Source organism: Mus caroli, unplaced genomic scaffold (genome assembly GCF_978045245.1).
Source record: "Mus caroli unplaced genomic scaffold, Mus_caroli_1 scaffold_10, whole genome shotgun sequence".
Taxonomy (NCBI): domain Eukaryota; kingdom Metazoa; phylum Chordata; class Mammalia; order Rodentia; family Muridae; genus Mus; species Mus caroli.
Genome location: NW_028227265.1, coordinates 32,065,826 through 32,137,914, shown reverse-complemented (window position 1 = coordinate 32,137,914; position 72,089 = coordinate 32,065,826).

The following is a 72,089-nucleotide window of genomic DNA, read 5'->3' as shown; positions in this document are numbered from 1 at the left end:
CAGAGGATGGCCTAGTCAGTCATCAATGGAAGGAGAGGCCCTTGGTCCTGTGAAGTCTCTAGGCCCCAGTATAAGGGAATGCCAGGGCTAGGAATGGGAGTGGATGGGTTGGGGAGCAGGAAGTGGGGGAGGAGATAGGGGATTTTCGCAGGAGAAACTAGGAAAGGGGATAACATTTGAAATGTAAATAAAGAAATTATCTAATAAAAGAATTAAAAAAAAAAGAATTTATCACCATTAATGAAAACATACAAGCAAACAAAAGTTGACATAAAAAAATTACCTGATCCCCAAATCTTGCCTTTATGTCTTTAAGAAATATTTAAGTACAAATACTTAAAGCAGTAGGATGCATCATAGTCCAAACCAAAGTCTACCAAAATGCCTTTATAGAATTAGCAAACTATAGATTCTGCAATCAATGATATTCTATTGGATAATAAATGGTAAGCTGATACACAAATAATATCTACCAATCTTGGGAGGTCACCTAAGAAATAAAATCCTTGAGAATAGAAAAGTCTTGGTTTCCTGGGGAAGCAGATTGGGCTTCCAGGAAAGAATTACAATGATGTGATAATCATTGATGTCTCTGATAAAGGTAGGATGAGCCCAGAGCTGAGTCCATTCCTGGGACATTTGGCTGAAGGAAATAATGAGGCCGTAGTTGAGTAGGTTCCTGGAGTTTCCTCAAGGTCTGAGCAAATATATTGGAAACTAACATAGCAGCCAATCAGAAACCAACCCATGTAACTTCCCCCACGCCCACCAATTAAGTTTTAGATTACTTAACCTTTGCTAAAATTCTCTTAGTTTTTATAAAAAGGCTTGTGTACCTTTGTCTGGGGTCTACATTTTGAGGAATAGTAGATCCCTGTATGCTGAATTTCTGCAGAATAAAATCTCTTTTCTTTTGCATATATTTGAGTCTGGGGTGTTCTTCATTGGTTCTTGAACCCTTACCATCTCAAAATCATTACTATAAGTGAAAGAAACTAGACTCAAATATATATACCATATATATCATCCAATAACTTCTGGCCATGACATTCTAGAAACAACAAAGCTGAAAGAAGGAAGAACAGAAAAGTGCCACTGTAGTTTGTAGTAAAAACAAAATTTAAACATGAAAGCTAACCACAATAAATTTTCTTAAACTTTCTTTGTCTTTGGTTGTTGTTGCTTTTTCATTGCTTGTTTTGTCGTGGTAGCTGTTTGGTTTGTTTCCTTCTGTTTTGTATTCTGGTTTGGTTATGAGAAGCAAATGCTTTGTTTATAGCACTTAAAAATAACTTATAATTTTAAATGTTATGAAATGAAAGGACACAGCACCAAATTAAATATAAGGGGAGATAACTTTTGAAACTAAAATAATCTGTGTGTTTTATTGTCGTTTCTCTTCCTTGTGGAAAAATGACTCAATTTTTTTTATAACAGCTGTCCATAATTTTCAGATATCAATCTGTACTATATCAATCATAAAATAAAAATCTGCTCTGTGAAGATGGTTTCTACCCTCATCTATCACTACATATTTAATAAAGAAGAACATTTTTCCTTGAATTTGTTTATGTGCTCAAGGCCTCTTTCATTTCTTGAGACTAACCCCAAACTAGCCCTTAGCAACAGCAGCTGGAAGTCACTTGTATATAATAGTGACTTCCCAGTCTGTAGCCTCACAGTGACTAGTTCCCGTCCAGTTTCTAATGAATAGCTATCCACATGTTAAGGATTTTGCTAATTGTCATCCTGCTGTCAGACTTAGTGGATCCCTAAGATAGAATGAGCCCCAGAGGCTGAAAAACCCCACAGATTGGTGTTGGATTTAACAATTTAAAATGCTTGTTGCTTCTGGTCTCACTGGTTCTCCCTGGGATGTGGTGAGTACCTAGCCATGGTTGGGTAGATGGGTAATAGTATAACAACCCTTATTTTCAATATACCTTCTGGCCACCCAGTAAATGCACTTTAAGATCATAAAGCCAACACCTATCTGTCTCACAGCAAACACAAAGAAACCAGTTTGAGATCCATCTTTCTTATTTAATGTCAATAAAAACTGTAAGTTCTGGCTCTAGTTTTTCTGATAGACAATCTGGTGGCATATAGTTGAAGAAAACAAATCTTAATTATTCTAGAGTGTACCAATATCCTCAGGCAATAACCAGACTTGGCTTCTAAATCATTCTTCCTTTTAATAAAGTTTGATAGATGCAATTAATAATTTGCCACTACTACTAGGGAAAACAGACTGTATTTCAAGAATTCTAGGGTAACACTATCTTACTTAGGTCATCATGACCCAATATTTAGTTACTGGCTTGGCAAGAAGACTTACTCAATTCTCACATAGCCCCTATACTTACAAGTTTCAGAAAGCTAATCCTTTCTAAAAATTTAAATGTAAGATTGCAGTATAATAAAAAATAAAATAAAATAACTTAAATATTTCATTGACACTTATCTTGATGATTTTCTGCTTTCACTAGCCCTTCTGGTGGTAAAGATATTGAAGTAGCAGACCCTCTTCTATGGTGTAAATGTAACACACGTGATATTCTCTTCCTGGTTATATCCAGCATGACTCAGAAAGAGTGTGAGAAACAATTCTATTTGAATTTAAACTTCTGCTTTCTTAAAGCTACACAGAAAGCACAATTAATACTATTTGTTTGAATGTGGCTCTTCTAGACAAAGTTCCTTAAGAAGTCTTGGCACGCAGGAGATAGCTTGGTCAGTAGGGTATTCACCACATAGCACCACAAATTTGGTCTTCAGGATCCACATGAAAAAGCTGGCTGCAGTGGTGTATGGTGTGTGTCTGTAGTGCAGTGAAATGAGAAGAGAGGAGCATGGTAATGGTGGTGCTGATGCTGGTTCTGGTGCTAGTGGTGGTGAAGTCTTGTGTGTAACTAACCTAGCTGTACCAGCCAGCTTCAGGTTTAGTTAGAAATACTATCTCACAAAATAAGTTAGAGAGAAATTGAAAGACACTTGATATTAACCTATATCTTCTATGAGCTTAGGAGTATCTGTTCTTAAATACATGTGTATGTACACACACATACACACACACAGGCACACATGTACACATGCACACACACAAACATACACACATGTGCATGCACACACACACACACAGAGAGAGAGAGAGAGAGAAAGAGAGAGAGAGAGAGAGAGAGAGAGAGAGAGAGAGAGAGAGAGAGAGAGAGAGAGAGAGGAGGGGGCATCCACAGTACAGCAAAATAATACTTTCCTTCTGGCTGTTACAGTCAACAGTAACAGACCCTGTAAAAGTCTCTACCATCCCTTTTATACATGAATACAACTACTCGTCACCTGTGTAACTTTTCCAAAGAAAAATTGAGCTCAACTAAATGATAATAATAAAAAGGTATTCAAACTGAATATGTGTGTGTGTGTGTGTGTGTTGTGTGTGTATGCGTTTAAAGGTATAGATGGCAAAAAAAATCTAGCAATTAACAATATCAGAGGGTTCAGAATTTTAATAGACATAATTGAAAGAGTAAATGCTAATAGTGAACATTTTAAAATGTCATTTTAAAAGCTCTTGAAAATTAAATGTAAAACAAAAAATTTTAATGTGTTGAAATAAAAGTTGAAGTCATATTTCAGAAAGTAAGAGTGCTAGGTGGACATTAAAATAAAACCTTGAACAACTTAAATTAGTAATATGAACATATTTATTCAAGACATTAAATATCTACCTGATAAAACATCAGATTTGATACTCTCTCTTTCTTTTTTCCACAGATATCTTTTAGAAGAATTGGATGTGTGAAAAATATAGCAAAAATTTGGGTACATTGTTTTCATATTAAAAGAGCTCACCATAATAAACATACTAAATGATAAAATATCCTCACAACAAGTTACACCATCACAAAATATTAAACAATTAAAGTACAGAACTTCAAACGTTTACAAAGGGATTCAGTACAGCACTGGATTAAAAAAAAATCCTAAACACCAAATTATCATGAAGCAATGGTTTCAAAACACAGAAGGTAGGGTTTTAATTTTTGAATTAGACTTCAGTGCTTAGACAAACTGTTAATGCAGTGGAGGGGAGAAGTGGGGAAGAGTCTTTGATATGTGCAAAGCCTCCAAATACAATTTCACCTCATAAACTAGTTCTCAAGAAAATGTGTTCAAATGAAACAAGGGGGTGATTTCACAAGGAGCAGGAGAAAAATCTGGGAATGAAGGTTGCATTGCATGAGAAAAGCAAAGCAAGTGGCCATGAGGGGAAGATGTTCAGGAAGCAAGACAAGAGATAAGTCTTATGACTAGGGATGGAGATCAATTGGTAGACTACATTCTTAATGTACAGGAAGCCCTAGGGTTTATCTCCTGAAACATATAAAGTCTTCATGGTAATACATGCCTCTCATCACAGAGCATAGAAGATGGAGGCAGGAATACTAAAAGGTCAATGTCCTCCTCAGGGTCATTGTCCATCTTGGGCTTCATGAGACCCTGCTTCAACAGCATGACAAACAAAGAAACAACAAACGAGAAGAACAAAAGAATAAGAAAAGAATCACTGGAGAGTCTTCAGCACACAGGAACACAAGAAGTGTGATTCAGGATGGATAGGAGATGGGAACCAGAGACCAGATATTTCTTAGGTTACCCGAAAATTCTTTTATGCACATTCAAACACCTGCTGGAGTTTGGAACAAATTGCCCGTAAGTACAAATCAAATTACAAATTTTAGAAAGAAGTGAGTATTCATTTTATGCAAATCTGCATCCTTGTGTCTCTATACAACCATTACATGATTATTACTCTGTAAAGAGGACCAGGAAACTGCTTATTATTTAATTCATAATGGTGATTAAAAAAAAAACTTTTGTGGGAACTCATGTAAGAATTCAAAGCGTTCTTATTAGGAACTTGATAGTATCTAAAATTGATGGAATGGAAAACAGCAACATAAATACATTTTTAAGTTAAAGAGACATCTACCAGAACAGAGAGTTAGCAGAGTTTTTATTGGGGGTATGCCTATGAGTAGGGCTGATACTTTGTGGAGGAAGCCATGTGTAGTTTAGCACATGAGGTTTATCTGGATTTCCAGCAAAAATTGATTGAACAAACCATTCACTGAAGATCATCTGGTGATCTTAATGTAAGGGTCCATGATTCGCCAAAGAATGATACCCCAGACTCAGATAGTATGTAAATGCAAAAAGTGTTTCATTTTGCTGAAGTCTAGCATGCTGGGGTCTCCCATTACCAAGATAGAGACAACCAAGTGAGCTCACGGGCCTGAGCTGCTGAACATTAGGGGATTTGGGGGTAAGTGATCTTTGTCTTACTCCATCTCTAGGGATGGGAAGGAGGGGCAGTGGGAAGGGAGGGGGAATCTGTTACTGAAGAAGTTGCTGAGAAAATCTGGAAGCTGCTGCTGACATATTGTTCTTGCCTCAGGCCAGGTGGTGGGGTAGGTTCTAAGGCTTGGACTTCCCTGGACTTGCCCAGTTCTTGCCCAGAAATTTAATCCTGAAGTGTCAGTTTGAAGCCTGTCTTGTAGCTACCCTCTCTCACTTCAACATAATTTAATTCTAGTGCTATCTATCTTGAAGTTGCATTAGATCCCACACAGGTTAAGAAATTAATCCCCACAGGGCTGTCCCTCATTTCACATAACAGTTCTAGACAAAAACAGAACATGACTTCTTCTAAGTCTCAACTAATTTGCCAGGATGGCTCATATAATTCAGGGATGCACTTACACTGATTATAAAGAATATTATGAAGAGAGAAGAAAAACAGTCAGATGGGAAACAATGTAACCACAGGTGAGGAATAAGAGTGGCTGAGGGACTCTATAGCTCTCTGGGGAATGTCATCCTCCAGGTATGTCCACATGCTCAGAGTCCATGCATTCTTCAAACATGTTCTTTTGTATGTATGTATGTATGAATGTATGTATGTAGGTAGGTAGGTGGGTAGGTATGTCTAACTGGGTCTAACTGATTAAATCCTTACACTGGGTAGATTTTTCTTTTGAGATTAAAAAAAAGTCCATCTTAAAGAGAAATTCATTAAGACACATGTGTTCTAAGGGACTATGAAACATTCTATTCTGCATGGAAGCTAGTTAGGCTCAGGAGGTAAATAACTTGATAGCTTCAGGAAGTCCCTGAAACTAATCAGATTCACTACTTTCTTTCCTTATGGATATACAAGCAATAAAGAATGCTGAGAGACACTCCCCAACAAGCCTGCCTGCCTGGCAGAGGCACAGACAGCTTGAGCTGCCTGGAAGACACACCCGGCAAACTACTGAGCTGGTTTATGCAAAATATCAGCCCTCTAGTTCTGTAAATCCTCACCTATATCAGCTTGGCCTTTTGCTGATGCAACTGTCTTTGAGTCACTCCTTTAAGGATCCCCTCATCCACACTCCTCTAAGTAGCACAAGGAAACTCTGCTTTACCAAGTTGGACCCACTGACATCAGTACTTTCATCTGTCATTGCTTCCCTATCTGGAATGAGTAAGTGTTGTACATGCTTTCCCCGTATAGTGTTGCTCCTAACCTTGTTTTTGAGTAGTCAGCTTCACTTTTCATCTCTCACTTCCCTGGAGGTTAGAGGATAGGCTGTAAAATTATCTTACCTTTGGCTTCCTGTATCTTGAAGCCATCCAGAAACCTACACCCATGAGACATTTTATTAGCATCCACAAAAACATGCATCACTTTGGATAGCCCAGGCTGTTAGGAGCCATGCTTCAACAACCAGGGGCAGAGACCAGATATGTATTTCATATTATATCATACTGTCACAATTTATGTGAGCTATTTGTATAATTAATAACATCAAAAATATTTCCCTCAAACTTTAGGTCATCATACACTGGCAGACTTACTGAAGATTACATATTGCATAGCTTTATAGTTGATACCTGTTACTAGGTTAGTTCTGAAAATAGGCAATTCCTCGGTGTATAGCTCAAATACCTGGGTGATATGAGAGCTCTGCTTCTGGATTCAGTGACCTTTAATTTGGACACATGTCCCTAAATACACAACTCCTCTCAGTGGCTCCAATCTGCATTGCTTTTCCTCTGTTCATTTAACTTGTTAAATTTATGTCTTGCTTTCGAATTAATGGATGTTTTGCAATTTCTTGCATCAATTTCCTGAAAATGAGCCAATCACATAAGGTCATAAAAAGCAGGTTTGTCATAAAATGCCTCTGATGAACAAGTACAGTTCTGTAGTACAAAAGTCTTTCAAAGCAGAGTCACCCAGAAGCATGGGCGTACAGAGCTTGAATTTTATGGTCCATATCAATATTTTACTGTGGTTACAAATCTAACACAGATGCCAACATAGTTTATGTTGCCAAATGGTTCTTTTATTTTGCAGCACATGGTGTGTGTTCTATTTAGCAGTGAACACATCTGCTAGAACATTTTTTTCTCTCTCCTTGCATTTGTGTGTGTGTGTGTTTGCAATTCTAGTTCCTCCAAAGATACAAACGCATAGATCAGCCCAATGCATGTTTTATGACTTATAAACATTGTTAAGCGATGCTGTTCTAAACATTTGTGGGCTAGAAAATGACTGCTTTGGGAAAGGTATTTTTAGTGGCAAAAGTACTTTTCATTAATCTCAATTCTCCAGGTTTCAAACCTAAGCAGAGCACGAGGACTCCGAAGGCAGCTGGGTTTCAGATTCCTTTGGGAGTACGCAAATAGAGCAAGGGCAGGAGAAAAACAGGTGTTTTGTGCAATGCCATTCCACTGGCTTCCCACTTACCCTTCTTTATTGCACCTTAGAATCTTTTGCCAGCTTGGCAGACAGTGCGTCAGAGGCAGAGGTGGAGAGATGGAGGAGCCGAAGTAATAACTCTTCGTGCCAATGAAAACGAAGAGGTGTGTTGTTTTCAGGAGCCTCTGCCAGTCCTCCACCTCCAGCGTCACCCAGCCTGTCTTCCCCACTGAGTTGAATCAACATTTTCTGAAGCAGTGATCAATGAGGGGTGTTGCTTGGAGAGGAACTGAATGATTTCGCACAGCGGGGAGATGCCACATTGACAACCGAGAGCAGGAAGGAGAAAACAGACTTACAGTGGCTTTTCTAGTTGCACCCCCTCCCTGATTCCCCATGAAGAAAGGTAACAGGAAGAGTGGGATAGAGGGAGGAAAAATCTGTAGGGCAGAGATAATCCTACCCCTTTATCAACTTTGATGTTATTTGCATTTTAGATTTGGGAAGATTAGCATAATCAGCTGAGTTGACTGCCAGGCCCACCCCCCAATAAAAGAAAAAATAAATCATTGGACAGGTTGTTTCTCCCCCCACCACTTTCTTTCTTTCTTTCTTTCTTTCTTTCTTTCTTTCTTTCTTTCTTTCTTTCTTTCTTTCTTTCTTTCTTTCTTTCTTTCTTTCTTTCTTTCTTTCTTTCTTCCTTTCTTCCTTCCTTCCTTCCTTTCTTTCTTTCTTTCTTTCTTTCTTTCTTTCTTTCTTTCTTTCTTTCTTTCTTTCTCTCTCTCTCTCTCTCTCTCTCTCTCTCTCTTTCTTTCTTTCTTTCTTTCTTTCTTTCTTTCTTTCTTTCTTTCTTAAATCTGGTTATAGGTTTCTTAGTTACTTCTGCATCTTCTTAATCCACCCCACATGCCAGAACCTAGCAGCCCCTACTGTTTTAACTGACACATTGGAAACTTAGTTTTCTCTTAATTGTGTTCTTTTATTTATGATAGAGAATACCATTAGGAATAAGGCTTTGGCCTGAGTTGGAGACTGAATTCTTTCTAAATACAGCTCTTCGCCCTTCACTGCTTGAGTAAGAAAGAAAATATAGATAACTGTTTAGTGTCTAGTAACTGTCAACTGTCTGAAGAACAGGGGCATGTAAGTGGGGATCCTGCAGACTGATTCAATATTGTGATTATTCTAGGTCCAAGCACCCAGGCACCATAGTAGAAGAAAAAGGATTGACAGGCAGAGAATGAAAACACCTTTTCGAAGAAAAAGAAGGAAAAGAACCTTCCTGAGTCCAGTAACAGCTTCTAGATTATCACTGCCTGCAATGTGGGGCTGTCATTGTGCACATGTGTGCATGTGTACCCATGTGTGCATGCATGCCCGTGTGTGTGTATATGTGTGTTCATTTGAGAGGTCAGTTTCTTTGTATGCAGGTTATACCATGTGAAGAACTATAGTCCAAACTGGATGGTGTACATTTCTGGGACGTTAGTGTTAGATGTTATATACTTATTAATACCCAGTTGTAGGATCTCTGCCATGCAAAAAACTTCCATGGAAATCAGTGTCCTGCAAATAGTGGCAGTCCTGTTCAAAGTGTGTGCCATGGGTCATCTGGTGTGGTGTCAAAGTATTCTTTGACTTGAACTTGCATGACAAAGAAAAGTCCTTTAAGGGACCTGCTTCATTTGTGATCTTATATCACTGACATTCTCTCCACTTCTGACAGACTAACAAACCCAATCTTGAAAAACTGGTTGGAGAATGTTCTCTTTGTAACTACTTCCAAGTGAGCAGGTGCAAAGTATTGACCCTACCTATAATTTATAGCTCTTTTGAGTTTGAGTTCCATGGGGTGGCACAAAAAGAACCATACTTTGGAATGGTTTTAATAGAATGCCCTTGTCTGGTTCATGGAACACAGGGAAATAGTATCTTTCTTCACTGGCAGGGTTGAAAGCCTTGTTGAAGCATCATCTAGAGATGACACAGTTGAACCCCAGAAAGTACAGGCTTGACAAAACAAGTTTAAAATACAGGGAATGAAGTTCAAGAAGTAAACAGAGACCTGGTAGTGGTCTAAGTATGGGAAGGAAACAGGACAGCTATGACCTTTTTATCATCCAGGAATCTTGATCTGTTATATTTTTCTGCAAGAAAAGGAGGAGGAGGAGGAGGAGGAAGAGGAGAAGAAGAAGAAGAAGAAGAAGAAGAAGAAGAAATAAGCCATCCATCTTGGATGTCAACAATCTTGGAAATTCACAATCTTTCTTACCTTGTCATGGCCTCTCGCCATATCTGTCTTCCCAGCAAGGAACCTGTCTAATTCCTAGTTCTTTGACATGGCAGTTACTTGACCCTGGAGCATTAGAATTCAATAATCATACTTCAGTGTTTTACAAATAGATGATATTGAGGCTGAACATAGCCTTCATCCTAAAGGCAATACAAGATAGCTTATTCTGAAGCAAATATGAGTAGCCATGGCCTGGGGACCCAGATTCAGTTAGTAATACATGGCAGGTTACAACTATGAGAGTTTAAGAAGCATGTGTTGGGGTGGGTCAGTCGGAGGATTACTCTGTTAGAGCTTTCAGATATCAATTGCATTCTTTGTTTTGGGTGTGGGGAAAGTTAGTACTTTGATAAGTTAATACATGTAAAAGTTTTAACCTAGTAGTCAAGTAGTCCAAAACCAGAAAGGGGTAATAAATGAATGTTATGAGGATGAAAGAGAGCCAAAGATTTGGTCCTGGACCTGTGGCATTCCAACTCTTTCCAAACATGAAGCGTTGATCAGCTGACCAGTAGGGGTTTGTTTGTTTGAGTGCACAATGGGTATTTCTTTTCCTTGTCTTCATGTTTACAAAGTCTCTTCTTAAACATATTCTATCTTAACATCCAGAACATTTCATTTTTATCCTTTACAGAATAATGCAAGCAACCTGCTCCATTTCAAATCTGGGTTACTCTGAGGTTTTTTTTTTATATATAAAATTATTTTTAATTTCTACCATCTAGCTTTTGATGTTAATATGTATGCTTATGGAGCCTCGAGTAAGAATTAACTTTAAAGCCATGATAAGCAATTAATTCGTTTGAGTTACCAGCCTTCAGTAACACTTCTATCTGTAAGATTTCATCCCTAAAAGAGGCACATTTACAGTAAATGCTACTTCCTTTGGCAAAGACAAACGTGAGGCTGGAGATAGCTTGTTTTATCTAGTTGCATTTAAAAAGCTAAGCATGTTAAGGTCTTCTTTACAAGTTTTACTCATGCAGCACTTTGCAGTTTTAATTCTGAGGTCCATAGAACAATATCATAATCTAATGCCCTAGAATAAGCTTGTAAAACAACCCCTGATTCCGTGTTCAGTGTATTCATCTGCATAGTAAACATGGGATAGAATAAAATATCTGTAAAACCTGAGGGTGATGATTAATCACCAGAAGTGACAGCCTAGTCCATGGTATCAGAACAGAAGTTTGGTTTCGTGCATATTAGAACGACTTTAATAGAGTTTGGCTTCTTGTTGTGTGGGGACTTTTAAAAGGAATGTGTACGGGTTTCTTAGTACATTCATGTTCTTCCTTTACAAAGGTAAACTATAGAATCTTAGACCACATTAAAAGTGGGTATGTGGCTGAATATAATGGATATGATGGTTTAAATGAGAGTGGGTATCATATGCCTCATATTCCATACACACCCTTCACTTCCACCATTGGAAAAGATAAGGAGATGTTTCCTGTTGGAGGAGGTATGCCACTGGAAGTGGGCTTTGAGGCTTCAAAGGTCCATGGGCTTCTTCGTCAGATCTCCTTGCCTTGTGCTTGTAAACCAAGATATAAGCTCTCAGTTACTGCTTCAGCACCATGCCTGCCTGCCTGCCTGCCTGCCTGTTGCCCTGAATTCCAACCATCACAGACTCTAACCCTCGGAAGACTGGGCCCCAGATTAAACATTTTCTTGATTGATCATGGTATCATACCACTTTGATAGAAAAGAAACTAAGATAGTGGGTATGCTTAAAATCCCAGGCATATTCTGGGATTTGGAGATCTGGAAACTTAGGCAGGAGAATTATGAATTTGAAGTCAGTTTACACTAGATAGTAAGATTCTATTTCATGCAATAATGAAGACAGATACCCACTGTCATTTTCTTTGTCAGGTTTCTTCATTGTTGTTTTCTTTTTCTAATGGATAATCTCTACTGGCGAGGGAGAAAAATCAAATCCCTTCTCTCTGTACAGCTGTCAGGGTAGAGAGAAATCTATTCTGGCTTGCTGACTTGTATTTTGAGTAGAAATAAATTAGTTTTCACCATCAAAATCAGTGTGGTAAGGATGAGGGCAGTAATCTGCAGTTGGTAATGGCTTTATACCAATTTTGAAGGCATTCTTTAGAGGTCGTTATAACTTGTCACTCTGGTATTAGAAACTTTTGTTTTGTTTTGTTTTGGCAGCTGTACACCAGTGAGCCACCTGCTGGCTTCTACAAAGAAACACATCTCCAACATTGGAGATTATGAGGAAAAGAGAAAATCAAAAGAAACAATACCACCATTAAAAAATGAACCATTTGGAAAATAAATTTGTTGTTTGAGGCAGATAAGACGGCTCAGTTGACAAAGGTTATGACCTGAATTCAATTCCCAGAAGCCACATAAAGGTGTGGAGAGGACCAGCTCTGACCAAGTTGTCTTCTAACCACAAAGATGGAGTGATGCACACACTCATACCCATTCATATTCATAATTAAAAGTGATTGTTTGCTGTAATAAGTTATTCTCAGTTCACTGCTGACATTTAAATTGGGTTGTATTAAAAAGTGATTTTGAAGCCAGGCATGGTGGCACACGCCTTTAATCCCAGCACTTGGGAGGCAGAGGCAGGTGGATTTCTGAGTTCGAAGCCAGCCTGGTCTACAAAGTGAGTTCCAGTACAGCCAGGGCTACAAAGAGAAACCCTGTCTCGAAAAGCCAAAAAAAAAAAAAAAGTGATTTTGATTCCAGGCATAAGAATAAGCATTATTATGGTATTGAAAAGTCATTTTATATTCTCCCTACCTTAAAATTATTACTCCTATTTTGTAGTTGGGGAACTAGCTGGAAACAGGCTGGCTAAATTTCAGGTGAACAGGAACCTACAATGTTGAACCAAAGAGAAGCTGTTCTTCTAATGTCACCTGGCTGCAGTGAACTTGGTGTTTCTTCTAAATTGCATTTCACCATGCATTTGCAGAGCACCCTTACTTTCAGTGTTTGTGATTTACTCTGATGCTCAGTTGAGGTTGACTTGCCGAGTCCAGAAACATGAAGTAAAGCTTCTGGTATTCATTTCAGTGTTATTTGAAGAGTGCCTGCAGAGCCCACTTCACCTCTGCCTAGCCCGTTGAAGAACATTGATTCCAGTTGAGATTGCCTTACTAGTTTTAGAACAGGCTTAGTTTTTCTTTTGATTGATGACGGTGTGATTGAGCTTAACTCACCTTAGTCCTATGAAAGTTTTTATCTTCTTTTTGTTTTTGTTTTTGTTTTTGTTTTTGAGGCAGGGTTTCTCTGTGTAGCCCTGGCTGTCCTAGAACTCACTCTGTAGACCAGGCTGACCTTGAACTCAGAAATCCACCTGCCTCTGACTCCCAGTGGCTGGGCTTAAAGGTGTGTGCCACCACTGCCCGGAAGTTTTTATCTTCTTGTTTAGGCCCCACGAAATATTAAATATTTTTCTTTTGTGGTTTCCTTACCTTCCATAATTAACCAATTATGTAATTAGGCATGTTCTTTCTACTACTTATATCATTTTCTACTTACAACAGCAAACAAAGGATCTGTGCAGTCTGGTCTGAGATTTGTGCAGGGGTGATCTGAGTCTTTTATTGACAGGCTTGAAGTCACTAGAGGACTTTAGTATCTCACTGAGCCATATCATCTTCCTCAATAAGTGTCAAGTTAGTAACAATTATTAACACATTTACAGACTGAGTATGGCGGTTTGAATAGGTACGGCCTGCATAGATTAATTTGAATGCTTGGCTCATAGGGAGTGGCACTAGTAGGAGGTGTGGTCTTGTTGGTGGAGGTATGGCCTTGTTGGAGGAACTGTGTCACTGTCAGGGCGGACTGTGAGGTCTCATAGGCTCAAGCCAGTTCATTTCCTGTTGCTTGCAGAACAAAATGTAGAACTCTCAGCTCCTTCACCAGCACCAAGTCCCCATTCATGCTGCCATGGTTTCCTCCATGATGATAATGGACCAAATCTTTGAAACTGTAGTCTAGCCCCAATTAAATGTCCTTTATAAGAGTTGCTATGGTCTTGGTGTCTCATCTCAGCAGTGGAAACCTAACTAAGACAGTGGATGTTTAGGAACATTCTATCTTACCTGGTTTTTAAAATAAGTGCACAAATAAAAACCTTTGTCTTTTAAAAATATTTAATTTCCCCAACTCTCTATTAGGCACATTCTCTGGGGGATTATGTCCTTTTATCTTTTTCCCCAGCATTTGCAGTAGATATGGCTAACTCATAGATCTGCAATATCTGGCATCCTATACAAATTGGGCCATTTCAGGTAATATGACAGTTAACAATAAACTGCCATACTTGATGAACTATATAGCCAAAACAGTCCTGCTGTTTTGTTATGTTTGAGGACTAAGAGCTTAGGTATTCTATGGCTCCCAAGTAAGATGTCTAAAGAACTACTGTTATGGCATCTGCATTCAGGACCATCACTTCCTAAATAGTCTCATCATTGGTACAAACCTTTCCTCAATGCCAATTTGCCATTATATTTGTTCTGTCTTTGGCATCCTAGGTCTTTAATGACTTGCCTTGAAGGTTCTCTCATGATTTTCTGTCTCATATGTTTCATTCAGCTCTTTCTTTCTCTGAATGGGCTCCTCCCCAGGGGGATTCTACCATTCTAAATGAGTATGCCCATGCCCAGTCACCCTTTTACTAGTTGTTGTAATCTTACATCCGAGCCTCTTCATTTGCTTTGTTAAGTTATGCCAGTTTGAAATAGGCTTCTACATGCCTACATCTTCATTGTTTATCTTCTTCCAAGTTCCAAAAGACAGGTATTTTTTCTCTCTATTTTTCTATTATTTCTCCCTCCCTCTTTCTCTCCCTCCCTCCCTCTTTCTTTCTCTCCCTCCTTCCCTGTCTCTCACTCCTTCCTTCCTCTCCCTTCTCCCTCCTCCTTCCCCCCTCCCCTACTCTGTTTGAGTGTGTGTGTGTGTGTGTGTGTGTGTGTGTGTGTGTACACCTATTTGTATGTCAATCTCTTAGCACTGGATCTTCTTTGATTCTCAGTAGATATTTATAGATGGAATGAACTAGGTTTGTAATAAAACATATTTCTTCATTTTACAGTAAAGGAACTGGTACAAATTAATTAGTATATATTAAAGACCTTGACACTAACCTAACACTACATGAACCCAAGTCCTTCAGATGACAAGCTTATTGCTTTTTCAGATATACCTTTCACATATGAGCTTTCGTATATACCTACAGATTCTCATGAAGACACTCTCATGGAGAAAGGCTAAAACAGAGCTTGATGCAGTGGTACAACCCCATAATCTCAGGAACATAACAGATCAAACCAGAAGGATTGGAAACCCAAGGTCAGAATGGGCTACAGAGTAAGTTGAAGGTTGGCTCAGTCAACCAACATAAGGAATCCCTGAGATTTAGGATTTTACTGCTGTGAACAAACACCATGACCAATGCAAGTCTTATAAAGGACAACATTTAATTGGGGCTGGCTTATAGGTTCAGAGGTTCAGTCCATTATCATCAAGGCTGGAACCAGAGTCCAGGCAGGCATGATGCAAACAGAGCTGAGAATTCTACATCTTTATCTGAAGGCTGCTAGCAGAATACTGTCTTCCAGGCAGCTAGGAGGAGGCTCTTAAAGCCCACAAACACAGTAACACACCTATTTCCATAAGGCCATACCTACTCCAACAGGGCCATACCTTCCAATAGTGCCACCCTCAGGGCTGAGCATTTATAAACCATCACACCCTCTCTCACCATGTTAAAAGTAAATAACAACTACTGCAAATGTTGGGGTCAGAGTAGCTCAGTGGTACAGTGCTAACATAGAATTAACTCAGCCTTAGTGGCAACATGCAGCACAATAATAAAATAAACAAACACATGTATACAAAAATAAATAAGAATTGAAACACTGAATTCTGGACTGTATACTGCATGAAGGGAGAGGATGAGTTTTAAAAGGAAAGGTTTACTGCTTGGTGGAAAATCTTCTGGCCCACTAGTTCTCAGAAAGTGAGCCTGGAGGCAGGAGTCCCTAAATAGGATGGACTATTCTGCTTCACCCCTCTGGGGAGTGGGGAGGATGGTAATTAGCACTTGAAAGCTGAGGTTGGTGCTAAAGTTGATAGCTCCGCAGCAGGGAGCCTTTAATATAAAGTGCTGCCTTCATTAGCGATTCAGAGAATAAGCTTCCCTGATCTTTCTCAAGATTGAAAAGGGAAAATATGCTTTGGAAATCTACCTTTTTCTTAGTGACAGGGAAAAAGAATTCCCTGGACATCTGTCAGTTTAATCGCACGTTGTGGACCTGGCCTGCATACAGAAAGTATTCACTTATAAAAAGATCTTCATTTTAAAAAAAAAGGCACAGATTCCCAGTTTATGTGGCAGATCTATTAAAGTGGACTGACCGAGGTAGGCCTGGCAGCCTGCATTTCAATGCATAGAGTCGTTTATTAGTTTCTTACGCCATAACCATGGTCCCTTGTAAAGGCAGAGTGTATTCAGGAGCCGGTTTCTACACCAACACATAATACCTACCGACCTGTTTGTTTCTCAGATAACTAAAGTGAATCTGCGTCATCACACAAGGTAAAAGGTAGAGAAAGAATGCCCTCTATCTGGTCCTCTTCCCATGAAAGATTTGTTTCCAGACATTTAAGTTAACTTTATCAAGTGTCAATCAGGCAAGGCTTCATGTGCATAATTTCAAAGACACCCACACCCAATCTCCCATTCTCATTGTGGTAGTCAACTTCGTGGCATCCTGACAAAATATCAGAGTAAGCCAACTTAGAGGAGGGAAGATTTACTCTGGCTTTCGATTTCAGACCTGTTCATTTTGATTCCGTCTCGATGGGCCTGTGGCAAAGGGCAGAGTGTTCTGAAAAGGAAGGCATGGCAGAGCTGACTACATCACAGTGACAGGGAGATAAAGAGAATGAAACAGGAAGGGACGGACAGGCAACCCAATAGGCCTTTTAAGGTCACCAACTCTAATAACCTACTTCTTCCAACTGAACGTCCCCACCTAAAGGTCCTGCCATTCTCAATAGCACCATCAGCTGGCAGCCAAACCTTGGACTTGGCCTTTCGAATATCTCAGATCCTAACTGATGTGTTTTATTAAGTCCAAGATACAGCTCAGTATGGTGTGGTGGGAGGTGCCACATCAGCGGGCCCATCCTGAGGCATGCCATCCCACCTCCCACCTCCCATCCTCACCCCCAGATATCAGCCATACAGCAACAGGTCTATTGTAGACTAGAGTTTATTTCCAGACATGGTAAGGAGGGTTGAGAAGAGAGTAGAGGGGGGGAGAGGGAGGGAGGGAGGGAGGGAGAGAGAGAGAGAGAGAGAGAGAGAGAGAGAGAGAGAGAGAGAGAGAGAGAGAAGAGAGACAGAGAGACAGAGAGACAGAGAGACAGAGAGACAGAGAGACAGAGAGAGAGAAAGAAGTGGTGTTAGAGAAAGTGAAAGGGGTCAGAGAGTCAAAGATTCAGAAAGAGAGAGGCCAAACAGTCCCTTTCATAGCAACCCAGGCCTACCTGGCTGTTGCTAGGTAACTGTTGGGCAGAGCTTAGAAGGACTGCCAACACTAACCAGAACAGTGGTCAGAGAGCTACTGCCATAGATGACTAAGCAAGATCTTTTTCTTCTTTAACCTTCCAGAAATATGTTGGCCAATGTAAATGTCCAGGGAATGGCGACATGGTATAAGCAACATGGATTCAAGCTGTATGAATATATCTCAAGACCTGAGTGGATTTATTTCATGTTGCCAAATTCTCTGGAATCAACATTGTACAAGTAAGAAACATTCACTGAAAAGAAAAAAAAGAAATCAGAAAACGTAGTTGAGAATTATAAGAAAAGAAATATGCAAAAAGCCAGTCCATATAAACTTAACTTTCCCCAAAGCTTTAAATTATTTCCATCATAATGAGCCCTGATAAAAAGACAGGTAACTTAAGGGACACAGGGAAAGATGATCTTTGTCCCAGAGTCTGGTTAAAGTCTTTTGTTTGCTCAGTGTCAAAAATTCCAGAGTATTTGTTGTGTAAGTTGCCTGCATAAAGTCAAAAAAATTTAACATAGACAGATTTCAAATAAGAATTTTGGGACAGCAATGAACCATATTTAAGATCTAAACATATATAGCCTCTGCCTGCTAAAAACCATTTTTTTGGTTTGTTTTTTTTTTTTTTTTTTTTTTAGGAATGTCATGAAACCATATTTTTTAAACAGTAAAACTTATGTTTTTATTAACTTGTACATTCCTTGTAACCTCTGAATTTTTCCTAATCAGATCATAATCCTACCCAAGGCATGTCCAGGATCCCCCTGTTATGTTGTTTATCAGAAAAGAGAGAAAATACTTTCTTAGCTATCCTTTGAGAAGTAACTTAGGGCCAACAAAATCATATGTATATATATATATTGAGACACTTAAGAATGACTTCATTGAGAAGCCCATACTCACACAAATGTCTCATTCCTTTCTTTCCATTAATACTTTTCTATTAATTTTCTTGATTAAACCTGTTCAAATCATCTCTTAGTGAGCTCTTTATACTGGTTCATGCTGAAATTTGTTTTTACAGTGAAAAATCTGGTCCTACTTGAGTAGAGGTCTCTGAAACTTCAGTGTGCTGTGTCTCTGTTTCCTGCTCTGCTGCCCATGACAGTGACATCCACGATCTTGCCTACTTGTGAATCCTCGATGAACAGGAGGTTCTTAAAATTAAAAAAAAAAAAGAAAAAAAATCATTAGAAGAATAAATGAGGCCTGGCCCAGGAGGGCTTTACCTGAGCATCAGAGGGAGACATCGTGGTTCTGGGACTCCACCAAAAGTAGTCTGCACAGGGGAGAGTGTGGACTACAGAAGCTAAGAGCTTTGGGACAGGTGGGAGCCACAGAGCTTCTGAAGCAGCCCCCCCTTTTCGGGCTCCAGACATCCCTGCACCTTCCCTGCCAGAGGATAGATATCAGCCCTGCCCGGGAGGGATTTGCAGGAGAACCTGGGGGAGCCATCTTGGTTCCTGGATCCCTCTGAGACTAGTCTGTGCAGGTGAGAGTGTGGACTACAGAAGGTAACAGCATCTGAGACAGGTCCTGTTTTGGGTCTTCATCTTCGGCCAGGAAGGAGGTCCAAATGCCAGATATCTGTGCTCCTTCCCTGTAATAGGAGAGCTTGCCTAAAGAGAGTACTATGACCACTGAAGCTCAGAGGAGAGAGCTAGTCTTCCAAGTCTGCTGATAGAGGCTAACAGAATCACAAGAGGAACAATCTCTAATCAGAGACAACTGTGACAACTAACTCCAGAGATTACCAGACGGCTAAAGGTAAATGTAAGAATCTTGCTAACAGAAACCAAGACCACTCACCAACATCAGAACACAGCACTCCCACATCGCCCAGTCCAGGGCACCCCAACACACCCGGAAAGCTAGACCCAGATTTATTTATTTATTTATTTATTTATTTATTCTTTATTTTTTATTTTTTATTAGGTATTTTCCTCAATTACATTTTCAATGCTATCCAAAGAGTCCCCAATACACTCCCCCCCCCAGTCCCCCACCCACCCACCCCCACCCCTTAGCCCTGGCATTCCCCTGTACTGGGGCATATAAAGTTGGCAAGTCCAATGGGCCTCTCTTTCCAGTGATGGCCAACTAGGCCATCTTTTGATACAAATGCAGCTAGAGTCAAGAGCTCTGGGGTACTGGTTAGTTCATAATAATGTTCCACCAATGGGGTTGCAGTTCCCTTTAGCTCCTTGGGTACTTTCTCTAGCTCCTCCATTGGGGGCCCTGTGATCCATCCAATAGCTGACTGTGAGCATCCACTTCTGTGTTTGCTAGGCCCCGGCATTGTCTCAAAAGAAACAGCTATATCTGGGTCCTTTCAGCAAAATCTTGCTAGTGTATGCAATGGTGTCAGCGTTTGGAAGCTGATTATGGGATGGATCCCTGGATATGGCAGTCTTTAGATGGTCCATCATTTCTTCACAGCTCCATACTTTATCGCTGTAACTCTTTCCATGGGTGTTTTGTTCCCAATTCCAAGAAGGGGCACAGTGTCCACACTTTGGTCTTCGTTCTTCCTGAGTTTCATGTGTTTAACAAATTGTATCTTATATCTTGGGTATCCTAAGTTTTTGGGCTAATATCCACTTATCAGTGAGTACATATTGTGTGAGTTCCTTTGTGAATATGTTACCTCACTCAGGATGATGCCCTCCAGATCCATCATTTGCCTAGGAATTTCATAAATTCATTCCTTTTAATAGCTGAGTAGTACTCCATTGTGTAAATGTACCACATTTTCTGTATCTATTCCTCTGTTGAGGGGCATCTGGGTTCTTTCCAGCTTCTGGCTATTATAAATAGGGCTTCTATGAACATAGTGGAGCATGTGTCCTTCTTACCGGTTGGAACATCTTCTGGATATATGCCCAGGAGAGGTATTGCTGGATTCTCTGGTAGTATTATGTCCAATTTTCTGAGGAACCGCCAGACTGATTTCCAGAGTGGTTGTACCAGCTTGCAATCCCACCAACAATGGAGGAGTGTTCCTCTTTCTCCACATCCTCGCCAGCATCTGCTGTCACCTGAATTTTTGATCTTAGCCATTCTGACTGGTGTGAGGTAGAATCTCAGGGTTGTTTTGATTTGCATTTCCCTGATGATTAAGAATGTTGAACATTTTTTCAGGTGCTTCTCTGCCATTCGGTATTCCTCAGGTGAGAATTCTTTGTTCAGTTCTGAGCCCCATTTTTTAACGGGGTTATTTGATTTTCTGGAGTCCACCTTCTTGAGTTCCTTATATATATTGGATATTAGTCCCCTATCTGATTTAGGATAGGTAAAGATCCTTTCCCAATCTGTTGGTGGTCTTTTTGTCTTATTGACGGTGTCTTTTGCCTTGCAGAAGCTTTGCAACTTTATGAGGTCCCATTTATCAATTCTCGATCTTACAGCGCAAGCCTTTGCTGTTCTATTCAGGAATTTTCCCCCTGTACCCATATCTTTGAGGCTTTTCCCTACTTTCTCCTCTATAAGTTTCAGTGTCTCTGATTTTATGTGGAGTTCCTTAATCCACTTAGATTTGACCTTGGTACAAGGAAATAGGAATGGATCAATTCGCATTCTTCTACATGATAACCACCAGTTGTGCCAGCACCATTTGTTGAAAATGCTGTCTTTTTTCCACTGGATGGTTTTTGCTCCCTTGTCAAAGATCAAGTGACCATAGGTATGTGGGTTGATCCCAGGGTCTTCAATTCTGTTCCATTGGTCTACTTGTCTGTCGTTATACCAGTACCATGCAGTTTTTATCACAATTACTCTGTAGTACAGCTTTAGGTCAGGCATGGTGATTCCACCAGAGGTTCATTTATCCTTGAGAAGAGTTTTTGCTATCCTAGGTTTTTTGTTGTTCCAGATGAATTTGCAGATTGCCCTTTCTAATTTGTTGAAGAATTAAGTTGGAATTTTGATGTGGATTGCATTGAATCTGTAGATTGCTTTTGGTAACATAGCCATTTTTACAATGTTGATCCTGCCAATCCATGAGCATGGGAGATCTTTCCAACTTCTGAGATCTTCTTTAATTTCTTCCTTCAGAGACTTGAAGTTCTTATCATACAGATCTTTCACTTCCTTAGTTAGAGTCACGCCAAGGTATTTTTTATTGTTTGTGACTATTGAGAAGGGTGTTGTTTCCCTAATTTCCTTCTCTGCCTATTTATCCTTTGTGTACAGAAAGGCCATTGACTTGCTTGAGTTAATTTTATATCCACCTACTTCACCGAAGCTATTTATCAGGCTTAGGAGTTCTCTGGTGGAATTTTTAGGGTCACTTATGTATACTATCATATCATCTGCAAAAAGCGAAATTTTGACTTCTTCTTTTCTGTTTTGTATCCCCTTGATCTCCTTTTGTTGTCTAATTGCTCTGGCTAGGACTTCAAGTACAATGTTGAATAGATAGGGAGAGAGTGGGAAGCCTTGTCTAGTCCCTGATTTTAGTGGGATTTCGTCCAGCTTCTCACCATTTACTTTGATGTTGGCTACTGGTTTGCTGTATATTGCTTTTATCATGGTTAGGTATGGGCCTTGAATTCCTGATCTTTCCAAGACTTTTATCATGAATGGGTGTTGGATTTTGTCAAATGATTTTTCAGCATCTAAAGAGATGATCATGTGGTTTTTGTCTTTGAGTTTGTTTATATAATGGATTACATTGATGGATTTTCATATATTGAACAATCCTTGCATCACTGGGATGAAACCTACTTGGTCAGGATGGATGATTGTTTTGATGTGTTCTTGAATTTGGTTAGCGAGAACTTTATTGAGGATTTCTGCATCAATATTCATAAGGGAAATTGGTCTGAAATTCTCTATTTTTGTTGGGTCTTTATGTGGTTTAGGTATCAGAGTAATTGTGGCTTCATAGTGTGAGTTGGGTAGAGTACCTTCTGATTGTATTTTGTGGAATAGTTTGTGAAGAACCTGGATTAGATCTTCTTTGAAGGTTTGATAGAACTCTGCACTAAACCTATCTGGTCCTGGGATTTTTTTGGTTGGGAAACTATTAATGACTGCTTCTATTTCTTTAGGAGATATAGGACTGTTTAGATCATTAACCTGATCTTGATTCAACTTTGGTACCTGGTATCTGTCTAGAAACTTGTCCATTTAATCCAGGTTCTCCAGGTTTGTTGAGTATAGCCTTTTGTAGAAGGATCTGATGGTGTTTTGGATTTCTTCAGGGTCTGTTGTTATGTCTCCCTTTTCATTTTTGATTTTGTTAATTAGAATACTTTCCCTATGCCCTCTAGTGAGTCTGGCTAAGGGTTTATCTATCTTGTTGATTTTCTCAAAGGACCAGCTCCTCGATTGGTTGATTCCTTGAATTGTTCTTCTTGTTTCCACTTGGTTGATTTCACCCCTGAGTTTTATTATTTCTTACCTTCTACTCCTCTTGGGTGAATTACTTCCTTACCTTCTAGAGCTTTTAGGTGTGTTGTCAAGCTGCTAATGTGTGCTCTCTCTAGTTTCTTTTTGGAGGCACTCAGAGCTATGAGTTTTCCTCTTAGAAATGCTTTCAGTGTGTCCCATAAGTTTGGGTATGTTGTGGCTTCATTTTCATTAAACTCCAAAAGTCCTTAATTTCTTTCTTTATTCCTTCCTTGACCATGGTATCACTGAGAAGAGTGTTGTTTAGTTTCCACGTGTGTGTTGGCTTTCTATTATTTATTTTGTTATTGAAGATCAGCCTTAGTCCATGGTGATCTGATAGGGTGCATGGGACAATTTCAATATTTTTGTATATATTGAGGCTTGTTTTGTGACCAATTATGTGGTCAATTTTGAAGAAGGTACTGTGAGGTGCTGAGAAGAAGGTATATCCTTTTGTTTTAGGATAAAATGTTCTGTAGATATCTGTCAGATCCATTTGTTTCATAACCTCTGTTAGTTTCACTGTGTCCCTGTTTAGTTTCTGTTTGCATGATCTGTCCATTGATGAAAGTGGTGTGTTGAAGTCTCCCACAATTATTGTGTGAGGTGCAACGTGTGCTTTAAGCTTTACTAAAGTATCTTTAATGAATGTGGCTGCCCTTGTATTTGGAGCATAGATATTCAGAATTGATAGTTCCTCTTGGAGGATTTTACCTTTGATGAGAATGAAGTGCCCTTCCTTGTCTTTATTGATGACTTTGGGTTGGAAGTCAATCTTATCAGATATTAGAATGGCTACTCCAGCTTGTTTCTTCCTACCATTTGCTTGGAAAATTGTTTTCCAGCCTTTCATTCTGAGGTAGTGTCTATCTTTTTCTATGAGATGAGTTTCCTGTAAGCAGCAAAATGTTGGGTCCTGTTTCTGTAGCCAGTCTGTTAGTCTATGTCTTTTTATTGGGGAGTTGAGTCCATTGATATTAAGAGATATTAAGGAAAAGTACTTGTTGCTTCATTTTATTTTTGTTGTTAGAGTTGGTGTTCTGTTCTTGTGGCTGTCTTCTTTTAGGTTTTATGAGGGATTACCTTCTTGCTTTTTCTAGGACGTGGTTTCTGTCCTTGTATTGTTTTTTTTTTCTGTTGTTATCCTTTGAAGGACTGGATTCGTGTAAAGATAATGTGTGAATTTGGTTTTGTCGTGGAATACTTTGGTTTCTCCATCTATGTTAATTGAGAGTTTGGCTGGGTATAGTAGCCTGGGCTGGAAATTGTGTTCTCTTAGTTTCTGTATAACATCTGTCCAGGCCCTTCTGGCTTTCATAGTCTCTGGTGAAAAATCCGGTGTAATTCTGATAGGTTTGCCTTTATATGTTACTTGACCTTTTTCCCTTACTGCTTTTAGTATTCTATCTTTATTTAGTGCATTTGTTGTTCTGATTATTATGTGTCGGGAGGTATTTCTTTTCTGGCCCAGTCTATTTGGAGTTCTGTAAGCTTCTTGTATGTTCATGGGCATCTCTTTCTTTAGGTTGGGGAAGTTTTCTTCTATAATTTTGTTAAAGATATTTGCTGGTCCTTTGATTGAAAATCTTCATTCTCATCTACTGCTATTATCCATAGGTTTGGTCTTCTCATTTTGTCCTGGATTTCCTGGATGTTTTGAGTTAGGATCTTTTTGGATTTTGTATTTTCTTTGATTATTCGTGCCGATGTTCTCTATGGAGTCTTCTGCACCTGAGAATCTCTCTTTCATCTCTTGTATTCTGTTGCTGATGCTCGCATCTATGGTTCCAGATTTCTTTCCTAGGGTTTCTATCTCCAGCGTTGCCTCAATTTGGGTTTTCTTCATGTCTCTACTTCCCTTTTTAGGTCTTGGATGGTTTTATTCAATTCCATCACCTGTTTGGTCTGGTTTTCCTGCAATTCTTTAAGGGATTTTTGTGCTTCCTCTTTAATGTCTTCTACCTGTTTAGCAGTGTTCTCCTGTATTTCTTTAAGTGTGTTATTTAAGTCCTTCTTGATGTCCTCTACCATCATCTTGAGATATACTTTTAGTTCCGGGTCTAGCTTCTCCGGTGTGTTAAGGTGCCGTGGACTGGGCGAAGTGGGAGTGCTGGGTTCTGATGATGGTGAGTGGTCTTGGTTTCTGTTAGTAAGATTATTACGTTTACCTTTCGCCATCTGGTAATCTCTGGTGTTAGTTGTTATCGTTGTCACTGTTTAAAGATTGGAGCAGACGCTGTGTTCCACTCACCAGAAGTCTTTAGATCCTATGGCGGGTGTCGTGGGTAGCTGGTGGGTGTCAGCTGACCCTGCGCCCTAGCTATCCCGGTGCTGGTCTGACCGGAAGAGGCTTGTGGCCCTACTCAGGCCGGTTTTCTGCCTCCCCAACCAAAGCAGTCTCAGGTCCCGCGCGATTGGACTGGAGCAGAAGCTGTGTTCCACTCACCAGAAGTCTCAAGATCCTGTGGCGGGTTTCGTGGATAGCTGGCAGGTGTCAGCTGTCCCCGCGCCCCAGCCACCCCGATGCTGGTCAGACAGGAAGAGGCCTGTGGCCCCACTCAGTCCGGCTTTCTGCTTCCCTAACTAAAGCAATCTCAGGTCCCGCGAGATTGGATTGGAGCAGAAGCTGTGTTACACCCACCAGAAGTCCCAAGATCCTGTGGAGGGTGTCGTGGGCAGCTGGCGGGTGTCAGCCGCCCCTGCGCCCTAGCTACCCAGGTGCTGGTCTGACCGGAAGAGGCTTGTGGCCCTACTCAGGCCGGTTTTCTGCCTCCCCAACCAAAGCAGTCTCAGGTCCCGCGCGATTGGACTGGAGCAGAAGCTGTGTTCCACTCACCAGAAGTCTCAAGATCCTGTGGCAGGTTTCGTGGATAGCTGGCAGGTGTCAGCTGTCCCCGCGCCCCAGCCACCCCGATGCTGGTCAGACAGGAAGAGGCCTGTGGCCCCACTCAGTCCGGCTTTCTGCTTCCCTAACTAAAGCAATCTCAGGTCCCGCGAGATTGGATTGGAGCAGAAGCTGTGTTACACCCACCAGAAGTCCCAAGATCCTGTGGAGGGTGTCGTGGGCAGCTGGCGGGTGTCAGCCGCCCCTGCGCCCTAGCTACCCAGGTGCTGGTCTGACCGGAAGAGGCTTGTGGCCCTACTCAGGCCGGTTTTCTGCCTCCCCAACCAAAGCAGTCTCAGGTCCCGCGCGATTGGACTGGAGCAGAAGCTGTGTTCCACTCACCAGAAGTCTCAAGATCCTGTGGCGGGTTTCGTGGATAGCTGGCAGGTGTCAGCTGTCCCCGCGCCCCAGCCACCCCGATGCTGGTCAGACAGGAAGAGGCCTGTGGCCCCACTCAGTCCAGCTTTCTGCTTCCCTAACTAAAGCAATCTCAGGTCCCGCGAGATTGGATTGGAGCAGAAGCTGTGTTATACCCACCAGAAGTCCCAAGATCCTGTGGAGGGTGTCGTGGGCAGCTGGCGGGTGTCAGCCGCCCCTGCGCCCTAGCTACCCAGGTGCTGGTCTGACCGGAAGAGGCTTGTGGCCCTACTCAGGCCGGTTTTCTGCCTCCCCAACCAAAGCAGTCTCAGGTCCCGCGCGATTGGACTGGAGCAGAAGCTGTGTTCCACTCACCAGAAATCTCAAGATCCTGTGGCAGGTTTCCTGGGTAGCTGGCGGGTGTCAGCCGACCCTGCGCCCCAGCCACCATGGTGCTGGTCAGACAGGAATAGGCCTGTGGCCCCACTCAGGCCGATTTTCTGCCTCCCCAACCAAAGCATTCTCAGGTCCCGCACGATTGGACTGGAGCAGAAGCTGTGTTCCACTCACCAGAAGTCTCAAGATCCTGTGGCGGGGGTCTAGACCCAGATTTAAAAGCATATCTCATGATGATGGTAGAAGACATCAAGAAGGACTTTAATAACTCACTTAAAGAAATACAGGAGAATACTGCTAAGCAGGTAGAAGAACTTAAAGAGGAAGCACAAAAATCCCTTAAGGAATTGCAGGAAAACACTACCAAACAGGTGATGGAATTGAATAAAACCATCCAAGACCTAAAAAGGGAAGTAGACACAATAAAGAAAACCCAAAGTGAGGCAACGCTGGAGATAGAAACCCTAGGAAAGAAATCTGGAACCATAGATGCAAGCATCAGCAACAGAATAGAAGAGATGGAAGAGAGAATCTCAGGTGCAGAATATTCCATAGAGAACATAGGCACAACAATCAAAGAAAATACAAAACACAAAAGGATCCTAACTCAAAACATCCAGGAAATCCAGGACACAATGTGAAGACCAAACCTACGGATAATAGGAGTAGATGAGAATGAAGATTTTCAACTCAAAGGGCCAGCAAATATCTTCAACAAATTATAGAAGAAAACATCCCAAACCTAAAGAAAGAGATGCTCATGAACATACAAGAAGCCTACAGAACTCCAAATAGACTGGACCAGAAAAGAAATTCCTCCCAACACATAATAATCAGAACAAAAAATGCACTATATAAAGATAGAATATTAAAAGCAGTAAGAGAAAAAGGTCAAGTAACATATAAAGGCAAGCCTTTCAGAATTATACCGAATTTTTCACAGAGACTATGAAAGCCAAAAGAGCCTGGACAGATGTTATACAGATACTAAGAGAACACAAATGCCAGCCCAGGCTACTAAGCCCAGCCAAACTTTCAATTACCATAGATGGAGAAACCAAAGTATTCCATGACAGAACCAAATTCACACATTATCTTTCAAAGAATCCCTCCCTTCAAAGGATAATAACAGAAAAAAAAATACAAGGATGGAAACCACATCCTAGAAAAAGCAAGAAGGTAAAATCCCTCAACAAACCTAAAAGAAGACAGCCATAAGAATAGAATGCCAACTTTAACAACAAAAATAATAGGAATTAACAATTACATTTCCTTAATATCTCTTAATATCAATTAACTCAACTCCTCAATAAAAAAACATAGACTAACAGACTGGCTACTCAAACAGGACCCAACCTTTTGCTGCTTACAGGAAACTTATCTTAGGGAAAAAAGCAGACACTACCTCAGAATGAATTGAAACAATTTTCCAAGCAAATGGTCTGAAGAAACAAGCTGGAGTAACCATTCTAATATCTAAAAAAATCGACTTCCAACCCAAAATCTTCAAAAAAGACAAGAAGGGGCACTTCATACTCATCAAAGATAAAATCTTCCAAGAGGAACTCTCAATTCTGATTATCTATCTTCCAAATACAAGGGTAGCCACATTCCTTAAAGAAACTATAAAGCTCAAAGCACACATTGTATCTCATACAATAATAGAGGGAAACTTCAACACACCACTTTCACCAATGGACAGATCATGGAAACAGAAACTAAAGAGGGACACAGTGAAACTAACAGAAGTTATGAAACAAATGGACCTAACAGATATCTACAGAACATTTTAATCTAAAACAAAAGGATATACTTTCTTCTCAGCACCTCATGGTACCTTCTCCAAAATTGACCACATAATTGGTCACAAAACAAGCCTCAACATATACAAAAATATTGAAATTGTCCCATGCATCCTATCAGATCACCATGGACTAAGGCTGATCTTCAATAACAAAATAAATAATAGAAAGCCAACATTCATGTGGAAACTGAAAAACACTCTTCTCAATGATAACTTGGTCAAGGAAGGAATAAAGGAAGAAATTAAGGACTTTTGGAGTTTAATGAAAATGAAGCCATTAAACCCAAACTTTTGGGACACAATGAAAACATTTCTTAGAGTAAAACTCATAGCTCTGTGTGCCTCCAAAAAGAAACTAGATAGAGCACATATTAGCAGCTTGACAACACACCTCAAATCTCTAGAACAAAAGGAAGCAAATTCACCCAAGAGGAGTAGAAGGCAGGAAATAATCAAACTCAGGGGTGAAATCAACTAAGTGGAAACAAGAAGAACTATTCAAAGAACCAACCAATCGAGGAGCTGTTTCTTTTAAAAAATCAACAAGATAGATAAACCCTTAGCCAGATTCACTAGAGGGCACAGGGACAGCATCCTAATTAACAAAATCAGAAATGAAAAGGGAGACATAACAACAGATCCTGAAGAAATCCAAAACACCATCAGATCCTTCTACAAAAGGCTATACTCAACAAACCTGGAGAACCTGGATGAAATGGACAAGTTTCTAGACAGATACAAGGTACTAAAGTTAAATTAAGATCAGGTTAATGATATAAACAGTCCTATATCTCCTAAAGAAATAGAAGCAGTCATTAATAGTCTCCCAACCAAAAAAATCCCAGGACCAGATGGGTTTGTGCAGAGATCTATCAGACCTTCAAAGAAGATCTAATCCCAGTTCTTCACAAACTATTCCACAAAATAGAAACAGAAGGTACTCTACCCAACTCATTCTATGAAGCCACAATTACTCTGATATGTAAACCACAAAAAGATCCAACAAAGATAGAGAACTTCAGACTAATTTCCCTTATGAATATCGATGCAAAAATCTGCAATAAAGTTCTAGCTAACCGAATCCAAGAACACATCAAAACAATCATCCATCCTGACCAAGTAGGTTTCATCCCAGGGATGCAGGAATGTTTCAATATAGGGAAATCCATCTACATAATCCAGTATATAAACAAACTCAAAGACAAAAACCACATGATCATCTCATTAGATGCAGAGAAAGCATTTGACAAAATCCAACACACCCATTCATGATAAAAGTCTTGGAAAGATCTGGAATTCAAGGCCCATACCTAAACATGATAAAAGCAATCTACAGCAAAAATCAGGGACTAGACAAGGCTGCCCACTTTCTCCTTACCTATTCAACATAGTACTTGAAGTCCTTGCCATAGCCATTCGACAACAAAAGGAGATCAAGGGGATAAAAATTGGAAATGAAGAAGTCAAACTATCACTTTTTGCAGATGATATCATAGTATACTTAAGCGACCCCAAAAATTCCACCAGAGTACCCCGAATCCTGATAAACAGATTCAATGAAATAGCTGGATATAAAATTAACTCAAATAAGTCAATGGTCTTTCTGTACACAAAGGATAAACAGGCTGAGAAAGAAATTAAGGAAACAACACCCTTCTCAGTAGTCACAAATAATATAAAGTAACTTGGTGTGACTCTAAGGAAGTGAAAGATCTGTATAATAAGAACTTCAAGTCTCTGAAGAAAGAAATTAAAGAAGATCTCAGAAGATGCAAAGATCTCTCATGCTCATGGATTGGCAGGATCAATATAGTAATAATGGCTATCTTGCCAAAAGCAATCTACAGATTCAATGCAATCCCCATCAAAATTCCAACTCAATTCTTCAATGAATTAGAAAGAGCAATCTGCAACTTCATCTGGAATAACAAAAAACCTAGGATAGCAAAAACTCTTCTCAAGGATAAAAGAACCTCTGGTGGAATCACCATGCCTGACCTAAAGCTTTACTACAGAGCAATTGTGATAAAACCTGCATGGTCCTGGTATAGTGACAGAGAAGTAGACCAATGGAATAGAATTGAAGAGCCAGAAATGAACCCACACACCTATGGTCACTTGATCTTTGACAAGGGAGCAAAAACCATCCAGTGAAAAAAAAGAATGGTGCTGGCACAACTGGCAGTTATCACATAGAAGAATGCGAATTGATCCATTCCTATCTCCTTGTACTAAGGTCAAATCTAAGTGGATTAAGGTACTCCACATAAAACCAGAGACACTGAAACTTATAGAGGAGAAAGTAGGGAAAAGCCTTGAAGATATGTGTACAGGGGAAAAATTCCTGAATAGAACAGTAATGGCTTGTGTTGTAAGATCAAAAATCAATAAATGGGACCTCATAAAATTGCAAAGCTTCTGCAAGGCAAAAGATACTGTCAATAAGACAAAAAGGCAACCAACATATTGGGAAAGGATCTTTACCTATCCTAAATCAGATAGGGGACTAATATCCAATATATATAAAGAACTCAAGAAGGTGGACTCCAGAAAATCCTATAGCCCCGTTAAAAATGGGGGTCAGAACTAATCAAAGAATTCTCACCTGAGGAATATCAAATGGCTGAGAAGCACCTGATAAAATGTTCAACATCCTTAATCATCAGGGAAATGCAAATCAAAACAACCCTGAGATTCCCCCTCATACCAGACAGAATGGTTAAGATCAAAAATTCAGGTGACAGCAGATGCTGGCAAGGATGTGGAGAAAGAGGAACACTCTTCCATTGTTGGTGGGACTGCAAGCTTTTACAACCACTCTGGAAATCAGTGTGGCGGTTCCTCAGAAAATTGGACATAGTACTACCAGAGGATCCAGCAACACCTGTCCTGGGCATATATCCAGACGATGTTCCAACCGGTAAGAAGGACAGATATTCCACTATGTTCATAGCATCCTTATTTATAATAGCCAGAAGCTGGAAAGAACCCAGATGCCCCTCAACAGACGAATGGATACAGAAAATGTGGTACATTTACACATTGGAGTAATACTCAGATATTAGAAAGAATGAATTTATGAAATTCCTAGGCAAATGGATGGACCTGGAGGGCATCATCTTGAGTGAGGTAACCCAATCACAAAAGAACTTACACAATATGTTCTCACTGATAAGTGGATATTAGCCCAGAAACTTAGATACCCAAGATATTAGTTACAATTTGCTAAACGCATGAAACTCAGGAAGAACGAAGAACAAAGTTTGGACACTTTGCCCCTTCTTAGAATTGGGAACAAAACACCCATGGAAGGAGTTACAGAGACAAGGTTGGTTTGGAGCTGAGATGAAAAGGTGGACCATCTAGGGACTGCCATATCCTGGAATCTATCCCATAATCAGCTTCCAAACGTTGACACCATTGCATATACCTGCAAGATTTTGCTGAAAGGACCCAGATATAGCTGTCTCTTTTGAGACAATGCTGGGGCCTAGCAAACACAGAAGTGGATACTCACTGTCAGCTATTGATTGGACCACATGTCCCCCAATGGAGGAGCTACAGAGAGTGCCCAAGGAGCTAAAGGGATCTGCATTATATACCTATTTAAATTTCTACAAGAATAGATAAAAGTATAATGGATTATTTATAGTGTTTTTATGTTGCATAATTGTTATTGAGCAAGGACAAGGCAAAGGCTCTGACTCTGGGCTTTTGCAGACACAAAATGTCATGGGAGGCCAGAGCAGGAAGCACTCAACTGCCTCCCAGTTGGAGAAAGTTGGATAGATAACAGGAAAAGCCATTGGGGAGAAAAGATTAAGTATGCTGTTATCAGGACATGGTTGATTGCAAACACTAGCCTTCTCCTCTCATGTCTATTCTCCTTATTTTCTTAAATATACATTATTTTATTTTTTAATATATATTTTAAAGTAAAATATAATCATGTGACTATGTCTTCCCTAGCCTTCTTCTGACCTCTTCCATGACTCTTCCCTCTAACCTGTTCTTTGTACCCTCCCCTTTATTCTTTTTCAACTTGATTGTCTCTTTCATATGATGTGCACATATACGTAAATGCAACCTGCTGAGTCTGTCCCTGCAAAGCTGTTTGAAAATCGTAACAGGGCCAGTTTAGATAAGAATTTCTGTCTGGATACATCCAGGCCTTAGTCAAATACAAAAATCAATAATCATATTCCCAATGAGAAAATTGGAAGTTTGGCTCAGGAATAGGTTCCATTCTCATCAGTGATGGTTTGTTTCTTTGTTTGATTTTTTGAGATGAACTGGAATTAACAATTAACATATCCCTTGTTCTTTCTTAGAGAGAGAGAGAGAGAGAGAGAGAGAGAGAGAGAGAGAGAGAGAGAGAATGATTTTCATGTATGTTTTTATTAGAAATCCTTCCCCTGCCAATTTCTATTGGCCCAAATGACATTCAGATTTATTATACTACATTAAGTTCATCTGTGATGAGATAGAGACAGCTTTATTTCACAAGTAATTCACTATTGTGTATAGATTGTTATTATTATTATTATTATTATCTCCTTATATTCCATTACCCATGTTCCTTTCCAAATGCATGGTGTGTATCAAAATCACTGTAAAGAGGAAAGAAAGCCAAAGGAAGTACCCTGACCAAACTGTCAAGAAGATAAAATAAATCAAATGCGATAAAACAAATATAGGTTTTATTTCAAACCTCAAACCATGCATTAAAGCCCTTTATAGCAGCCAAAACCAGGTTGCCAATATTTGACTTGGCCCGGAAATTCCCAAGAAGCAATGAAAAGGAACAAGGCCAGTTAAAAATTTAAATCCCTCACCGTACAAAAGATAACAAGTCACTAAGCAAATCTACCAAATGGAGGCATTTGGGGGCTCTGACTCAGTACATCAGCCTCTTCCAGGAGAGAAAGGTGAAGCCTTATATTTTTCAGTTTTGCTCTGATAAATAAAGTTCATCTCAAACACTGGATGATCCTTGTTTTTTTGGTTTTTTTTTTGGTTGTTTTTTTTTTTTGTCATAAGACTGAATAAACCAGATTTTCCCACCCTTTCTATGTTTATCAGCACGAGACAGTTTAAGGATCCTGATTGTGTTTGTTTTCTCTGTAATAATTAAAAGGCAAAACCTCCAGCGAAACAGGTAGCCAGAGAGCAATCTCCACCAAGGAAGACCACAGCAGACAATCAGCAGTTGAAGAAAGGCATTTATTGGAGGTGAGGAAGCACCCACAAGCGGACACCTACAGAAAGAAAGAACTTCTGCCTAAGCAGAGGGGGTCTCCAGAAGCTGAAAATTCCAGGTTCTCCTCAAGGTCTGGGTTTTGTAGTCTGAAGAGTTTCCCTTCCATAATTTATGCCAACAACTGTTGTGTGGCTTATTCCTCATCAAGGCTTGTACTTGGTGAGCCAGTCCATCTGCAGGAGCCCTGCTGGCAGTAGAAAAAGAGTACCAAGTCTTTGTTTTAAACTGTCAGACTTAGTGCTGAAGACATGGCTCAGTGGTTAAGAGCAAAAGACCAGGGTTTACTTCCCAACATTCACATAGCAGCTCACAACTGTCTGTAACTCCAGTTCTGAGTGACCCAATAGCCTCACAGACACACTTGCAGAAAAAAATAAAATAAAAAAATAAGTTTAAATTTTGGAGCTGGTGAGATGGATCAGCAATTGGGAGCAATGGTGGCTAGTCCAGAGGAGCAGGGTCCATTGCATCTACTTGGTAGCTGAGAACTTTCAAGGAATTCAACACCCTCACATAGATGGATATGCAAGCAAAACATCAATGTACATACGATAAAAACAGATAACTCATTTATAAAACGTAAGTTAGTTTTAAAACAAAGTTCGTTTTTAAAAACAGAGTTAATTTTTAAAACAGAGTTAATTTTTTTTAAAGCTAGTTTTAAAACAACACTGCCAGGCTTTGTCTCAGGTCAGGAAGGCAAGAAAGCCTCTATCTTGGAAGTTCACCACTTTTCTTACCTAGTCATGGCCCCTCTCCCTGTGTGTCTGCTTACCAAGAAATACATCTGGGGCCTAGTCACTCAGGCCTACCATGGATTATGCCTTTACAATAATTAAAGTTAATTTACAAAGAGAATATTTGGACATATTTCTTTAAGCTTATTACAGAAAGGGTTAAGTTTTGCTAAGACAGACTTTTCTGACATTTAATGAAGGCCCAGGAATTAGGAAAGCCCATATAGTCAAAGATTCTATCAGAGGGTTTTGTGATCGTCTACCCAGATTGAGAGAAAATTTACCCTATCTGGAGAAATGGATGGATTGCTTATCCTTCAGGCAAGTGAAATCCCTTCTAGTTGATAAAGCCTTGAGTAATCAGGAAATGAAAGAGACTAATAGATTCACCCTTGATGAAAATTGACACCCACATGCAAGTCTGGAAGTGAATTTCCCAGACAAAACCTGCTTGGGTAATGTAAATCAGGCCTAGAAGGTGCCATTTGTATGCAAACAGACTTAAGGACTTAGTGTGATTGCTTTTTGTCATCTGGATCACAAACAAGATGAACAGATTTAAAGTGGAAAAGGCTTATCTATAAACCTGGTAGAAAATAGACCCAGATAGCAGAAGAAAAAGAAGAGAAGGACTTAAAGGGGTGACTTGAACACCTCCACCGCATAGCACAGCTCTGGAGAAGCAACCCTTGGTTTCTTGGCCAGTTTGCTCACCTACTTCCTATCCTGTTGAGTGTATATCCTCTGATTTTAACCCCATGTTTACAGACAAGTAATTAAAAATACACACACACAGAGGCACACACACTCTCTCTCACACACACACACACACACACATTATATATATATATATATATATATATATATATATATATATATATATATATATATACATGTACACATATATGTGGATACACATATATCTATCTATCTATATGGATATATATCTATATATCTATATATCTATGCACATACATACATACGTACATACACAGTTGTTTTCTCATTTGTATTCTTGGTGCTTGGGACATAGTGGGGTTTGTGTGTGTGTGTGTGTGTTAGAGATTTGTTAATGTAGATTTGTAAAAAAAAAAAAAAAACAAGGACAGTGGCACATTGAATACATTTAATAGATAAAAGTTTTTCTTCTTCTCTAGTACAGTTTACTCATAAGGTTCCCTAACATATATTACCATACCCAGAACTGAGCAAGTGAAGATATCCTACCACTCTTTAAGGTAACATTAGCCTCTAGTTGATATCCATGCACATTGGAAATTTTACTAGGAATTTTGGAATATTCTGTTGGAATTACTATATGTTACAAGGGAACCCAGCATCCTTTCTTGGGAATTTTAGTCTCATCAATAAAAGAAATTAAGAACAGATTCAAAAGAAAGCTCCAGGGCAACTATATTAGCATTTAAAAGAAAAACTCAAGGTAGGCACAGGGAAATCACTGCACCTCCCTAGAGGAGAAAGTCAAAGAAAATACCATGCCCTTTACGTTAGAAAAGCCCCACAGAAGCCAGCCACACGGTGGACCAGCAGCCACATAGTGGGTAGGAAATCTTTAGAAAAGAGTAAAAAAGTCTAACATCCCACACAAAACATACTTAATGCTCTGGCTAGCATATATAGTCGAGGACCTAGAAGATCAGCGAGGGGGTTGACCTATTCTACAGATTAACTCTTAAGGGAAGAGACAGTGACATGTCTCCACTGAGAGGGAGGTTCTACACTTTGCTATAACAGAAATTATTTCATTGAGCTGGAACATTTTGATGAACATTCTAAAAACAAACAAAAACCTGGTAGTTTCTGTGATCAAGAAAAAGACAACGAAGAAAAGGCCCAATAATAGAAAAATGTATCTTTTTCCTCTTATGTAAATGAGGGGATTGTGTTTCTCTGTCTGTTTGGTTGTTGGCAAGTGAGATACAATTCAGTCTAACATGAATTAAACTACACAGAGATCTGATGGCTCTAGTAAAAGGAGATTCCAACATAACTGGACTGGGAAGGTAATAGACAACAAACACTGTTAATATGTTTCCTCCCTGCCTATTTTTTTTTCAATAAAAATTTGCCTCTGCTCATTTAAAACCCAACTATCATATAAGGCAAACATTGGAAATAACACCTATAGCCCTTCCACTTCCTCAGCATTGTGCCCAGAGGGAAAGACAAGAAGCTCAAGCAAAAACCCAAGTTTTATCCTTGACTTTTCTGTTTTGTGACCTATATTCATGTCCAAACCAACAATTATAGAAAAAGTACTTAATTATTCATAAATTCATAAAATTCCTTTGTAGATGAAAAACAAAGCAAAGCAAAACAACAAAAAACTAAAACCCTAAACAAACAAAACAAAACAACAAGGAAACATTTTGAATTGTCAGGGTAGCAGGTAAGAGGAACTGAGAATAGTAGAAACGTGAACTGAAGACTTGAAATACATCCAAGATTGAATGTACAGTGAGCTAGGATAACAACTAGGATTGACTGAAAATGTACTACACAATATGATTATAATCAGTGCTTTACATGTGTGATAGTTTGTATATGCTTGGCCCATGGAGTGGCACTATTAGAAGGTGTGGCCTTGTGGAGTTGGTGTGTCACTGTGGGTAAGGGCTTTAAGAACCTCATCCTAGCTGCCTGCAAGTGAACCTTCAGACAAAGATGTAGAACTCTCAGCTCCTCCTGTACCATACCCATCTGGATGCTGCCATGTTCCTGCCTTGATAATGGACTGAATCTTTGAATCTGTAAGCCAGTCCCAATTAAATGTTGTCCTTGTAAGTGTTACCTTGGTCATGGTGTCTGTTCACAGCAGTAAAACCCTAACTAAGGAGACATGTATAAACCCATTTAGCCTTTGTTAGGATGTAGTAGCAGAAGTACCTTGGTCAGTCAAAGCTGCAAAGAGATCATAATACACAACACAACAGATCTTACACAAGAAGTTTCTTGGAGCAGTGTGGGAAGATGGAGTAAAAGGCCATATCAGAGTGGAGAAATGAAGGAGAGTATAGACAGAAAGACAGGCACAGACAGACATATAGATGAGACAGGGTCATTGAGATCTTTGGGAACCTAAGAAAGCTGGGAAGTTGTCCAAGTCCTGGAAGAACATGCTGGTTCACTTGATGTCCAGGCTCTGTAGGACCTCAGGGACTATGAAAGTGCAGGCCTAGTTGAAGCAGTCTTTGGGGCTAGACCTCCTGAGGCTAGCTGCTTTGAAGTTGTCTGCGATGTAGCTTTGGGGGGATACTTGGACCTGTCAGGCTGCTGAAGAGATAGGGGCAGAATATAAAATCAAGGAGTTGAGGGGAAAATACTGCATGAGATGTACATTTGAAACATTTAGGACCATGGTCTTAGGACCATGGTTAATAGTTGAGGGAGGGGAGGCAGAAGCAGGTGGATTTCTGAGTTCGAGGCCAGCCTGGTATACAGAGTGAGTTCCAGGACAGCCAGGGCTACACAGAGAAAACCTGTCTTGAAAAACCAACAACAACAATAGTAATAATAATACAAACAAAATAAGCAGATTGTATAATAATAATACAAACAAAATAAGCCAGCCTGGTATACAGAGTGAGTTCCAGGACAGTCAGGGCTACACAGAGAAAACCTGTCTTGAAAAACCAACAACAACAATAGTAATAATAATAATAATACAAACAAAATAAGCAGACTGTTCAGGTGGAGAAACAGACTGGTGCTTGACAGAGCTCACATGGAGTTCACAAAACAGGACAAGTTAATGGTAAGTGGGGGGTGGAGCAAAAGGCCATCTCAGAGTGGAGACATGAAAGAAAGCTATAGACAGAAAGACAGACAGACAGACAGACAAGAGATAGATAACACTGTATGCTTTTGAGGACCCTCTTCTAAAACTGCCTAATGGGTTTTCTGATTTCTCCTTTGGTTTCGTCTTCCCTGCATGGCAGCTTCCATGAACCCAACTGCCTGATTGTTATGAGTGAGGGTGTTGAGTTAAACTCCAGTCAGGATGTGGGGATTGATTCATCAGCTCACCCCCATGCCTTAACCCAGTGAAACATTATTAACTCCTTGATGGAGGCCCTGTCCAAACTGTCTTTGGAAACTGCTCTTGCCACAGTTGATCTCTGCTTGCTTGCTCGACTTTAATCTGTCATGTGTATCTCACAGTAACTTCTTTCTAAAACTCACCACCCCACCGTTCATTAGAGTCATCCTCTGAGCAGAAGCAAAAGATCCGAAGCCAATGGCCAAGGGTAACTCTCCTAAGGGTAACTTTCATGACTGTTGACTCGGTTGTGCTGGACTTGAAGCCCCTAAGTTATAGCTCATCTAAACTGAGAAATCCTCTTTTGCAATCAAAGGACTCCCATCTCCTTCAGCCCTAGATTTTTCCCTGTGTCAGTAAAAATAACTTCCCTCTTGTTTTCTGCAGATATGGAAATTGGCATAAACGGAGGATAAACAGCTTACCAAGTTCCTATTACCTCAAATATTAAAGGCAAAGAGTTCTGGCCAGGTACTTTGTCTTAAGACATGACCTTCTACTATTTTTTGCAGACTAATAAAGCCCATTGCATTGCATCAGAAGAGAGCACTTCATCCCAAGCTGGGGAGGAGGGGGTTGGTTCCTCCTTTGTTCTTGGAATTCTGATTTGTGTACATCCAAGTGTACTGAATGGTTGCTGTTAGAAACTTACATTTTGGGGTTCTGTAATATGAAAATTAATTCGGTTTAACTACTCATAATAAGTTACAGTATAAGATACAAAGAATTTCACGTATCAAGACACTCCTCTGAAGTAGCTGAAACCTAGAGAAAGTAACTGGTCTCATAGCAGTCATTGGTGTGCCTAATGAATTGTGTGGGGGATTCATCCTGGAATTTTAAAGCTTTTATCCACAAGGAAACATTGTATTTTCTGATAATATTTATTTCAAAAATGTGATTTGTGCATTGTAATAGGGACAAAATAAATCACTCTCATGGTGTGATAGTTATCAATAGCATAATGCAGTAACAGATGTGATGGCTTGTATTTTAAAGTTTATTATGAGTGTGGGTATTTGTGTTATATGCACATGTATGCATATGTGTGTGGCATGCCATTACACATGTGTGGAAGTCAGAGTTCAATGTCAAGTGTCCTTTACAGCTCTTCACTTTATTTTGAGACACAGTTTCTATATAAACCTAGAATTTACTATTTGCACTAGACAATTTACCTGCTGAGCCACTTCCCTACCTCCATAAATGATTTCTTTTAAGGTTATTATTTCCTCTATAATTATACTTCTCAGTTGTTATTCAATCAGTAGTTTCCCTCTTCAATTCTTTAAAAAATTTCTTATCAGGCCCCAGTGGTACACACCTGAAATCCTATTTGTGCTTTGCAGCTAAAAGGTCTCATGGCTTTGAGAGGCTCAAGGAATGCTGCTAAAAATCACACCTCACAACAGCCTTCATGCAAGAGACTTATTGGAGAGGAGGGGAGCTCAAATGGCTACAGAAAAAAAAAAGAGAGAGAAACTAGGTCGTGATGGGTTGGACTATAAGTGATTTGGAGCATGGATGTAGGGGAACTATGCAATCATGGAAAGAATGGGAATGTGTAGAATTGGCTGCTAGTTGTGGGTCACTGAAGTTGGAATGGGGTATTGGGAGCATCTGGTTCTGGAAGGTGGGTGGTTCTTCATTGGTCAAGATTAGTACTATGGAAGTCATGGCAGGAAGATGTAGAATTCAAGGCTAACTTGCATTGAATAGCATGCTCACTAGTAGTCTGGCCTACATAGTGAGCCTCTCTTACTATCGCTTATCTTAGTGAATTCTGTAAATGTATTTATACAAAGCTGGATCTGTGTAAGTGTAGGTATATCTCTACATACTTAAACAGAGACCATTTGTAAGGAAATAAAAAATGTAATGGCCATGGTAATGGTTTGTCTGTATTTCATAGGTAAGATTCGATTTCACCTCATAAGCTTAATTCAGAATATCTGTAAGACCGTTTTGTTTGTGCCTCTGTACATGACACTGGAACAAGTGCACCAAAGCTAGAGTAGTTAATGTAGCAAACCTCTATTTCTCATTGTCTTGGAGGGTCCAAAGAAGTTCCTATTTCTGAACTGGCTTTTTTCTCTGTCTCTTTGTCTCTGTAACTCTATCTCTGTCTGTCTGTTTGTCTGTCTGTCTGTCTGTCTGTCTCATATATTACCCACTAGTAAGCAGAGAGACAGAGGAAACAAGCTTTATAATATTATAGAGACACTAATTTACCACGAAGAGTTAACCACTATCTCCTAATTGCTTCCTAAAGGTTTCATTTCCAATCCAATTACACTGGAAAATTTAAGAGGTCATAAACTTTTGTAAGCAGGAATATATTCTAAAAGTGGCTTTTACAGAACTGCTCAATTGAAGTAAGACCTAGTATTTGCTCAGGTGTGGTTACTCCTAAGATATCCATGTTCTCTCATTTGGTACCTTTACTAACATTCATTTCCTCAATTCCAGCATTTAATTTGTGAGTGATACTTCTTGTTTCATTTGGTATTATGATTTGTGGATGTAATAGTCACGATTTGTTATAAATTGATTTCTTTCTATGTGCTCTGTATTGCACTGGATTTATGTGGTTGAAGCCCATTCTATTAGCTAATTTCCATTCCATAAGACCCAAACAGCTTCATTCTTGGCCTTATTAACTTTTCAAGACAGATCTGTAATTGTAATTGAGGATGGTTTTGTTAATACATTAGTAGACTTAAATTGTATTAGGCGACCTCAGAGTTTACAAGTTTCCTGCTTACATGTATGCAATTCTATAAAGACTGTTATTTTGTATGATGTGCCTTTATCTTACTCCTTTTGTTCCAGTGGAACTACAGTGCTAAGGGGACCTGTGTAGTTGCTTCCTTTTAAAGTTATCCCTGGACCCGCCGTGGAATTGCATGTTATGAAGAACACAGGCTTCTATTATTAAGTATGTACATTCAAAGTAATGGCTAACTCTAGAGACTGAAAATATAATGATGCTAGTCTCTAACTCTACTCCACACTGTCATTCCTAACCAATGGTTTCCAAGTCAATTCTAAGTTAACCCAACATATTTTATTTATGTAAACCTAGAAGGAGTATTATTACCAAATAGCCTTCTTATAATTCTCCACTCAATGAACATCTTCCTGCTTGACAGTCAAAATTCACTTACTAGATACATGGATTTTATCTACACTCTTCTTCTATGGGAGAAGACTCAAACTCTTTGCAGGCATATAAAATTGGTCTCAAAGTTAGTTTGAATTTAATATTAAAATATATTAGAAAAGAAGAAAAGCTGTCAGCAAATTGCTGACTCAATTTGTAGAGAAGATGCAAATTTCCATCGTTATCCCACATTTCCTTAATTGAAGATGTATTCCCTAAACACTTATTATATTTGTACCTTAGAAAAACAATTTTTGACTTTTAGTCTCTTAGACAAAAATACTTGCCATTTTCTCTAAAGCAATGTGTATTTTATTAATTCACATAAATTTCCCTCTCTTGAAATTGGTTTGTGAAATTAAAGCGTAGAAATACCTTCATATTCAGTTGAATTTAGAAGAGGAGTATATTAAATGGAATTACTTGAATTATTTAATAACACTCTGCTAAATGGATTTAGTCACAAAATAGTAACCTGATCTAAAAATATATTTCCTGGCTTTCGACCTGCACCCCTCTGTTTGACACCCACAATGACAAATGAATATTGCCATTGCTTGAGTCACTCTCTACCCCTGTGCTCAAGTTTAGCTATTATACATTAGGAAATGAAGAGTCCAGTTCAATTACTATTCTTGTTTTGCAAACTCTCATCCTGAACTTCAGGGTACAAAGAACACATCTCGAGGTGCCACCACATCAAGCAAACGTCAGTTGTCACTTGTTGGGGCCATTAACTAGACAGGTCCAAAATAAAACTCCAAACAGAGAGGACATGTCATGCATTCTCTAAATTGTGTGTTCTGAGAACGTATTAAAGCTGACAGAGGAGGGAGGCTGTGGTTGGAGGGTCCCTGATTGCACCGTGTACTTTATTCCCTGTTGACTTTGGTTATGCCACACCTTTCCATTTCCCGGAGAAATAAATTAAAAGTCAGAAGTAATTTGCCTGACGGAGGGTGCAGGTGGAATTTTGCTCAGAAGAGAGTTTGCACACTGTGAAATCCAATTTAACCCCTTGATGGGGGATAGCGTATTTTCTTTGGCTGACAGCTTTGTGGCAGCTAAAATAGGGACCTGATTAAATAGAGACACTGAGAGATTGAGGTCTTGTTCTAACAGCAGTGGGATCAAGGCCTCTAATCTTATCTCCCACACAGTGAGATGAACTGAGAACTGAGGCTGGAGAGATTAGTCTGGTTGCTTTGTGCAACAGGAAGGGAAAAGAAAGGCCAAGAACACACAAAGAATGCACAACCCACAACTTTTACAAAAACGATACAAATGAGACATGTGGAAATAGGAAAGTTTGAATTGTATGCTAAAACAGAGAAGGAAAAAAAAAACCTTCCCTAAACTTTAAATGAAAGCATGAACTTTGGGAAAATTCTTCCACTGAAAGTGATTTGTGAAGGATGAATGTTTTGTGATACAAAGCAGTGAATTTGAGATGAAGTGAGGGTATGATAATTCAATTTGCTATTATTTTATGATTGCATATACCAGTGAAAATTATTTCTTTGCATATTTGGTACAACTAATGAAAGCTAGCCAAAGCATGCCTATCTTATAAACTTAAAAAAAAATACTCTTTTGTATATTCACTAGGTCTTAGACACTACCAGCTTAGTATTGAAATGAACTTTTCATCTCTCTACTGTTCAATCACAGGAAGAATGAAGAAGCTAAAATTTTTACCTACTAATAGCATCCATTTTACAATGTCACTGGCTTGGAGAGTAAGCTCCTGAAGTAGGGTGTTGAATATAAAGCAGATAACCTAAATAGTGTTGTTCTCTTACAAAACAGAGAACATTTTATTTCTTAGTCAGATAGCCCACTGCTTGACTTCTGGATTTTTCTGGTGCTGAGATGTTTGCCTCTAAAGGCACCTTACAGTAATTTCCCTGTAAGATACTTCTACCTACCATGCAGTCTTTTATTAATTCATGTATGGAATTTGGAAGTAAAAATTGACCTTTTTATATAAAGGGTCTTCCCAATATAAGTAGAATGTGAGAAAATATAATGTAGTTAAAGTGTGGATTCAGATAAATGAGATATACATCTATGTACATCTACAAAATTTGTTCAATATATGTGAGCATTTCCATTTTATTATCTTTCCTATTTATTTACTTATTTAGTGAGTTAGTTAGTTGGTACATTACTCACTTTAGTACTGGGATAGATTCAGAGACCTGGAACACACTGGCTAAGTTCTTTCTCATTGAGCCACTCCCCAGTCCAGCATCCTGCATTTTCATTTATAAGGGCTTATGAAGTCCTACAGGGACACAGGGAGAAGTTCTTTAAGAAACGAGGTAGATTAAAATATTTCCTCAGTTAACTTTACCACAGAGTCTTATTTCAGTAATCATTGAAATTGGTTATAGTACCACATTAACATTCTTCATCATCTGCAACATCTTTTCTCTCTTGATGATGTTTGGTCTTAAAGTGGCCTTGTCTGAGCAGACCTTAGGATAGTCTAACCACCCTTGTACATCAACTACATGTGTGTGACTGTTGCTTGGGTAATAGGTATATCCTGTCTCATTTTACACGTGAGGCTTTGATATTCTTTCTCCTTCCCGAGTCCCTTGGGCAAATCTCCATTTTTTACAGGAGCTTTCAAGTTACCGCACTTCAGTTTCTCTCGTTCCCAGTGTTGCTTTTCAACTGTTAATGTTTCTGGAAGCAGCAAAATGATTTCATGGGAGATTTACCTTTCTGAATAGTCTTATGGGAACTCAAAAGTACATGTACGTTTCTATAATCCTTTATTTTGTTTAGTGATTTATTTTCCAAAGGAGCACAATATTTACGATACTGATACTACATGCTATAGAACTATGGAGCTTAGTAAAGTAAATCCCAGAGTCAAACACAAGGTTTCCAACTACAGTAAATCTCACAGAAGAGAAAGTGGAAGGTAACCTTAAACACATTGGTACAGGAAACAATTTCCCGAACAGAACACTAATGGCTCAGACTCTAAGATCAACAAATGCTAAATGGGACATCATGAAACTCAAGCATTCTATAAGACAATGGACATTGCCAATAGGACAAAAATGGCAGCCTACAGATTAGGAAAGAATCTTCACCAGCCCCACATCTCACAGAAGTCTTATATCTAAGAGTTTATAAAGAACTCGAGAAATTAGATACCAACAACCTAAACCCAATTAAAAATAAGGTGCAGAGTTAAACAGAGAATCCTCAACAGAAGGATCTCAAATGGCCTAGAAACACTTAAAAAGATGTTCAAAGTCCTTAGTCATCAGGGAAATGAAAATCAAAACAACTCAAAGGTTCCATCTTACACCAGTCAGAATGACTAAGATCAAAACCTCAAAAGATAGCCCATCCTGGCCAGGGTATGGAGAAAGGTGTAGGAGTGGGTTTAGCTACACTGCTTTGTGGTCCTGGCGAATGGCACGATTCCAGTCACCAGCCCAGCTGCTCTGTGGATCCGACAATGAGACACACACACACACACACACACACACACACACACACACACACACTGGCTTGAAATGCTGTGATTAGCTCAAAGGCTGGGCAGTTCTAATCTTCTGCCTGCTATCCCAGACCCAATCAGGGAAGTGTCCAGTGGCCACTTACCTGAGTTCTTACATGACTCCTTGGCTCTTTCTTTCCTGCAGCATCATTGTGATCCTTCTTCTCCTTCTCCCCTTTGTCCTAGCCTGAGAAAATCTAAAGGTCCTGCCCTGTCTCCCTTTGCCCAGCCATTGCCATTGGCTATTTATTGATAGATCAAAAAAACCAATTTGGGACAAGGACTTTCAGCATTTGGACATGCAGGTTCCTGATTAAATCAAAGCAGTAGAACCAATTCCCAACAGGAAAGGGAACACTCCTCCATTGCTGGTAGGAGTGTAAACTTGTACAACCTCTTTGGAAATCAATTTGGTGGCTTCACAGAAAACTGGGAATAGTTCTATATGAAGACATAGCTATACTATTCCTGAGCATATACCCAAAAGATGCTCCACCATCCCACAAAGACACTTGTTCAACTATGCTCACAGCAGCTTTATTCTTAATAGTCAGAACCTGGAAACAACCTATATCCCTCAGTTGAAGAATGGATAAAGAAAATGTGTACATATACACAATAAAATGGTTCAGCTATTAAAAACAAAATCATCATGTATTTTGCACGCAAATGGATAGAATTTGAGAGTATCATCTTGAGTGAAGTAACCCAGTCTCAAAAGGACATGCAAGGTATATACTTACAAGTGGATATTAGCCATAAAGTATATGATACCCATGCTATACTCCACAGACCCAAAGAAGCTAAACAAGAAGGAAGGCCCAAGGGAAGATGCTAGAATCTCACTTAGAAAGGCGAATAAAAGTCATAAGAGGCAGATGTAGAAAGAGAACTTGAGGAGATCTGGAGGGGAATTGGGAAGGGGGTGTTCAGGGTCAGGTGTAGGGAGAGACAGAAGAGATGGACGATGGCCACATGAATGAATGGAAATCTTCAACTAATGAGTAAGGGTGATGGGTATCTCCAGATCAAGCTGGAGACCTGAAATAAAGGAGGTGCCCCAGAATCAATGGGAAATTAGCTGTGACTCACGGCAGTGGGGATATGGAATATGAAGAGATCACTACCTGTAGCCAGGCAGGAACCCCAGTGGAGCAATAGGGACACCAAACTACCCATAAAATTTTTGACCCCAAATTTTTCCTGTCTATAAGAAATGCAGGGACTTGGGGGTTGGGCAGAGACTGAAGGAATGACCAAACAATAGCCTGCCACATTTGAGACCCATCCCATCTGCAAGCACTGATCTTTGATACTTTTAGTGAAATTCTATTATGCTAGCATGGCTGTCCTTTGAGAGGCTCTGTCCAGTAGCTAACTCAGACAGATAAAGACACTCACAGCCAAAAAGTGGATGGAGCTTGGGGACTCATGGAAGAATAGGAGGAAGGATTTCTGGTCTCTATCAGAACTCTACAGGAAGAACATCAAAGTCAACTAATCTGGACCCTTGTGGCTCTAAGAGTCTGAACTACCAACCAAAGAACATGCAGAGACTAGACATCATATGTAGCAGATGTTCAGCTCTACTTTCATATGGGTCCTGAACAACTGGAGCAGGGGCTATCCCCAAAGCTGTTACTTGCATGTGGGATATGTTCTACTATGTGGCCTCACTGGGAGAAGAAGCACCTAGCCTTGCATACTTGATGTGCCAGGGTTTGGAGGATTCCAAGGGTGGCCTCTACCTGATCAGAGGAGAAGTGAACAGGGTATGGGAGTGGGGAAGGATTGGAAGGAGTGACTGGGAGGGGGCAGTGAGAGGAATGTAAAGTGCATAAGACAAAAAAAACCCAAAAAAACAAAAAAAAAAAACAATTAATTAAAACTACAACAAAACAAAAAAAATCCCCACAGGGTTTCTATACTTTTTCTAACATAGGTGAGATGAAGTCCCAGAATACAAGGACATCTGACTGCCCTGGAATAGAATAAGCAGTAATTTGAAAATTCAGCATCATTTTGAATTGTTAACATGACATTTTTTTCTAAGCCTCAGTTGTTCCACACACCCATGGGGATGGTGATTCCCATTTCACATCCGTGTTACAACTGCATTCTACATTGAAAGGAGATGAGGGAGCAAGGTCCTTGAGTGACAGAGACTTTCTAGCCTCAGGTGAGCTAACTCAGGGGTTGGATTGCCAGAAAGCAGTGGCTACACAGAGCTCCAGCCTATACGAGTGGCTCTTGGTTCTTGTATCAGGAATGAAAAAAATTAATTTCATAGCCTGTAATGTGTGAGTTTTTACAAGTGTTTATCATAGGTTTGTGATTGGGAGCTTAAGAGAAAGCAAGCAAAGCCAATGGAAAACAGGGTCTCATAACTGGGGATGGATGAAGCTGATAGTCTAAGAGCTTTTTCTAGATCTTGTGGTTGAAAATAGATTGAGGTCCAAGGATGAGCTTTTCTGTCCAGTTTGCCCACCTATGAGTTGTCCACGTGTCTTTCTATACTAGTGGCTTGACTAGGGTTCTGGCACCTACCAATGCCTCTGGCAAGAACTTATCTGGCATGTTTGTCTGACTTCTATCCAGTGTGAAACTGAAACCAGAAAGGGAATGATAATCTCTAGCTAGAACACTGATAACATTCCTGACTATAGACAAGAGTCAGAGATCCTTCATTTTTGAGGTCCCTGTACTTGTCTGCATGACTTGCTCCCAGCTCCTCTTCTTAGGGGTTTCAGTACTCACTCTTCTTCTTTTATCCTACTGAATTTGCCAGTCTAGATTAAAGCTCATTGTCTTTGATACTAAATGATGTCTATGATGAGAATTTAACCTCTAATGTACTTACTATTTGTACATCATCCCCCTGGTTGAGATTAAAAAGGAAGCTAGCTAGCCAACAAAGTTTGTGTATCTTTGTTCAGAGTGAGGTAGCCACTGAGAAAATAAAACAAAACAACAACAACAACAAACAAACCTTACTTAAACAACAGGTCATCTTTCCTTAAGTAGAGATAGAAAAGTCATACTACCCGATGTGGGTTAACTATCTGTTGACATACATTCTGCTAATCCACAATTCCCAAGTTAAATTTGAGTTTGGAACGTATGAAAATGCAAAGCAGGATATGAGCTATCCATTCTCTCCCTTTACGTATTATGGTCGAGGGAATGGTGTGTTTGGGAAGGCAGTAATCATGTCAGCAATTCAGCAAATAACTTCCTGATTCTGCAGCTGCCCGGCTTTTCAGGGGCAACAACTCCTTTTGCAGAATAGTTCTCATTGTTGCTTTGGGAGCCAATACTAGAAACTATCTAGGAATTCTTGTCTTCACGCTGCTAAGCAATTTTAAAGCTGGTTTCTGCCCCCCTGATGTGATAAATCTCTTTAATAGAGTATATTCTCTCCACTGTTCTTTGAATGACACAGGAAGTAATAAGAATACCATAAATCACATGGTGGTGGTTATTCAAATACTCAGCCTAGGTAGAATGTGAAAACACTTCAGAAAAGAGCCATGCACAATTCTGACATAAACTTCTTGTATAGAATGTGAAAATGACTTTGTTACGTGTATGGTTTTTTTGTTTGTTTTGTTTTGTTTATTTTTATTTTTTTTAAATCTTGTGGGACTCAGTTTAACCCCATCTTTCTCAAAGACATTTACAAATTCTAGGAAATAGAATCTTTGGAAAGGAGTTATGCTTCCATTTCTGATTAAGGGAATAATTTGAATTTTCTATTGTGTAGAAACTTCTTCAGAGCCTGCCTAAGAATTGCTTTGAAAAATTCCTGAAAAAAAAATATGAATCTGACTTAAGTACCCAAAGTTTTGAAAATCTTTAAAGCCCTTTCTTCTTTCCACTTAATAACTTGTTCATATAAAACATAAAGACCTTTTGAGACAGAATTTATCTGGATTGCTTTAATTTCTGATCATCAGCAAAGATTGAAATAGTTTTCTGATTCCCACACCTGAGACTATTTTTATGCAACAATGCTATATAAACTGTCCAAGTAGTCTGAGATGTTTTCGCTGGCACACATTCCCCTCTCCCCCTCCACCCTGTCTTTTTCACTGAGCATCCTAAGCTAATTTCAAAGTGCATCATCCTCTAGTCATAGTCTCCTCATTGCTGGGATTCGAGACAGGTATCAACCACCCAGCTAGCAACACACTCTTGGAATATCAAATCGTTCTCTGTGGAGAAAACACCTCACATTTCTTTTTTATTTATTTTTTTTTAAAGATTTATTTATTTATTATATGTAAGTACACTGTAGCTGTCTTCAGACACTCCAGAAGAGGGCGCCAGATCTCGTTACGGATGGTTGTGAGCCACCATGTGGTTGCTGGGATTTGAACTCTGGACCTTCGGAAGAGCAGTCGGGTGCTCTTACCCACTGAGCCATCTCACCAGCCCACACCTCACATTTCAAAGCAGATATCCAGCATAGTTACTAATTATAAAAATAAAATAATAATTAAAAATCAACTCAAAGAAAAACTCAGATTTCATATTGTAGAGCTGACTCTGAACAAAGCAGTCTTCTAAGCTTCTGGTATGCCTCTCACCTTGCCACTGTTTTCAACGCAAAGTAGAAGTGCTTTATTGTCTTAGTCAGGGTTTGTATTCCTGCACAAAACATCATGACCAAGAAGCAAGTTAGGTTTATTCAGCTTACACTTCCACATTACTGTTCCTCATCAAAGGAAGTCAAGGCAGGAGCTCAAACAGGGCAGGAACTTGGAGGCAGGAGCCGATGCCGAGGCTATGGAGGGATGCTGCTTACTGGATTGCTTCTCCTGGCTTGCTCAGTTTGTTTTCATAAAGAACCTAGGACTGCTAGCCCAGAGATGGCACCACACCCCATAGGCCCTCCCATGCCTGATCACTAATTGAGAAAATGCCTTACAGCTGGATCTCATGGAGGCATTTCCTCAAGGGAAGCTCCTTTCTCTTTGATAACTCCAGCTTGTGTCAAGTTGACACATAAACCAGCCAGCACACTTATGTTTATTCTCTGAGTCTTTTCAAAAGTACTTGCTTTTGTGGCCAAAATGTCTTTACAATAGAGGAACATTTGTTTTGTCATTATTTGTCATTTTGATGATCACGCCTGTTACTTCTACAGGAGATCACAATGACATGTGAAAGAAGGCTGTCTTGTCCAAATGATAGTCTTTACCCTTCTCCTTCTTTAAGAGAGCAAATGAAAGGAAAGGAGGAACAATGATAAAAGGCAAGAAATAGCATTCTGGAGAGCAAGGGCTCCTGTCCCATGTTTGGAAATAACATCCACTCACCTGACAATAGCGCTGTGCAAGATTTCTGCACATGCGTGTCTTCAGCAAGGTTTCCATAGTGCTGGACGGTCAAAGAAAAATTGACTTTTTTTTTCTTTTTTCTTTTTGCAGGCACTATTCTAAAGCTTTGCAAGGTGAACCTGTTAACTACTGGTCGACTGACCAGTCAGAGCACTAGATTGCTCTAAATATGAACAGAGTAGATAATTCTAGCTTAGCCAGAAACATGTTTTCATAGAAAGGGTTGGTGGCACAGGGTCATTAAAGATGGTCCAATGTGTAATTCTGTGCCATTCCCCTCCCCCGGGAGAGCAAAGATCAGACAATAAAAAATATGTTAAGATATACTCCTCTCTCCTCTCTTTCTGGATTAAATGCAGACACGTCCTCATATTAGGGTGACTTATCACCTCTGATCTACAACCTAGCTTCACATTTATCTTTTGTAAGGGGACATGGAGAAGGTACACATTTTACTCAACTTTACAGCAAGCCCTATTTGGGAGTTGGAGGGCAGGCACTAACCCCAATTCTATTTTACTCCAATGAATAAGTAAAAGGTACAAGAAACTAGTCTTCCACTTTTGCTTACATGATCGCAATCAAGCTTTATAACTGCAGTCTCCTTCTTGCTATCTGTTTTATTCATAAACTGTTTCATGCTGCTTTCTGTGCATCACTCCTGTGTTCGCTGTCCAATCTCCTTCCCTAAAAGCTACAACATTTCCCAACTTGTCAACCCACAGAACATTCCTATACAATGTCACTCCTATCTGCAGACTCAACTAAGAAAGGGGCATGGTCCATATTCCTGAAGTGAGTTCACTAAAGTCACTTAGCTAAGAGAATATGCAAGTCAGATCTGGAACCAGAAAAACTCAACCTCGCTGTCTGATTTTAAATAGTACTAGCCTGTTGTAAATTTTAATAAGGGGGAAGGGCAGTATTTTGCCTGGGAAGTTTGTCTTGTGACAAAACACCAATGGCTGCATGTTGCCATTTTTAGATGAGTCCCCAGAGGGAACACAGTTCCTGTTACACTGGTAATGAATAGGGAACTTGAACTACAAACACAGCTATGTCAATTGAAATTAGACTGCTCTGTGAGACACCCCATTTCTGATGGTCAAAATGTATTTTGTTTATGTTTGTTTCTTCCTGTAAAATAAAAAAGAATAAAGGCACCCACTTATTATGAAGCTATTTTGTTTGAGGAAAGGACTTACAGATAGAAAACAACTTAATATCATTAGATTTTTCTGTTCATCACAGCATTTGTTGCTATAACATTTTGCATCAGATTCGGTTCTTCACCCCATCTTATACTTTAATGGTGTTAAAAAGAAAAATTAGGAATGGATTACATTCCAATCTAAGGGGAAATTTATATGAATGCATACATACCAACTTTGACAATCATGGAGTAAGCTATATACTTAATAAATCTATTTTTTTTTACAGCATGGCTCTGTAGGTTTTTCTTTTCTCACAAAAATATTAAATGGTCCAAAGAGGCTGTGAGGAAGTGGTTTAGTGGGGCTTAAAATCTTTCAAAGAACATTTACTATGTGCCTCTTAGTAACATAATATCTTGTGAACATCTTGAAAATTTTTCTTACACTCATGCACTGTTTGCATATGTTACAAAAAGAGATCCTGGGAAGAGATTAATGTAAGTAATGCTTTATTTGTGTCCCATCTACAGTTTTCAGGAATTCAGGACTCAGGTCTTATTTGGTAAGGAATAAGAAAGAGGTCAGAGATTCATAGGTCACACCAGCAGAGATGCAGATAATGGAGAATAAAGCAACCTTCTCAGAAGAGTACACAGAAGACATCTTTCTGGGTGCTCTCCACCATCGCTTTCCTTTGTACAGGAGCCCACATTTTACTGCATTCTCATGCTAGTTGGGATAAAGGTTCAAACCTAGAGCATAAGACGCAGAGCAGGTATCCTGGAAACTTATATGCTGCTGAAAACAGAAGTTGGCTGAATACTCAGTACTTAAGATGCCTTCTGTTCATGGTTTCATTTCTCTGGTTTCATTTGGTCAAGAAGTACATGAAAATATTACATGTAAATTTTAATGAATAATTCTTAAGTTTAAACTTCTTGCTATTTTGAGATTGTGGTGAAATCTCACACTATCTCCCTCTGTCTCAATCAGATTATGGATTTTTTCTTTGTTTCAAGTTTCTAGAGCATGGATACATACAACCTGTTCATTAGCTACTTGGTAGTTAAAAAACCTTGTCCTAGTAGCATGATGCTTGTGTTTAAGGAGACTTTATTTACTTAATACTGGACACAAACTGAAAGAATAGTGATACTGGCATTTAATTATGCTAAAGAGAAATTTTAAGTGCTTCATTAAATGAGTATATTCAGCATACTGTAATAAAATATTAACACATGCAGAAAGAAGAGAGAGATCACATTACTATAAGTTTTTATAAGAGTATTTTATTTAAGGTGTTCTGGTCTGTTAAGTTATGGCTACTAGTGTTTCCTTGTGTTTAACCAATAAATTAGACTTTTAAACTTTTTCCTAGACATTTATGTGCATTAGAAAAGACACAATGTATGATATTGACTTTAGGATTTACAGGCTTGGAATATTAAAGGAATTTCTTACATATAAAAAAAGAAGTAGTCATAGTCTAAGATAATAAATTTGGTGTCAGACTGGGAAGGTAGTCATTGTCTGAATGACATCAAAGTCATCAAAGGAACACAGATCAGTCCTCAATGCCGTTTCTTAGGGACTGAATTTAATCCGTTTTAGTTTTAATGTATCCTTCCTATTGAGCAGCATGCCTATCTCTTTATTTATTTCATCTAATTTAGATTACATTTAAGTCACTTTCAACATATAGTGAGATAACTTACCATGGGCAAGCGATGATGACAGTAAACATCTAGTTAGAAAGTATCAGGCTCACAGTAGATTCTGGCAAATTCTATAGGATGTTCTGAAACCAGGTAAAGAAATACAATATGAATTCAGAGCACAGGTGGAGGTCAGCGAAAGGAAGCTCCTGCACAGAACATCCGGTGGGGAAAGGGTCAGAGTGTAAGATACGGGACTGTAAGGGAGAACAGAAAAATCATCCCAAGGGATCCGAATTTTAGGCAAGCAAGGAGGTGTGATTCATAATGAACCCAATTCTTCCGCACACACAATTAGCAATGGCAGAGTTACACATCTTTATTCCAAATAATTTCAGTCCCGATGACACTGAAATGCCGTATAATATCGGCTCTAGATTATTTCTCTAGGTTTTCATTGTCAGGGAGTTGTTTGACATTGTGTTTGGAATGGAAGGTAAAATCATGAACAAAATCACAAGTTCAGGTAACCATGGGATGATAAAAATTGATATCTAAGGAAAAAAAAAAAGAGCTTGTGGATTGAATTCCCTGTGTGTTAAAAATGGAGGAAGTAGATGTGAGACTCGCAAGTAAGTAACATTCTTTGAGGCTGAATCTACAGGGAACATGGGCAGATATGATTTGCTTGTGTAGTTACATAAGTTCTGGATGTTTGCTGTTCAGCGCATGTTTCCTGCTTGTGCTCTGTTAGATTTCTTTTTCTATGGTCTTCCAAGTCACATGTGTCAGTTTGACCTTCTGGCAAATACGCACCTTACTTCTTCTAATTAGTGCTCCAAACTTTTGCTTGGCTCCTTCCTCACAGTGAAGTGAATCCAGAGCAAGGTCCCAAACATGCTAAGATATTTTGGAAATTTCTGTCCACAAAAGAGGAATGAAGCCAGCGTAATGATTCCATTCTACATTCCTTATAATAATATCTTTGCCTCTGTCATCTTAGAAGATGATTAACAGTATCCATTTTGTTAAATTATATGCACAGAGGATTAAATTAGACTGAGGCTTCCTCCACTTACAGGTTCTTTTTTTTTTTTTTTTTTTTTTTTTTTTTAGAAACCCCAATGTGACTGAGGATACAACAACAACAATAACAAAAACAAAAACAGAATGGAATTCAGGGATATTTAGCAAGCATCATTTTCAAACCACACCAGCTCTTCATTACTATCCAGATGATTCAACATCTATTCTTCCACTCTAAAGTCTATAAAAATATTCATGTAGTGTACTAATTATATTACAATATTATACAAAATAGCCTAAAATAAAAACATAAGTAATGCTTTCTGAACATTCATTTTCAAGTTGAGTTCTGCTCTGACTGATGTCTGGTTTGTGACTTGTTCTTTACTCAAATAAATGCTGTTAAATTTAGTTTTTGTAGTCTTGAAGCTTTCCTTTGAATATTTTCTACTTCCACATTTGGCTTATTTTATAAAGTGTTTGGATCTCTAAATTTAGTTCAATACTATGAGACATCAAAGAAAGTCTACAACTAATTTAGCAGGATATTTGGTTTATAACAATGATTTCATTATGGTAACTATGACATACAATATTTTAGCACTCAAATTCTTGAAGCTGATACTACTCATAAGATAAGGGATTGGGCTAGAGAGATTGTCTGCTCTTCCAGAGGTCCTGAGTTCAATTCCCAGCAACCACATGCTGTTATGGTTCCATAGCAGCAACCATCTGTTATGAAATCCTATGCTCTCGTCTGGTGTCTGAAGAGAGCGACAGTGTACTCACAGACATAAAATAAATAAATCTTTTTTAAAAAGTTAAGAGATGATTATAATGTTGGCATTTTAGATATATATGAGACCTCTAAAGATATATGCTTATCATATATCTATTTATTCTTCATTCATATCCTCTGGAGTACACTTCCTCTGTATTTTATTCTCCATCAAATGTAATCAGTTTCCAAGGTGTTAGCATATAACTGGGAGCATTCCAAGATCTGGTAGAAAAAGTGTTAACCAGAAAAACCTCTTGCCCTTTAGTAGCTTATGACATACAAGGAGAAAAGATAAGTAGAAAAGCAAACTGAAGGTGCAGTATACCAAATGTGCAGAACAGATGATAAAATGAAATATTATTCTTTATTCTATGATAAACCCAATATGCCTGAACAAAAGTCAATATCAAAAATGAAGACATATATGTTATGGATAATTTCTTCTTTTATAAATTAACAGCAGATTTCATTGGCTCTCTGTTTTTCAGTACTGGGACAAACAGGCATGGCTAAATAACTTTCTTTCCCCAAAAGTTATACAAGCAATTTTCTATTCTCTTCTTAATTTCCGAACAGAATAACACATGGTTATGTAAAAATGGCATTGTTCGTGTTTCCCTTCCAACCTGCCATTCCCTGAAGTGGGTGTTATGTCACTCCTGAAGACAGAGTGAAATGAAAATAGCAGATGTTCCAAATCCTCACTTATCTAGATTGAATACTTATTTACAAATGCACACATAGTGCATTCCAAAGTATAATTGCAAAATTAACCCAGAAAATTCAGACTTATATAGATTGTAGTCCTAACACACAAGCCATTTATCAGTCCTTGTTCCATAAGAATTAGAAAAAACCCTATTTTTTATTGTTCTTGATACAATAATGAGGATTAAATTATTTACAAATTAGATGTACTGAGAATTTACTTGGTACACATTTAATGAATGAATGACAAAATCTGACCTTTTGACATTGGTGGCTTTCCTGCTTGTTGGAACACGTTCAAGAGAAATGCCGGAGAACACTCAGCTTTATCCACTGTGCTGGTTGTTCTTGCTTAAAGCAAACAAAAAAACAAAAACAAAAAAAAACAGGGGCATGTTGAAATATTGTCAAAGGAGTGACCCATGTGAGCAGTGCCTTGGGGATTTGTGAGAGAGTTTCCAAGGGGGGAAAAAAAAGGCAGAGCGTCTGAGGTGCATTTTGTTCCCTGGATTGATCTTAGACATGATTTCATACTTCCTGTGACAAACACTTGCATTCAATTTACAAGACTTGCTCATTCTTTTTGGATGCCAGATCGTAACTATAGAATCAAATCTGGGCAGTGTACTCTGAATCTGGATATGGCCTCCTGCCTTTCATTTGTGCTTTTCCAGATACAAACTCTAGTACATACCATGGACATACTTGTATTTAGATTTTTCTGTCCTGAAAAGTTCTGGGAAAGCACTGCTCTGCTAATATTAGTATGTCCTTACTTGTATGTATTGATATACAAGTTTTTCTGATCATGTTTTCTGAGCTCACACAACCTACCTTAGACCACTGCTTTACTTGGTATATTTGTCTATAGAAGTACTGTGAACTGAAGTAAGATTGTCAACAGCATCAGACTGCAGTCCACCCCATTCTTTCAGGTCCTCAGATTCCAGATCCAGCAGACAAGATTTGCACAGATCGGCTGAAAAGTCAACACTGCTTAGATCAAATCCAGATTGTATCAAACCTTTGTGAAGAATCACATTTCAATTTAGCTGAGCATGTGACTAGATTGACTAAAATAACTGTGTATGTGCTTGTGTGAGTATTGTGCACGTGTATTTTGTGTGCTCATTCATGTTCTGAATGTGATTCCAGAGGCTAAAAATTTTCTACAATAGGGAACTATTTTGTGGGATTAACATTTCGACTATTTTTCTAAATAGAGATATTAGAAATCACAAGATAGTGTGTCATGGATAAAAAGGCCAAGGTCCAAACTTTCATTTGGCCCCAGCAGTATATCAGTTGGGGTTTATCACAGGGATTACTAATGATTGATGGCATGAGCTACTGCTTCTAAGCTTTCTGTTAAGAAAGCGGAGTAAGTAAATGATTAATAATGTGATGTCCAGATACTCAGTGAAAAGATTTTCGACTTGGTTTCTGGCTTTATAGTTTGGTCCATGTCTGTCCACCCACCTCATCAACTTATTACCTGGCTTTTGCATGTTCATCTAAAACTTCTGCTCCCATCGATTTAGAATTCTGCCTATGCCCCTGGGATGTATGCTACTGAACCACATCCCAAGCTCTTCTCTACCTCTTTGAATGCTGTTCAAACCCATTGCTTCTATGAAGAAGCTTATAAATCTCCTTTGTACCTGATGTGTAAATGTAAGCCTTTTTGAACAGTTCTCAGTTGACAGTGTTTCTTTACTTTTCAATACCTCCTCCTAAGTTGTGAATTTATGAAAGGTAATGTATGTTTTATTGTCCTAAGGAAATTCCATACTCATGAAGCAATCCCTCCTCTCAGATTCCTCCTTCTAACCTCTGGAAAACACTAATCTGTTTTCTCTCCCTTTTGAATTTTCTATTTTGGAAATTTCACACAAAATAAAGTATAAAACTTGACATTTTGTGTAAGTCTTCTTATGCTCATAAAATGTTCTTAGGGTTCACTTGCACTGTGGTATCTATACTTCAGGACTTTTGTGATTGGATACTACTTCATATATATATATATATATATATATATATATATATATATATATATACAAACAAACTTTTGGGTGTGTCTTAATTGTTTGACTACTGTGAATACTGCTATAAATATATTTATGTAAGTATTTGAAAACTTTTCTTTTTGTATATGTGAGTGTGGTGTATGTATATAACACATACACATGTTTTATGGATTTATTCTTTGGAGCAATTTCTATGAAAGGACTCATGCCATCTGCAAATGATGGCCTCATGTCATTTCCTTTCTCATTTACATGCCTTTAATTTCTTCCTCATGCTATTTTAATCCCTAGTTTAGTATTGAATACAGCTAATGACAGAGAACATTTTTGTTGTTTCCTCATTGTTGGAGGGAAACTTTCACATTTTACTATCAAGTATATTGCATTTTTGTTTTGTTTTGTTGTTTGTTTGTTTGTTGTTGAGACAGGGTCTCATTGACCATAAACTGATCTGGAACTCAGTATGAACCTGAGGATGACCTTGAACTTCTGGTCTTCTGTGTCTCCCCTGAATGCTGAGATTATAAGCATACATAGCCACTCCTGGCTTCTGCATTGCTGGGGCTTGAACCCAGGATTTTGTGAATACCAGGAAAGTGCTGTTCCCCTGAGTTGCATCCAAGTCTCTGCTTATAATAAAACTATGGATTTTTTTCCACAAAATATCTTATGCCGAGATAAGGAGATCTTCTTCTATTTCCAGTTTTTTTCCCCCTTTATTAAAAAAAAATAAATCATGAAAAGACAGTGGCCTCTATTAGGATCCTTGTTTTTTATCTCTTCATAGGGCCTTATATTAGTCAAAGTTCTCTAGAGTCACAGAACTTATGGAATGCCTCTCTATATAGAGGCAATGTATTGTGTTGACTTACGGTCTGTAGTCCGATTGATCCAACAATGGTCAGCTGTGAACTGGAAATCCAAGAATCTACTAGTTGCTCAGGACCATGAGGCTAGTTGTTTCTGCTGGTCTTCTGTAGAAGTAGGTTCCAACAGATGTGCTGGCAAGTCAATGCAATCAGTCAAAGAAGAGTGAATCTTCCTTCTTCCAATGTCCTTCTGTAGGCCTCCAGCAGAAGGCCTCCAGATTAAAGGTCTGTACCACCACACCTATATCTGGGACTTGCTTGTCCCAGGCTGATCTTAAACTCAGAGATCTCTTTGCTTCTTTGCACCTTCTACCTTGCCTGAGCCTAAGCGTTTCATGGTCACTATGCTTCAAGATCTCCATGCCAAGAACTAGGTCAGAAAGTTGTGTCATCCAGCCTCAAGATATGGATCACAGGTGACTCCTCCAATACTGGATTATAGTTCATTCCAGATATAGTCAAGTTGACAACCAGGAATAGCCATTACAGGTATGTACTGTGGCAACTTCCTTGCTGTTACTGAACAGTGCTTGGTTATTTTTCGCTCAGAATGTAATACTTTCCTCATTTAATTCAATTAGGTGATATTTTACAAATGTGTTTTCATTCACTTGTATTTCGTGTGTGTGCGTGCGTGCGTGCGTGTGTGTGTGTGTGTGTGTGTGTGTGTGTGTAGGTCAGAGCACAACTTGCAGGAGTCAGTTGGCTTGTCTCACCCTGAGCTTCCCAGAGATGGAACTCAGAGGTCATCAAGCTTGGCAAAAGTGGCTTGGCCTGCCGAGCTTCCTCCCCAGCCCCTGATATATATTCTCCAGTTCACCTAGTATAACTTCCTTTGTTCTTTATTTCAAGTTTCCTTACAGTGTACTATTTTCATGCTCTCCTGGCATTCCTTATCTTGTGGTGTGTGTGTGATACATGCATGTGTGCTCAGAGCGCAGAGATTGACATTTGATGTCATTCTCTATGACCTTGAATTTTTAGACAATTCTCTCACTAAACCTGGTGCTCACCAGTCAGGTAGGCTGGCCAGTGAGGCCCTGGGGACCCATGTTTTGCCCCAGAACCTCTCAGCTCTAGAGTGACAGCTGCAGGCCAGTAGGCTGCTGCTTCTTCTTCTTCTTCTTCTTCTTCTTCTTCTTCTTCTTCTTCTTCTTCTTCTTCTTCTTCTTCTTCTTCTTCTTCTTCTTCTTCTTCTTCTTCTTCTCCTTCTTCTTTTTTAACGTGAGTGTTGCTGGGGCTCTGAATGGCATTCTCATACTAGTATAGCAAGTAGTTTAACTAGTGAGCCATATCCCAGCCTCTTACGCTCATGGCTTTTTCTGCATGTTTTCTAGTTAGGATTTTATATCATTATTATGGGGATTATAATTGTCCTAATTTTATAATTATCTCTTTTGAATTAAATAAGCTTAGCTTCTGTAGCATGTGAAAGCTCTGCTCCTGTATGGCTGAATTCTCTTTTAATATCATCATTGTTTCAGAATACATTTCTATATAGGGTGTATTTATTTATATACATTATTTATAATTATGAGGTTATGAATTTTTAATTAGACAGGAAAATGAAGTGTTACAAGCTAAAATAGTGCCTTTTCTCTATTTTCCCATGGAATCAGTTATTTTTTGCTTTACTTTTTATAATCTTTGTTGAAACTTTCATATACTTATAAGTGTATATTGATCATAGTCACCTATCACACACTGATCGTTTTAGTAGCATAATGCCTGCAGAGCTCACCTTCCTCAGGCGACTTCCTCCCAAAGTCCTTCCTACCAGACTTTCCAGTTTATTTCCTTGTCCATGCTCCACTCCTCTCTTCTCTCCTTATTTCATACAGATATGAGTATTGTATCTACAAATGCCTCTGTATACAATAGCCTAAGAAAATGCCTTAGCCAAAGAGGCGAAGGTGTAGCCAAGCTTCTGTGTCTTCAAGCAGTCTTCAGATACATCAAAAATGCACAGTACAATATCTTGATAATAAGGTCTATAATGCTGCTCTTGTACCAGCAAATTGCATCACAAACTTGCCAGATAACTGCACCGCTTTTAATGGTTTAGTAGCTTCGGTCTTCTTTGACACGTCACTTCTTATTAATTTGCATGTACATTCCAGATCTCCACAGAATTTGATTTTATCAGTGTTACCTTGTTCAATGGTTGCTCAAAGAAATAGCTGATCCTTGAGGCATCACATTCTACTCTTTTTCAATGATGGAGTCCTCTTCACCTCCATCTTCACTTGCTGCTTTTGTACTTGAGTGTCAGTAGTGAAATGTTATTAGATATGTTGGGTTCTTATTCTGTTTCTTAAATAATTTGTTATTTTGGTTTTTTTGACTAAAGAATAAAAATATTGCCATTATCCATCTATGAGATCCAGAGTAATACTCTAAAAAGATTCAGTGTAAATTATGATTACAATTTAGTCGACAGAATCAAACACCCTTAGAATAGTATCAGACCATTTTTGCCTTGTTAATATGATAATATGATGCCATGAATGTGGATGCCACATAACTCAGCCTGATTTGAGTGATACAGAAATACAAAATAAATGTGCATTTTAAAGTGATAAAATACAGTAGATACATGCCCGTCAATCAAGTTTGTTTATATTTTCCCTCATGGTTTTCAATATCTAAGATTCATTATTTCAAAACTCTGAAGAAGGTTTATTTGCTGGCTTTTTTCTTGAAGAATCAGCACTCCCTACGAAATTCTGGCTTCTCCCTTTTTGTTACTATACAGGAATTTTAGTGGATTCTTCAAGTTCTATATGTAGCCAAGCATTTTGTGTTGAAAATCTAAACAATCACACAGAGCTGCTAAGTATGAAACATTTATACTTTGTATAAATATTGTATTGGGTTTTGTAAGTGTAATGAACTTAGTCTTTGAAGAGATGCTTCGTACTCTCCACTGCTGATAAGTCTGAGATGCTTTGGGTTCATTATGATCCTCACACCCAGAATTACCAACAATAAAGGTCACCTGATTTTAATCAATGAGTTCTTTTATAACATGACCAATTCTGACTGGTATATGAAATGACTCACAATCAAGATTTCTCTTCTGTAAAAAATAATTAAAAACCACAGCGTCTGTATTTTTGCCCCTGTAGTATATTGGGTTCTGCATACATAGCACTCTTCAAAGTTACTGTGAATTTTGTCCAACTTTGTCTGCTTCATGAAGACAAGAACCATGTCTGTGTAATACAAGATAAATGAGTGTATGGTCAGTAATGGACATTTAATAAATAAGGATTTGTGAATAATGGATAAATACTACATTTCTATTCCTTGGAGACTGGAGTTGAGAGTATAAATATAACCTGTAAGTTTTTGTAGTGATAAATGTTTTGCTATCAAGTCTCAGACCACTCTCTGCCTCATTTCCAAGTGCTTCATTAGGTTTCATGAAAAGAAAGTCAGAACAACATCCAGCTTGTGAGAACTTGGGGGTCTAGTACTCTGGTATTATAAACAGAGTGTATCTGCTCTAGTGGTGGTGGTACATCTTTTAATTCTAGCCCTCAGGAGGCAAAGGCAGGCAAATCCCTGTGAAATCAAGGCTGCCCTGGTGTTCAGAGTGAGTTTCAGAACAGCCAGGACAGAAAGAAAAACCCTGTTTCAAAATTAAAAACATGATAATGAAAACAGCCTCCTCAATGCAGGGTCCTTGGCCCACATCCACTCTGATGCTGGGCTGTAGAGAAGCACTGAGATATTGCTCCAGGGATGAGTACTATCTGATAGCAAGGAAAAACGGAGTTGGTTTGGGGGTCCCCTGAGGTATTCAGGCTCTTGGACATCCAGCCACATCTGAGAGTTGGAGTTGGGAGCCCACTGGTTGGGTGACCTCCAGCTAGACCCAGCAGGGATAGTCCTTGGCTTGATGACAGTTGGCTTTGTGGTGGTTGTGGCTGGGAACAAAGAGAGGCCTTCTACTGGAGACTAGGCTGCAGCTCTGTAGGTGAAGTTCTTCTCTATGACTCCCTACAGTGGACCTTGATGAAAAGAGACAGTCTGTGGGTCTCAACAGTTTATTGTCATGGTGGAAAATGGATGCTTAGAACCATACAACATTTCTCAGGTGGGCCTGAGATTAAATACCTTTTGCTGGGAGGAATGTCTGGGAAGGAAAGCTTATTGACTAAGTCCTTTGGGCCTCCAGGTACCTCATTAGCATGAAGAACTCTGCTTTGAGCCCATGAGACCACAGGTCAAGGCTCTTTATGTGAGAAGCATGGCAAGAGTTCCAAGTCAGAATTCTGGCAGTGAGCTGGGAGTCACCTAAGCCTCAGGTGTGTGTCCACTGAGTCTCAGCGTCTTGGCCTGCTCTACCTTTCCAAACTGCTTGGCATGGTTTTATGTCACACACTCCAATATTATCTTAAAATGAGTATCATACTAAACATAACAAAAAGACACTAAATCATGTGTGGGCAATTACTGCTGGGCTGGGTGGATTTATTTATGTTTATTAGGTATATTGTAGGAAAAGTCTATCTCTGAGTACATAGAAAACAAAAAAAGATAAATAGCCATCAAGATAATAACATGAAAACTCTAATATGTCCTAAAACACACTATTTACACTATTTATGTCTCAAAACAATTACTAATTTTGTATGTGTAATTTTCATATGTTTATGGAAAGATTTTATGTTCATATTAAAATTAGTAAAGGCTCAATGTGTGTGTGCCTGTGTTTACAGCATACTCTATCTATCTATCTTCTATCTATCTATCTATCTATCATCTATCATTTTCTATTATCTATCTATCATTTATCTATCTATCCATCATCTATATGAATACTTAATTTATGGTTTCAATTTCTCTGTATAAGATTTTAAGCAATATAATTATTATTATATTAGGGAAATTATATCATGTTAGGGAAAAGATACTTTTGTCTATATTCACATTTCCACAATGAAGGTTTTCACTTTATAAAATAGCTTAGGACAATCTCTGTGATGCATTTGAGTTATCAAGGCAGTGAAGATTCTGGTGCCATTTATTTAAGGACATTTTGAAGCAAGAAGCATAACAAAGGAATAAATATGTCTCTAAAGGAATATGAGCCATGTCAATACAGAAATCTGTATTTTCAGAGCTTCCTAAGAAACTGACCATTTATTTCTATTTTGTATGCAAGAAAAATTCTCTGACACTTGCAATATCAGAATATCAGGGAAGAGTGTCCACACATAGGAATGAAAATTCAAGCTAGGCCCTCCCTAATCATAATGCATTTCTCTCTACAGGTGGAACTGATGTGGACTTTAATTATGACACCTTGGCTGGTCTCACTTTATTTTTAAAATATTAGATGTGGAAATGAAGGCATACTCTCTTCCAGCAGCAGTAGGCCATTGGTACTTTGCCTCAAGATCTCTGTACTACTTGGTCCTGACTAATCGGTGGCCTGCCAGTACTAGGTGACATCTCTGTGAATTAGCAGAAAGTGCCTTTCTGCTCCAGTGGTGGCCAAAGCCCCTTGGTTCCTGTTTCCTGACTAGGGAGGAATCACTGTGTCACAGTAGAAGGAAGCAGATGTTCTCAGTGTGGACTGAGGCAGGCACTTCAGAGTGTGGCAGAGCAATGCCATCTGCCCTTTTGCAAGTCTGTCGTTCAGCGGCTCCTATGGGGGGAGGACAAGCAATTTAACATGTTTGTGTGGTCTATTCCTCCTAGGCCAATGTACCAGTTCTCATTAGTCTGAGATCCTCTAGGCTCATTTCATTAGTTGTTTCTTTCAAAACACAACTGTATGAGGTATAGTAGAGCTATTTAGGAACTAGAGAACTTGATCTGTCTGTCATCATTAGAGTTTTCCCTAAATCACTGAATTGGGTGAAAGGTACCACTTTCCAGTCATTAAACAAATATTAGGCATCTACCCTGCCATGCAAATGGGAGAAAACAGCAGAAAACAAAGGAGACAGTCAGTGCCACCTTATGTGTACAGTATAAGAAGGAAAGAAAAGTAAATCAAATAGTTCTAGTATATTTATTGTTAGGAAGGGATGTGCAATTATCTTTTAAAACATGTATACTGAGAATGGAAATAATAAGATGGTAGAATAGGCAAAGGAGTTTATAGGGTCTATAGGGAAAGCTAACATGAAAAATGAGGATTTTTACTGAGGTTTTAATCTCAAGAAAATCCTTTAATGGAAATAACTGAGGAGAGAAGAGTGCCCCCAGGAATGCGCAGCAAGCATAGGGAGAGTGACAAGGAAGAGACACCTATAGCTGTTTGGATTGGAAGGATGTCACAATGGTGCCCAATGAGATCAGACTGGGGTCTTGCAAGTCAGACCTGTTGACTTGTGGGCCATGGTAAGAATATGAACTGTGAGTTCTTTCTCCACACTGGTACTATGGGAAAGACCATTTTTATTTAATATTGGTTTTGATATTTAATGAAAAAGTGTAGAGAAGGAATGAGAATGACTGAGCACTGACTCAAACGCCACATTGCAGATTCCAGTACCAATTGTGAGGGCTTACAGATTCTGTGAGTCTATGCATTTTCAAAGCTCATTCAAGTTTTTGAAATTCTTTTGGAATCCAAATGAATAAGTTAAACTATGCACTTGACACGCTTAATAGATGAGCCAAGTCAACCTTTTGACAGGAGGAGTAACATTAAGCATAAGTAGGATAAATATACATTAGGAAAGAACCTAAAAAAACACAAAGAAAGTAAAAGTGTTACTTTTGTAAGAGAAAGAAAACTAATTTAAAGGCATAGCCATAAGGAAATATTGATAGTTAAGAATTCAACTTTTAGCATATATGTATAATTTTAATATATAAAATCATCTAAATTATATTTTAGTTGACATATAACTGCATATTATGGAACACAACATGATAGCTTAGGACACATATTCAACATCTGATGATCTTGTCAGTGTGTTTAGCATATCTCTGACTTCATATAATATTGCTTCTTTGTGCTCAGAACCTTCAGTTTTCCATGCGAATTATTTTGAAATTGGTTTTAATTTTTTGAAACTGATCTGAAATACAAGTGATAATTGTCCACCAAATGGAGACAGCTCTCATAGCAACTCTCATAAAATTCCGATGGAACCACAAGAACAGCCAAAGCAATGCTAAGCTCAAAGAACAAAGCTAGTTCTAACTTCAAAACATGCTACAATACCATAGGAACAAAACATTATGGCACCATTATAAAAACACTTCACCAAATGGAACGCAAAGAAAAACTAAGAAATATATTCATCTACTTTGAATCAAATGGTTTTTGTAGGTCCACCAAGGAGAAATGATAGTCTTCTCTCTCTCTCTCTCTCTCTCTCTCTCTCTCTCTCTCTCTCCCTCCCTCCCTCCCTCCCCCTCCTCTCTCTCTCTCTTTCTTTCTTTCTTTCTTTCTTTCTTTCTTTCTTTCTTTCTTTCTTTCTTTCTTTCTGTCTCTCTCTCTCTCTTTCTTTTTCTCTCTCTTTCTTTTTTTTTTGGTAAATAAATACTTAAAGAATGAAATTAAGCTAATTTCTGATCACAGGAAAAAACTCAAAATGTGTCACAGAATTAATAGAGTTGAATTTACAAAACTACTAGAAGAAAAGGAGGAATACTCCTGGGATCTAGTTTCAAGAAATTGTTTCTACAGGTTTCTTTTGAGAGAGTGTTCTGCTATGCAGTTGTTACAATTGTCTTTCTCCTGTTTTTCACTATTCTCTCACATACACACTTGCACACTTTGATTTTGCACAAACAGATTTTGAATAATGAAAGTATATATTTATAAAAATTTATGTTTAGGTATAATAGGGGCTGTAAAAAAAAGTAGAGGGGTGGAAATCCAACTCATGGTTGGTGGTATAATATCTTGAGTTGATCCTAACTTCACTTAAACATCACCACATTCCTCAGTGTAGCTAAATTCTCTTTCTTTCTTTCTTTCTTTCTTTCTTTCTTTCTTTTCTTTTCTTTTCTTTTCCTTTTCTTTCTTTCAGTCCTTCCTTCCTTCCTTCCTTCCTTTCGTATACTTTTCCATCTGTAAAGTGATGCTATAAGGATGCTGTAGCCTATAAATAAAAATTCTTTGCAAATTATATAAAATTTCATGGGTCAGGAACCCCAAGCTTGTTTCTAGGAACCCAAGGAAGAGGCACAAACATTATCTGTGTATGCATTTGAGGAAAAAACTATGGCTAAACCTTGTGTGATTCCTCCAAAAGATGACTTCTTTACTTCATGCTTGAGATTGATCAACTCCTAAATATATCTCTGTTAATACTAGAAATATAGTTAGCTATTTGGGTTCCCTAATCAACAGAATAACAAGGAAGTTATTAACATGGAGTGGGGATTTGCATTTAGAACACTAGCTAAGTACAGTTAATTATCAACTTAAAAATAATTATAGCAGTCATGAGTATCTTAGTCTCTGGACTATCTTAAACTGAATTAATTATTTCTGAATGATGTAATAAGTGATCAATTTATCTTATTGTGCTTCCAGCTTCTCAAAACTCTATTTTGATCTTTTAAAGGAAAACAAATTGGCTGGAGAAATAGCTTAATGGTTAAGCGCACTGAATGCTCTACTGAAGGACCCAGGTTCTATTCCCAGTGTCCACATGGTGTCTTATGACTATTCTTAACTTCAATTCCAAGGGTTCTGGCACCCTCTTCTGACCTCTGGGAACACCTAGAACACATATTATGCATGGACACACACTCAAGCAAAACACACATACACGTAAAATATAGTTAAAGAAAGCAAGCACTAAACAAAGGAGTCAGGAGTAATTAATAGCACAGACAGTTATAATAACAACATTTGGGAGGTGAAGGCAAAAGGATCAATTTCTTCTACACAGCAAAATAATGTCAATGAATCCTGGACTATCTAGGATCTTCTTAATAGAAAGTGAAGAAGAAAACCAACACAGAAGCAGAGAAAAAAAAAGACAGAATGCAAATGCATGTCTAAGGAGATTCAGTGAGTAGAAAAAGACTTTGCTAACCTTACTGAGTCTGTGAGGCTAGCCTTCTTTCTGTGGCTCCTTCATTTACCACAGCTTTGAAGTCCTTCTCATTTAGCCAATGATTAGGTAAGGGCTCATGCAGAAGATCACATTACTTTTTAAACATACTCACCTGGCAGGATTCACACCATTTCTGCTCACAGTCTCTTGGCTTACTGGTAATTAACCCTGTCACTGCTAAACAGCAGAGAGAATAGAAAATATAGTTTAGCACCGAGTAAAGGAATGTCATGGATTCTGGTGCACAGTCTATCCTGCACTCTGCTGTCCCACTGTTGTGGAACTGAGTAAGACATTGCTTTGCTCTCCTACTCACTCTTCTTATCTGCATAGTAAAGAGTCTAACCCCCCTTTTTTTCTTCTTCTGAGTAATATGTGCAGCAGGTGGACCACACTATTTGGGTACTGTTAGTGTTTAATGGAGGTTTGCTTTTGCTTTCTTTCTCTTGATAGGAGTCAGATCATATTTATTGGAGGAGCTGGTGAAAATTTGAGTTCTCCTAGGACCCCAGTGCCTGACAAAGCTTTCATTAAATTAGCCAAAGCAAAGAATATTTAATGAACAAAACTCAACTGACCCATCATTCTTAAATAGATACAATGTTGACTTTCCCTTCAAATGTAAATATGAGCAATTTTTATAGTTCCTAGGTTGAGAGAAAAATGGATTTTAATTGTCAGCAAACTGAGTTACTTCGGGTCCCACTAAATGTGAGTTGAATTAAAGGCTACCTTTTCAATCTGTTTCGCGGTTTATGACATCTCTCTCATGTGTAGGCAAAATTTTGTGACCATGGTCATTCAGATTTCTCAAAATGTAGTTTGGTAAATTGGAAGGACTTCATCCTTAGCAATTTCCAGTAGAGGCTAATGCTTGCATGACATTCTCGGGCACAGTAGATGTATTTATGTACTTGGAAGTTTGTTTTTTGGACACTTTCCTCCGTCTTCCTCTCTCCTTTGGCATCTTGGCTTCCCAGAGGATCGAGTACTAGCACTTCATTCCATAGCTAGTATATTTGATACATCCTGTAAGTAGCAGCCAGAATTAAAGGCCACTTCAGAACTACTAGGAAAACAGGTAGAGAATGACTTTAAACTTACCTTCAAAGTTAAAATGAAGGTTTACTTTTTTTTTTTTACTGTCACATTTCATAAAGGAGATATTCTGTTGGTTGCTGGACTCCCTGGGGAAACTAAACTTGATTTCCACAATGACTTAGTCAGAATTAACTGTCAAATTGACAGAGTAGAATTATATGAACAAGTAATTTGAATTAAGTAATTGTGCTTATCAGATTTGTCTCTGAGTAGAACCGTGAGGGGCTGTCTTGGTTATGAACTGAGGCAGGAGGACCCAGTCCATTGTGTATGTATGGCACTATCCCTTTGTTCAGGGATGTTTTAGAGAGCTAGCTTATCACAGACCTGTGAATGAGACACGCTCAAAGAAGCATTTCTCTACATCACCTTACTTGCCTTACTCTCCCCTCCATGATGGATTGTGATGGGGAAGTGGGAGCCAAATAAACCCGTTCCTCCCAAATTGCCTTTGATCAGAGTGTTTTTTAAGTTTTTCTTTCAGAGTCTCCCTATGTCTCCTTGGATGACCTAGAACTCATTATATAAACCAGGATGGCCTTGAATTCAAAGTTATCCAGAGATGTATCTCTACATCTGTCCACAGAGTGCAAGGATTAAAGTCATGAGCCACCACATGTACTGGTGAAGGCAAAAGGATCAGTTTTCAATAGAAGCATATAATAAAGTAGGGGGTGTAGGTAGATAAACCTATTTATCAAGTCATAGAGATATCTATATCTATCTATCTATCTATCTATCTATCTATCTATCTATCTATCTATATGTCTGTGTGTGTATTGATTCTTGTTTCCTTGTATATATGAGGCATATCTTATACATGTATATCCTTTTACAATTTATTATTTCATTTATTTGCATTTCAAATGTTGTGTTACTTCCTGGTACCCCCTCCTCTAACTACCTTTCCACTCCCCTTTGCCTCTAAGAGGGTAGTCCCCGACCCACCTACACACTCCCACCTCATCCTTCTAGCGTCCTACTTCTCTGGAACATCAAAACTCCATGGAACCAAGTGCCTCCCCTCCCACTGGTGCCAGATAAAACAGTCCTTGACTACATATGTATGGGGACCATGGGCAGTCCTACTTATGCTCTTTGGTTGGTGGTTTAGTCTTGGGAGCTCTGAGGGGTCTAATTAGTTGATACTTTTGTGTGGGGCAGAGAGCTGTGCACAAGACAGCCTGGTTCCCAGTCGAGCACAGGCCTTGAACCCTGATGACTTGGTGGGTGGTGACTTCTGCCTGCATGGTACAGCAGGTGTTCAACCACGCCTCCTAGGCATCTGGCCTTTGTCTCTCTCTTACCTCTTATTCTCTTGCTCTTCTTATTCTTGCTTCCTTGTTCCCCCTCTCTCCCCTCCCTTCTCCTCTCTATCCACATGGCCATGGCTGGCCTCATCCTCTACATCTCGACTCTCTCACTCTCTCTGCCTTTGTACAATAAATGCCTTAAAACCACGGACTGCTACTTCTCATCCGCCGTGCTGGAGCAATGGAGCAGGTCTTCCCCTAATGAGCCATGCATCTAATCTGCATGAGACCTCCCTGTGCTTCTCAGACACGGCCACCAGCCAACCCAAAAGGCCTGCCGAGCAAGCCGCCTGAGCTAGCCAAGACTTTCCTCCCTGCCCTTTTCCCTTCTGCCCCTGAACCAGAGACCGCCGGAGGGTTCTGATTCTGTTCTCAGCTCTCTGCGTCTGAGGTGTCCAAGACTGAGAACCTGACATTCCTGGCCTTCATGAGACCCAGGGATCCCAGAACCAGCTCTTCCATGGTACTCTGCGGCGTCAGTGGTGCCTGAAAGTCTGAGCCTGACTCTGGCAAGTCTACGAGGACATCAGATTGAGCCATCCTCACCCCCAGAGCATGGTCCTGCAGCTTCCAACAGCCCTACACCTTCCCGGGGGTCCCGTGGGGATGTGCGCAGTCATACTCCCTGTGTCCACCTCACTCAGTGGCCTGAGCCCTGGACTGGATGCGGGACCCCATTTTTTTAACCCACACTGTTGTTCTTCCTATGGAGTTGTGATCTCCTTCAGCTCCTTCAGTCCTTCCCCTAACTCTTCCCTTGGCGTTCCTGTTCTCAGCCCGATGGTTGGTTGTAAGTATCCTCATCTGTATTGGTCAGGCTCTGGCAGCGCCTCTCAGAAAACAGCCATGCCAGGATCCTGTGTGCAAGCACATCTTGGCATCAGCAATACTGTCAGTTTGGTGTTTGCGTATGGGATTGATCCCAAGGTGGGGCAGTCTTTAGATGGCCTCTGCTCCCTTTTTGTCCCTCCATTTCCTTTATACAGGAACAATTCTGGGTTAGAATTTTTTAGATGGTACATAACCCCATCTTTCAACAGAGGTCCAAGCTTATCCACTAGAGGTGTTTTCTTCAGGTTTTACCTTCATGCTATTGTGCATTTTGGCTAATGCTATCTCCATTGGGTCCTAGGAGACTCCCACATCCTTGGCATGTGGAACTTTCTAGTGGTTCTCCTGTTTCCCACCCCACACTGATGCATATTACTATTCATTCTCCTGGCCCTTTGGATATTTCTCCTGTCTCTTCTCACACCTAATCCTGCTCTCCCTTTTTTTCTTCCCTCCACTCTCTACCTAGGCCTCTCTCTCTCCCTCTGCTTCCAGTGATTATTAATTCCCTGTTCTAAGTGGGATTGAAGCATCTACACTTGGGCCTTCTTTCCTGTTAAGCTTCATATGGTCTGAGAGTTGTATCATGGGTGTCCTGAACTTTGGGGCTAATATCAACTAACCAGTGAGTACATACCATGTATGTCCTTTTGGGTCTGGGTTTCTTTACTCAGGGTAATATTTTCTAGTTGCATCCATTTACCTGCAAAATTCGTGATGTCCTCATTTTTAATAGCTGAGTGGTATTCCATTATGTAAAAGTACCACATTTTCTGTATCCATTGTTTGGTTGAGGGACATCTGGGTTGTTTCCAGCTTCTGGCTATTATAAATAAGGCTGCTATGAACATAGTGAAGCACATTTCCTTGTGATATGGTGGAACATCTTGTGGGTATATGCTCAGAAATGATATAAATGAGTCTTCAGGTAGAACTATTTCTCAGAAACTGCCAGACTGATTTCCAATGTGGTTGTATTTGCTTGCAATCCCACCAGCAATGGAGAAGTGTTCCTCTTTCCCCATATTCTCACCAGC